This window comes from Papaver somniferum, chromosome 7, assembly GCF_003573695.1.
Source record: "Papaver somniferum cultivar HN1 chromosome 7, ASM357369v1, whole genome shotgun sequence".
Taxonomy (NCBI): Eukaryota; Viridiplantae; Streptophyta; class Magnoliopsida; order Ranunculales; family Papaveraceae; genus Papaver; species Papaver somniferum.
The window spans coordinates 134,975,265-135,047,353 of record NC_039364.1 but is presented as its reverse complement, the minus strand read 5'-3'; the positions used below and the strand labels follow the sequence as shown (position 1 = coordinate 135,047,353).

The 72,089-nt window shown below is 36.1% G+C and overlaps 1 long non-coding RNA gene across 1 annotated transcript; it reads right to left on the bottom strand.

Moving 5' to 3' along the window:
* Positions 1 to 29,624: 29,624 nt before the first annotated feature.
* Positions 29,625 to 32,624, bottom strand: LOC113298499. Its single transcript, XR_003334203.1, has 3 exons — positions 32,458 to 32,624; positions 30,515 to 30,599; positions 29,625 to 29,779 (listed from the first exon to the last, which is right to left on the bottom strand). It is a non-coding gene; the product is annotated as an uncharacterized LOC113298499 (long non-coding RNA).
* Between the last annotated feature and the right edge of the window lie 39,465 nt (positions 32,625 to 72,089).

Below are 72,089 nucleotides of genomic sequence, written 5' to 3'. Positions count from 1 at the left end.
ATTGTGTCTTGTATACTTCTATGAGAATATAAACAATTGAACAGCTCTCTAACTAGTTTCATTTGAGTCATTTGAACTAGTTATGATAAAGATGAATAAGGTTGATATGAAAGTGCTCATATGGCTAACCATTGGTTAACTAGTGTTGAACCAACTAACTGGGGTTTACTCAATAATTATTTTTATTGATTTCCAAAGAGTTTAATAGATTTGCAAAGTATTGTGTTACTGGTTGTATACTTTTAAAATCTCTTTCAAAGTATATGTTACTAGTTGTAGATTGTCAAAAGGTCTTCTAAAGTTTGTGTTACTCGTTGTAAACTTGAAAATTCAAAGACTTTACATACTTACCTATTTTCAAGACTTTGAGTGACTTTTGAGTATATATTTACCTTGATAAAAGTCTTGCAAAATATGTAAGATTTTGGAAGACTTCCAAAAAAATTTATAAAAATGTTTTTTATTCTCTTTTATTTTATTTCATAAATATATAATATATAAAACCCATATTATAGATGAGTATAAATCATACGATATGATTAAATATTTTTATTTTATTTTAATTATTATGTACAAATGTGCAATAATAATTATTTTAATTTAATATTACACTTTATTGTATTTTATGAACAAAAGAAAGAAGTTATATATATAAAATAATAATTATTTATTTTAATTTAGTTGAAGTTAGTATAATACATAAGCTACAATAAATTTTGTATTTACATCTATCACGTATATTTCCATATAAATTTTTTTCAGAACTTTTTGGGACTCTACAAATCTCTGCAAGACATTAGACAACTCTGCATAACTCCGCAAAATTCTGCTCAACTTTGTGCAACTCTTGAGAAGTAATTAATTTCATGACTCTTTTCAAATCTCTACAAATCTACAAATGTATTTTTTGAGTAAACCCCTGTAAGTGTACATGTTTAGGTACGATTACCTTTATCTAAATGATGGTACATTTCATTTGTGTATAACAAACTAAGTTCGATCAAACGGTTGAAAGATATTAGCTTGAATCTAATCAGGTTTTCATCTAACGGTGAATATTGAATGCTTTATTACTAAGGTAACATTGATTGTAAAACCCTGATTTGAATATTATATAAAGGAGAATTCTAGCAGTATAATCTTTTCAGTAGTCCATAATGGATTTGAAGAAAAAGTTGGATGAACAAATCCGGATCAATTCTGATCTTGTTGCAGAAATTGTAATGTATAAGGATTTGAAGTCTGTCAAAGTTACTTCAATGGATTTGAATAACTTCTCTAATTATTCCTTGAAGAATGGGTGCAAGTCAGGTGACAAACGAGGTTTAGGCTTTGTGAAACCTGATGGGACTAAGAACTACTCAAGCAAGATTAAAGATGTTGGTCCATGTATGTTCGGTGACTCTCACAATCACTTTCAACATACATGTACATCTTTCCGGAAAAGTTTAAAGACTGTGAGTAATCTTCATAAGAAAGCTGAACAAATGTTTACTTCTCTAAAAAGGTGTACAAAACTAACAAAAAATCCTAAACGGGATAGTAGTATTAGTATGGGAGATTTTGCTCTAAAATCAACATCCCCCTTCTAATTGTTTTTTGACAGTGGATGTAGTCGACATATGACTGGTGATCTCTCGTGGTTTATAAATTCAAGCGACCTTGAAGGAGGTACCGTAACTTTCGGAGATGGGAATTGTTGCTACATAAACAATAAGGGGACAATCAAACTTCCCGGTGTTCCTCAAATCCATGATGTAGTATACATTAAAGGTACGACTGCAAATCTTCTTTATGTTAGTCAAATTTGTGACAAAGGCCATAGACTGTCTTCAATGCGAATGGATGTGAAATTATGGACAAAACTGGAAAAGTAATTTTTCAGGGAACTTGTGGTAAAAATTATTGTTATCTTCTTGATACTCAGTTCAGTAACTATTGTAATTTGACTAAGGTGAAATCTACACATCTTTGGCATGAGCGTTTTGGTCACATCAATTATCTCCTTCTAACTAAAATCATTAACAAAGAACTTGTTAGAGGCATTACCAAAATCAATGCAAAGATTGATGGTGTATGTGGTGCGTGTCAAAAGGGTAAACAAATGAAAGTTTAGCATAAATCATCTCGAGACATTCTCACGAAAGCTCCACTTGATTTAATTCATATGGATCTCTTCGGACCTATTCAACAACCTACAGTTGCTGGTAAGAAGCATGCTTTAGTTATGGTAGATGATTACACCAGATTCACTTGGGTGGCATTTTTAGCTCATAAGAATGAAACCCTTGATGAATTCAAGATTATTATTAATAGAATCCAGAATGAACAAGGTCGAAAACTAAAAAAGATTAGAAATGACCGTGGAACTGAATTCAAAGACACTAAGGTGTTTGAATTTTGTGACAAACTGGGGATTATTCAATAATACTCACCACCTATTACTCCTCAATCTAATGGAGTTGCAGAAAGAAAGAATATGAGCATTCAGGAAATGGCCAGGGTAATGCTCCATACAAAAACTTACCTTTAAGATTATGGGGAGAAGTTGTTTTCACAGCGTGCTATTTGATCATCCTTGTCTACCTACGGTCGAAAACCCTAAACACTCCTTATGAGTTGTGGTACGGTCGGAAACCCAACTTATTTTATCTTAGAGTGTTCGGAAGTAAGTGCTACATTCTGAAAGATCGAGAACAGGGAGGGAAATTTGATACTAAAAGCGATTAAGGTATCTTTCTTGGTTATGCTTCTGATAGTCGTGGTTTTTGAGTTTTTAATCTCAGAACCTAGGTCATGATGGAATCTGCCAATGTCGTTATTGATGATCTAAGTAATTTTCATCATGACGATCTTCATGCTGAATTGCCTCCAACTGAGACAATTGAGAAAGTCAAAGAAATCCCAGAATCAGTTGAAGTTATCCCAACGGTTACTGATCCTGATTTTTCTAGTGACGAGGAGAAGAGCATTGATCAGGATACTCCTGTTGAACAAGAACGTGTCCCTCCACGACACCTCTGGGTTCAAAGGAATCATAATCCCAACAATATTATCGAGAGGTGGAGCTGATAAAACTTTGTTTACCAAATAGAGTGGGAAAGATGTTGTCATTACTCAAGTATATGTAGATGATATCATCTATGGATCAACTTCTGAAAAACTTGCAAAAGATTTCCATGTCTCTCTTGGCAAGGAATTTCAAATGAGCAATAATGGTGAATTAAAGTTATTTTTAGGATTACAAATTCAACAACATAAGGATGGAATTTACTTATCTCAAGAAAAATATGCCAAGGATCTTGTATCAAGGTTCGGTCTTGATAAGTCAACTCCAAAACTGACGCTTATGCCCACTACTAGTAAACTACATTGATATGAGAAAGGAGTAAATGTGGATCAAAAACTTTATCGATATATCATTGGAAGTATTTTATATCTTACAGCTACTAGACCTGATATTGATTTTAGTGTTGGTTATTGTGCTAGATTTCAGGCTAATCCAAAGGAATCTCATCTTGCAGCTGCAAAGAGGATCATACGATATATTCAACATACTAGCGGGTATGGTCTATCCTATACTTTGATACTAACACTGATCTTATTGCCTATTCATATGCAGATTGGGCGGGATGTGGGGAAGACAGAAAAAGTACTTCGGGAGGATTTTACTATGTTGGGTTAAATCCTGTGGCTTGGCATAGCAAGAAACAAAACTCACAATCCCTGTCTACACGCGAAGCAGAATACATTGTTGCAGGTTCGTGTTGCATTCAACTTCTATGGATGAAACAAATGTTTGCTGATTATGGAATTGACTCCGGTATAATGAATATATTTTGTGACAACTCAAGTGCGATTCGTATCACTGAGAATCCTGTTGATCACTCAAAAAATAAGCACATTGATATAAGGTATCATTTTATTAGAGATCTCTATGAAATGGTATCATCAATATGGAATATGTGCTTTCAGAACAACAATTGGCTGATATCCTCGCCAAACCTTTAGACATTGTTGTGTTTCAACACTAACGGCAGTCTATAGGTGTTGTTTTGGTTCATCAGTTCTCTAGCCTTGTGCCCTTGGACTCATTCATATCTTTTGGGAAATCAAGGTTTAGAACGTCGGTGTAGTGTTGTTCCAATTTCGTATTTGTTTCTACGTAGATAACAATTCTGTTCGGTATCAAAGTATTCTTTTGAATCCTTATTTTCTTGTGAAAGTAAGGTCACTCTTGTTTTTCTTTCGGGAATGACATTTTATGAGGGAGAGTTCTTATTTGAACTTGTGCTTCGTTGCCATATATTTGTGGGGAGTGCGGCTGTGGAATATTATAGGGGTTATCTTGTATCTTTATAAACTCCTTGATGAATGGATTAAGCTTAGGCTATATGATTGCATCTAAACAAAGTTGATATGTGGTTCTCTTTTGGTCATGAAGTATATCTATGGAAATCTCATTAGGATCCCACAAGTTTTCGTACCTTTTCCAATTTATATTGAAAAATATGGGGAGAATTAATGTGTAGTTCATACTACAAATACATACGGTTTACGTACCATTATGTAAGGGGGAGTGGTTTTCATGTGAGATGAAGTATTGACTAAGGGAGAGTGATACATATCACCATAGTGTTGTCTCCAAAGTTGTGATATAATCGAACTTCGATGTTGTGTAATAATATTATGACATTGTATAACAATGATTGAGAGATATTGTTTTCCTATTGTTATAGCTACGGATCTTCAACAACTATGATGCTGAATTGAACACATTTAGAATCATTGGAGTACTAGGAAGGACGAAGATTTCGAGTAATGTTGAAGAGCCAAGGAGATCAGCATTTGGATGAGAAGCTACAAAGTTTATTTATTTTGTAATCCAGATGTATTGATAGTTTTATCACTAAAATTGACAAAGGGGGAGATTGTTAGAGCACTGGTCGGTCGAACTCGCAAGGTTTCTATCTCAAGCTTGTTGTCAAGTTTAGCTTCCAAAACTATCAGTCTTGATTTATAGTCTACTTATAGATAAGTCTCGGATTAGGATAGTAAGTGTAGTTGAGCTTTAGAATTCATGGCATTCATCGAATGAAGACGAAGAACTACTCAAGGAAACTTGTGGAACTTCATCAACAAAAGGTATGTGGAGACGTGAACTCATCTATCACTCAAAATTCTATCTACTCTATCTCCTATTTGAGATAAAAAGTCGTATTGCTATATAGACTTCAATTATACACATTTGGTATTTCGAGACGAGTTTATTTCACTTATCTATTTCTCGAAGTATGTGTTGGTAAGCTTTCTCTTTAACCAAGTTCATCTTTTATCCTTGACGAAAGTCAAAAGATGATCATGTAAAAATTGTCTTTTAACATCTTACATGATTTGTGTGAGACAGTCATTTGATGTTGACTTGGAATGTTTCGTATTGATCATTCGATCACTTGAAAATTGCTTTGAAGCTAATAGTTTGTGTGAGACAGCCATTATCGTCTTCCAAGAATGTTTCAAGGGTTGAAATGAGGGTTTAGAACATGTAACCATGATTGGATATAAACATAGTGTGTATTCGCATTTGTATAAAGTACAAAACCGGGACCACGGTATGCGTACCCATAAGCGTACTGGTTGGTTGTTGGAAGTCCGGGAACTAAGTATGCGTACTCGTACGCGTACTGGCGGAAGTTCAAGTTCCGTAAATTTCTGTTGGAGTTTGGAAGTGTAAAATGGTATGCGTACCCGTACGTGTACTGGCATAACCAAACTCAGTACGGCTACTTAGATATGCGTACCCGTTTGCATACTTAGGTAGGTTATGTTCTAAAATCGGTTTGTTCATGAACTAATACATTTATATAATAAGGAATGCAATCTTTTGCAAAATTTTGGCTATAATGTTCATGAAATGATTTGAGTAAATCAAAATCGATTTTGCTTCAATTGTGTCTTGTATACTTCTGAGAATAGAAACAATTGAACAACTCTCTAACTAGTTTCATTTAAGTCATTTGAACTAGTTATGATAAAGATAAAATAAGGTTGATATGAAAGTGCTCATATGTCTAACCGTTAGTTTACTATTGTTGAACCAACTAAGTGTACACGTTTAGGTACGGTTACCTTTATCTAAATGATGGTACATTTCATTTGTGTATAACAAGCTAAGTTCGATCTAACGGTTGAAAGATATTAGGTTGAAGCTAATCAGGTTTTCATCTAACGGTAAATATTGAATGCTTTGTTACCAAGAAAACATTGATTGCAAACCCTGATTTGAAGACTATATAAAGGAGAATTCTAGTTGTTAGAGCATAGCTCGGTTGAACCCACCAAGCGTTGGTATGTCAAGTTTGGTTGTCATATTTTAGTGAATCAAAACTCATTTAAAGAGTCGCTTGATTATGTACTAGAGTCAACTTAACTTCGTATAGGTTAGCTTGAAAGTATTAGGATATGAGACATTACAAGTATTGCGAAGACTTGAAGAAGTGGAGAAGTAAGAAGTTACAACGACAACATCATCCTTTCACTTGAGGTTAGTGAAATTTGACTGATATGTTTCATTCCCTAATGTATCTTTCAAGTCATGCATACTGAAAACAAAAATATGAAGCATGAATAACACTCTAGTTAGACATAGTATTAAGGAATACAATACGAGATTTATTGCTTAACCATTAAACTTTGTAGATAAGACATTGACATAATCGTTTAAATGTTATTGTGATTATGTATGGGTATGAGGTGAGGATTTCATCCTACGAAACAATGTTTTACATGTGTTTTAAGGAAGTAAATTCATGAACTTGTTTTGTGAATCGAAAAGGAAATCGCCAGGCATTATTGGTATTGTTATTCATTGCATATCTTTTGAACTACCAATATGTGTGATTAGTATAACCGCTCATGAATTTTTTGTGTTCTTGGTAAAACTATTCACAAAGGCCTGACTTTTGTATTGGTATGACTTTTATTAGTGAAACCGATCTTAAGTAATCACCTGATATGGTATGATCGAATTTGTGATTTTGTGTATGACCGACTCTGGGTAAAGGGGAACCGATCCTAGTAAGAGGTGAAACACATCACAAAAGGGAATCGATCCTTGTATGAGATGCAGCAAGTTTTTAGCAGAAAGGGGAACCGATCCTATGGACATGTGCAACATGTTTTTAGGCAAAGGGGAACCGATCCTATGGACAGGTGCAGCAAGTACAAGTTAGATACCATATATATGCGGGGAACCGATCCTAGTACCTAATCAACCGAATTTTTGGAAAGCTAGTGTGACTATGCACAGTACTCACATGGAGGTAGAACTGAAACTTGTTTTGGTAGAACCGTGAAACCCATGATTTATGATTGAGTGTTCTTGGTCAATCACATAGTTCTTGAAAGTCAGATGAACCAATTCAAAACTTGTTCGAAAGTGTGGCAAATCGGTTTCAAGGTTGTAAGTATGAAAGAGGACTTACAAAGTAAGGATGTCGACATAGTTTGAACATATGCAGTAACGCTAATCTTTAATTGTTCAAAGTTATTCCTTAATAGCTAAAAGAAGAAAATCCCAGGATCGAAACATAAATAAGTTAAGAATCTTTTTTTTAAGGTTTTTAATTTTGTTTTAGGAAAATGAAAATTAGTAATGTGTATTTACTAGTTGGAGATTTTGCAAAAATATTTTCGGTCAATATTTTGGACAGAGTATTTCCAGGAATTGTGGAAACCGAATTTGGAATATATTGATATCTTAAGAATATTTTTGGTTTTGGAAATTCCTTGGTGTCCAAACTTCCTTGGTCTATAAATATGAAAGTTTGCATTTGAAGCAAACTAATCCTTTGTGACAACAAACTTCCTCGGTTGTGTTGTTACTGTTGAAGCCGCCTATTCGGAGAGGAGAGTAACTTAATTAGGTGAAATCTCTTACGGCCCTCAGTTTAAAATCTTCTTTGGGATTGAGAAGCTCTGTTAGTACCGTTAGTGGGAAACTAGATAATTGCGGTTTATCTTGTGTTTTCGATTGATTTGATTGACTAACGGTGGTTGAACTTTGATTGCACCTAGTTTGTTTATGCTTGAGAATCTTCTCTTCTGATATAAGATTCACTCAAACTAGATCGAAGTTTCGACAGGGATCTTTAGAATGTTTGTAGATCTAAAGACGTCATGTGATAATCCATTGTTAACAGACTCCGTTCTGTGCATGATTGATCACAAGAGATTCAATTTGATTAGGTTCAGGTGTTTATTGAAGATCTAAGAAGATTTGAAGACAAAGAAGATATTGAAGATTTCTGATTTGAGGTTCATAATATTTGGTATGCACAACACTTGTTTCGGTATAGAGGATCCAACTATAATCGGTTTATCCTTGTGGTAGATAATATTGATTAGTTGTGTAGATCGGCATCAATATAATTCTTTGTGATTAAAAGTATTGATTGCAAAATTTTAACAATTGCGTCGGTAGTTGATAATAAGATAGATCTAATAACCTGACGAAGGATTTTATTGAGATAAACAGAAGAGCCTTTGTCGAATTCACATCACTTGGTTGAAAAGAGTTGCTACCAAACAGATTTGTTGTTCTTTTTCTGTTTGGAATACGAACCAAAGGAATTGTTCCAAGTACGTGACTTATTCATAAGTTGGAGGCGTGGGAATACAGACGTAACTAGGTGAACTATAGGTTTACTTGCTTGGTCGCAACTATAGGAAGTTGGTTTGATTTTTTATAGCAGCTTAATCCTGAGAGTATTCAATTCTGGACAAGGTCCCTGGGTTTTTCCGCATTTGCGGTTTCCTCGTTAACAAAATCTTTCTATGTCATTTACCTTTATTTTCCGCAATTGTAATTGTTGTTATTATAATTTAAAGTAATTACACAAACGTTAATTCCTATTTATTTGATAAGTAATCCAATTATGTTTGGTTAAGTCCGAACCTTTTTATCAAGTAAACATACTTCGTTGTTGTATTGTCTCAATCTCGTTTCCATAGACGATCAAACGAAGTGTGAACCGATTTGTTGTATTGTCTCGACTCAGTCCATAGACAATCACTTTCGTAGAAAGGACTTATAGGTGGAAAAGTTTTAGAATGAGGTATATTTGGGTACCCTCGTCTTTTCAATTGGTATCAGAGCAGGCAAACACGAAAAGATCTAACAATCAGTGTTTGATGAGATCCAACCTATAAGACATGAGTCAAAGTAGAGTTAAGCAAGAGCGAAAACTTAAGAAGGACTCAGTTAACGTATCGCAAGACTTTGGAAGTTTCGATTTTAAAAAATGCTTAGAAGGGACATCCTCATCGAGTTCTACGAGCTCAGTTGAAAATACTTCTGAATATTCTCAAGATGAGATTAAGTTAAGTCCTGTATTGATGATCAAGGACCTCGAGTCTGAAAAATCTTCCATAGGAGATGAAAAGGTTGATCATGTGAGTGTAAAAACTTCCGAGCTACAAGAGTTAAAAGAATCTTTTGACTCTTGTACAACTGAACTCACTCTTGCGCTAAAAAGAGAAGGAAAACTTCTAGAAGAATTAGGTTGTTTGCAAGATGAAAATGAACAACTTTTTCATGATCTTTCCTCCTTGACATCGGAATTAGATTCTCTCAGGAATACATCTTCCTTGGAGATTCAATCCTTGGAAGAGAAACTTGCTGAATTTAAAGCAAGGATTAACTCTCAACAAAAGAGTTTTGAAGAGAACCAAGGTACATATCTCTCAAGAGAAAAATGCCTTGATGCTGAGCTACCAGTTGCTCTTGATAAAATCAAGACGTTGGAAGAAGAAAATTTGTACTTAAAAAAGTTCAATGATAGTACAAACAGTTTAACCTCAATGTTATAAGCAAGTAGAAATCATCATGATACACGTAAGGGAATAGATGCTTCAAATGTTAGCAAAGAGGTAAAATTCGTTAAAGCTACAAATTCTTCTAAACCAGAGGCTTCCACCGATGTAAAAGATGCTCGTATTTCTTGTGAAGAAGTAAAGCCAGTCAAGCAGCAATCAAAGAGACCACTTCTGCTAATGTCAAGAAAGAAACAACGTTGAACAAGGATAAGAAGAAGAAGAAGAAGAAGAAAACTCGTCGAGCTCCAATGCAAGAGGATCCACAAAAAGGCAACATTAAAACTTGCACTTCGTATGTTACTAAGCATTGTAGTTATTGTGGTAATAAATGGCATGTGAAATGGGGATGCAATATTCGTAAGTTAAAAAGACACACTTTCTTTTGTATCAAACGAATTGGCTAAGACTGCTCCCCAAAGGAACTCAGATCGGTATTGTCCTAAGTTTAGGAAAAAGAATTATTATTATGATAATTCAAATTTTGCATATCACTCGACAAGGTCGTTTCATAAAAGACCCTTTCCAAATTGGAGAAAGGGTGTTTCGCAAAATATTCAAAAGGACAATGATCCTAATGGTATGAAGGAGAAAGCTTCTCCTGCAAACCCAACTCTAAATTGGTCTCGAAGTCCTCCATAGCCAAGAAGGGACCAAAATTTAGTCACAAGAATGACTCTCAGCTGTTAATTGTTGGTGACAATAATTACAAGAGTTTTCTTGAAAGATTAAAGAAAAACATCATGTCTGAATTCTCTTGTACTAGTGGACATTGTGATAATGACACTCTTCATCACATATCAAATAAGAAAAACAAGAGATGGAACAAGAGAAAACAAACCAAGCAAGAGGTCAAGAATGATGAGTCTGTCTTAGTCACTCATGACGAACAAGACAAGGCTCAACTTAACACAACCTAGTTGTGTTAGAATGTGCATACTCACCTTAGTGCTCAATCTTTTGAAAGGTGAGAAATCACATCAAAAACTTAGCACATGATCTCTCGGTTATTATATGATTAATTAACATCTTTAGGGAGATTTATTTTCTTTTATACTCATACCTTCTCTATCTATATTTGATATTTTGATAGAAACGGTAATTTTGAGTTTATGATGTCGATATCTGCTGATCATATATGTATAACTCTTGTTTTTACGGTTAAAACGAGCCAAAAATGACTAAATTCGGACATCATACGCAAAAGTTGTGTCAAAAACAGTTTGGTATTGTGATTCTTCACTAGCAACACGTGGGTACCGATCCCAGTGAGAGGTGCAATACGAAGGAGTGTAAAACTGTTTTGCCTATAACTTCTTCGTCTAAACTCGGACTGACCTCATTCTTTTTGCGTTAGTTTCGCAATTCAATTCCCTACAAGATAGAGGTAGTCGTAATACTTGATTCCTTATTGAATATTTATGGTGTACTGCAAATTGATTTATGAGATGTATGTTTTTGGTTTTATTACCTTGATATTCGATCTCATAATATGTGAACCCTTATGGTTTGGGTGACTTTTTGATTTAGCAGGATTAAGTTCTAACCCATGTTGGTAGGATTTATCAAAGAATCATGAGGGATTCTGATAGAAACAATATGTGAAAAAGTCACAATATTTTGAATCGGTTTTGATTTAGCATAAAAGCATTTGTGTTTCGGGGTTTTAAACTTTTGCTTGCAATAGTTAAAAACTGGTTTTCAACCTTTCTATGGTAAAGGTTGGTTGTTGTTATTCTTTTGTTTTGCATAAGGATGACAACATAATGATACTTCGGTATCAATTCTCCCTGGAAGAAGATGCAAACATATTGGAGAAGAGGATGCAAAATTTGAGGTAACGAGTCTGTTAGTTAATCATTTTCCTGTTTAAGAAAAGCCTGACTTTATTTCATATATTTATTGCTTTTGCTTAACAAAATTTCGATACAATTGATGTTTTATTCCATTATGTGTGTATGGATGTGTGTGTGATTCAATTGAGTCCGGTTAAGAAAAACTATTGTTATCTTGCTTTATTGTGTGGTATCAATCGTTTAGGCTTACAAAATTTCGGTGCAATTGCGGTGCTTTAATGTCTATGTTGTTTCAATTGCTTACGTTTGAGGTGAATAATTATGCAAGTAGATTTATTTGGTTCGTATGAATTGTTTATGGATTAACGAAAGAAAAGGTTTACGGGATGAATTGTTTAGTCCAATTCGATTCCGGATAAGAGAAAGTAAGTTAATTCTGATCTTAGTTAGACTTATCAAAGTGGAGGTTTTGGTTATTCAAGTCTAATCGAATGCCTTAACAAGAAATGCTAGTTAACTAACCTAGTACTTGTCTTGTTTAAAAGTTAAAGGTCTAAGTTATACGGATAATTAGAACCTGATAAGAAGTATAGAGTTATCTTTATTTTGGTCTTATCGAACAAGCGATTGTATTTATATAATCGGTTTAGCAAAGGAACTAAGGTGCTTAGTTGATTTTTGGTTTGCTAAACTATTAGGGAAAATTGATTCGGGCAATTGTTTCCTTGATAACATATCAAAACATAATTAATTTGTAGTTTCGGTTTTGGTATTGATTATCAAAAATGGTGTGTGGAACCCTCGTGCTTAACTCTATAGGTTGCAAGTCTATTTTGAGATTTGTAAGATTCTTTTTGGTTTGTCCTTTATTTTTTTGTTTCTTTGTCATTTTGTGACAAAAAGGGGGAGAAATATATGGATTAAACAAGTGATACTGGTATTGATTTATATTGATTGGTATCACTAAGGGAAAGGACAATTGTGATTAAACGTTTACTTAACGAAAGAGTGAAAGCAGAGACTAAAGGGGAGTAACATATCATTACAAAGGGAATAACAAAGACGTGCAGATTCATAAAATCTACCTATCTTACCTTTAGGGGGAGTAATATTCTTTGTTATTATAGTGTCAACAACGGCATTTAAGGATTGAATGTATACATGTTATTGTGTTGTTGAATTCGGGAATCAAGCGTATGTGTAATGAATTCTTGTAATTTGTTTATCCATATGATGTAAGAGTTTTGTCACTAAAATTGACAAAGTGGGAGACTGTTAGAGCATAGCTCGGTTGAACCCACCAAGTTTTGGTATGTCAAGTTTGGTTGTCATATTTTAGTAAATCAAAACTCATTTAAAGAGTCGATTGTTTATGTACTAGGGTCAACTTCGTATAGGTTAGCTTGAAAGTATTAGGATATGAGACGTTACAAGTATTGCGAAGACTTGAAGAAGTGAAGAAGTAAGAAGCTACAACGACAACAACATCCTTCCGCTTGAGGTTAGTGATATTTGACTTGAACTGTTTCATTCCCTAACGTATCTTTCAAGTCGTGCATATTGAAAACAAAACTGCGAATCATGAATAACAGTCTAGTTAGACATGGTATTAAGGAATACAATACGAGGTTTATTACTTAACCATTAAACTTTGTAGATAAGACATTGACATAATCGTTTAAATGCTATTGTGATTATGTATGGGTATGAGGTGAGGATTTCATCCTAGGAAACAATGTTTTACATATGTTTTAAGGAAGTAAATTCATGAAATTGTTTTGTGAATCGAAAAGGAAATCGCCAGGCATTATTGGTATTGTTATTCATTGCATATCTTTTGAACTACCAATATGTGTGAATAGTATAACCGCTCATGACTTGTTTGTGTTCTTGGTAAAACTATTCACGAAGGCCTGACTTTTGTATTGGTATGACTTTTATTAGTGAACCCGATCTTAAGTAATCACCTGAGATGGTATGATCGAGTTTGTGATTTTGTGTATGACCGATTCTGGGTAAAAGGGAACCGATCCTAGTAAGAGGTGAAACACATCACAAAAGGGAATCGATCCTTGTATGAGATGGTATAATCGAGTTTGTGATTTTGTGTATGACCGACTCTGGGTAAATGGGAACCGATCCTAGTAAGAGGTGCAACACATCACAAAGGGGAATCGATCCTTGTATGAGATGCAGCAAGTTTTTAGCAGAAATGGGAACCGATCCTATGGACATGTGCAACACGTTTTTAGGCAAAGGGGAACTGATCCTATGGACATGTACAACAAGTACAAGTTAGATGCCATATATATGTGGATAACCGATCATAGTACCTAGTCAACCGAATTTATGGAAATCTAGTGTGACTATACACAGTACTCACATGGAGGTAGAACCGGAACTTGTTTTGTTAGAACCGTGAAACCCATGATTTGTGATTGAGTGTTCTTGATCAATCACATAGTTCTTGAAAGTCAGATGAACCAATTCTAAACTTGTTTGGAAATGTGGCAAATCGGTTTCAAGGTTGTAAGCATGAAAGAGGACATACAAAGTAAGGATGTCGACATACTTTGAACATGTGCAGTAACGCTAATCTTTAATTGTTCAAAGTTATTCCTTAATAAATAAAGGAAGAAAATCCCAGGATCGAAACATAAATAAGTTAAGAATCTTTTATTTAAGATTTTTAATTTTATTTTAGGAAAATGAGAATTAGTAATGTGCATTTACTAGTTGGAGATTTTCCAAAGAGATTTTCGGTCAATATTTTGGACAGAGCATTTCCAGGAATTATGGAAACCGAATTTGGAATATATTGCATATCTTGAGAATATTTTCGGTTTTGGAAATTCCTTGGTGTCCAAACTTCCTTAGTCTATAAATATGAAAGTTTGCATTTCAAGCAAACTAATCCTTCGTAACATCAAACTTCCTCGGTTGTGTTGTTACTGGTGAAGCCGCCAATTCGGAGAGGAGAGTAACCTAATTAGGAGAAATCTCTTACGGACCTCAGTTTAAAGTCTTCTTGGGATTGAGAAGATCTATTAGTATCGTCGGTGGGAAACTAGATAATTGCGGTTTATCTTGTGTTTTTGATTGATTTGATTGTTTAACGATGGTTGAACTTTGATTGCACCTAGTTTGTTTATGCTTGAGAATCTCTTCTGATATAAGATTCACTCAAACTAGATCGAAGTTTCACAAGGGATATTTAGACTGTTTGTAGATCTAAAGACGTCTTGTGATAATCCATTGTTAACAGACTCCGTTCTGTGCGTGATTGATCACAAGATATTCAAGTTGATTGTGTGCAGGTGTTTATTGAAGATCTAAGAAGATTTGAAGGCAAAGAAGATATTGAAGATTTCGGATTTGGGGTTCATAATCTTTGGTGTGCACAATACTTGTTTCGATATAGAGGATCCAACTATAATTGGTTTATCCTTGTGGTAGATTAGATTGATTAGTTGTGTAGATCGGCATCAATATAATTCTTTGTGATTAAAAGTATTGATTGCAAAATCTTAACAATTACTTCGGTAGTTGATAATAAGATAGATCTAAGAACCTGACGAAGGAGTTTATTGAGATAAACATAAGAGCCTTTGTCGAACTCACATCACTGGTTGAAAAGAGTTGCTACCAGACAGATTTGTTGTTTCTTTACTGTTTGGAATACGAACCAAAGGAATTGTTCCAAGTACGTTATTCATAAGTTGGAGGCCTGGGAATACATATGGAACTAGGTGAATTATAGTTTTAGTTGCTTGGTCTCAACTATACGAAGTTGGTTTGATTTTTTATAGCTGCTTAATCCTGAGAGTATTCAATTCTAGACAAGGTCCCTGGGTTTTTCTGCATTTGCAGTTTCCTCGTTAACAAAATCTTGCTGTGTTATTTACTTTTATTTTCCGCAATTATAATTGTTGTTATTATAATTTAAAGTAAATTACACAAACGTTAATTCCTATTTACTTGATAAGTAATCCTATTGTGTTTGGTTAAGTCCGAACCTTTTTATCAAATAAACATACTTCGTTGTTGTATTGTCTCGATCTCGTATCCATAGACGATCACACGAAGTGTGAACCGATTAGTTGTATTATCTCGACTCAGTCCATAAACAATCACTTTCGGAGAAAGGACTTATAGGTGGAAAATTTTTAGATTGAGGTATATTTTGGTACACTCATCTTTTCACTAGCAACTGGGAAACCTAATCCCCACACCTCATGTGTGATACTAGTTGTGACTAGAGTCGATTCTCCTTTAACATTACGTTTTTCACGAAACCATGTAGGTTAACGACTTGAAGACTTAATTGGGATGGTGAAGCCTGACCCAACTATTTTCTCTGTAGTTGCGTGTTTTGATCTTGCTATTTTTTATCGTGATTGAGTACTATCTTTTTTAAGATTTTCTCGAGATTTATTCTCCGATAGGCAAGATTAAAAAGTAGTCACAAACATCTTCGTCTAATCGTTTGTGATTCCACAATATCTTGTTTCGTTAATCGATTAAGATTATTATGAGGTGATTGATAATACTAGGATGTGACTATAAGTCTGGTTTATCAATTGGTTCCTGTTCACCTTGATTTATTAAAAGATGGAACAAAACTCATAGGTATATCTGTGGGAGACAGATTTATCTATATAATAGACTTTTCTGTGTGAGACAGATTTGTTTATCAAGTCTTCGACTTTGGGTCGTAGCAACTCTTAGTTGTGGGTGAGATCATCTAAGGGAATAAAATGCGCAGAATCCGGCGTGGTTCAAGAGGCGTAAGGAGCGCAATTGTACCTTGATCATTGTGAGATTGGTTAGGGCTCAACTACATTCCATTCTGAAGTTATCTTGGAGTAGGCTAGTGTCTGTAGCAACTTAATACAGTGTGGTGTTCAAATCTAGACTAGGTCCCGGGGTTTTTATGCATTTGGGGTTTCCTCGTTAACAAAATTTCTGGTGTCTGTGTTATTTCTTTTCCGCATTATATTTTGTTATATAACAGAAATATCATAGGTTGTGCGTAGTTCAATCAATTAGAGAATCCAACCTTTGGTTGTTGATTATATTGATTGACACTTGAACATTGGTCTTTGGTACCGTTCAAGTTGTCTCACATAATAATCAGGCTCACGGATTTCTATCTGTTTGATTTGCTGATTACGTTGTGAAACAGAGATACAACTCTTGGATATACTTTTCTTGAGATTGAGTCTGACTGTCTAGTTGATTCTCTCGAAAGTATATTGGAGGTTGTCCATACAGATTGCTAGGCGAAATATTGAGTATGTTTGTTAGACCCCCGCTTTTTCAATACTAATTAATAATTCTCCCCCTTTTTATCAACGAAATTGGCAAAGGTGAAAAATCAGGATAATAATGAAAAATCAAAAGAGTTTCAAGACTAGAGAACACATACCAACCTTTAGTTTGGACGATTTCAACCAAGAAATCTCGGTTTGCGTCAAAGAGACATAAGGCACAAGCATATCCTACAATTCCACATTCTCTCTCCCAACAAAGATATATTATTAAATACAAGTTCAAAAGAACTCTCCCTCATTTATGTCATTCCCGAAAGAATGACAAGAGCGACCTTACTCTAGTCACAAGAGAAGGATTTTTTTGGACTTTAAATTCAATAGGCCGATTACGAACAAATTAAATTTGCATCCAATATTTTTCTCTCTTCTCGCCAGTTACGAACAAATAAGTTAAAAATAATGATCTTAATGTTAGAGGCACTAAGATGTACAATATTTTCGTGAGAAAAATCATCAACACAAACTATTCTCTACGCCAGTTATGAACAAGAAAACAATCAGTGTGATATGAGTCGGCATGAGAATTATAACTTCTCTAGCCATGTATGAACGTAGAGATTAAAGTTCACCACTTATTACCTGGTGGCGACACAATCAAGGAAGCAAGTCGATCCCTAAAGAACATCTTACGAAATACTGTAGCAGTTTATTCACAAAAAATATAATCATAAAGATCAAAAAATGTCATTCTCAATATAGTTTACTCCTCTTTTTCAAGAGTGAGATAGCTTTACCTATGAGAAAATATGAGATATATGTTCTAATCACCAATAAGATAGCAAAGAACAAATCTCACAAAATAAGCAATACATATATATAAATAACCATGAAGATTAGGTATTGCAAGTTATTTTCCAAGATAAAATTTAACTAATAAACTTTAACTATGCAAGATGATAATATTCGGAATAGCTAATGCAACACATAAAAACTACTCCAAAAGCTAGTGTTCCTCCTTAAACAATAAGAACAAAATTCCTACAAGGAGTTAACTAGTAAACATGAAGGAGCTAGGCATCATCTTCATCATCATTCTTCCAATCACTCCAAGAAGCTTGGATTTTCTCCATATCATCCTTAATCTCTAGAAATTTGTAGCAAGTGAACACATTTGTTCACGCACACATTTTACCTTGTTCTCTACTTTTTCAACCCTTTCAATAATTTTGTGTAAAATTTCCAAGGGAGTAGGATCACAAGCACCGATTGAGGGTGGAGAATGACTTCTTATTCATTTGAAATCATTACCTCTCGTACGTTTGAATGAATTTTTGAGAACAGGAATGGGAGTCCCAATAGAAGCACCAATTGGATCAATGTCAAAATGTTGACAAATCCTAATTCTTCATGGATTATATATCTTTATTCCTTATTTTGTAAGATTTGTTCTTTGCTATCACTCTTTGGTGATTAGAACATATATCTCATATTTTCTAATAGGTTAAGCTCTTTCATTCTTGCAAAAGAGGAGAAAATTATTTTGAGAATTGAAGTTTTTTGATCTCTCCAAGATTACACTTTTTGTGAATAAACTGCTACAAGATTTGGTAAGATGTTCTTTAGGGATCGACTTACTTCCTTGATTATGTCGCCACCAGGGAATAAGTGGTGAACTTTAATCTCTACGTTCTTACATGATTATAGAAGTTATATTTCTTATGTTGAGTCATATTGCACTAATTGTTCTCTTGTTCGTAAATGGCGTAGAGAATAATTTGTGTTGATGATTTCTCTCAAGAAAATATTGTATCTTAGTTCCTCTAACATTAAGATTGCTATCTTTAAGTTCTTTGTTTGTAACTGGCGAGAAGAGAGAAAAATATTGGACACAAATTTATTTTGTTCGTAACTGGCAAATAAATTTAAAGTCCAAGAAAATCCTTTTCTTTTGATTAGAGTAAAGGTCGCATTGTCGTTCTTTCGGGAATGGCATAAATGGGGGAGAGTTCTTTTGAACTTTTGCTTAATGGTAATTCTTTGTAAGGAGTGCGGATGTGGAATAGTAAGAGATGCTTGTGCCTTATGTCTCCTTGACGCAAACCGAGATTTCTTGGTTGAAATCGTCTAAATTAAAGGTTGGTATGTGTTCTCTAGTCTTGAAACTATTTTAGTTAATTAATTATTATCCCGATTTATATCACATAAGTAGAAGAATCATTAAGTAATATCTTACTACATTACATATGGCTTTACGGATGAAAAAGTTGGGGTCTAATAACCACACCCAATATTTCTCTTAGCAATTTGTATGGAAAAACTCCAATATAATTCCAAAAGAATCAACTAGATATTCAGACTCAATCAATGGAAATATATCCAAGAGTTGTATCTCGATTTCTCAATTCAATCCGCAATCAAACAAATAGGAATTTGCAAGCACGAAGAGAAATAACTTGGACGATATAACAAACCAATATGCAAGTGTCAATCAATTCAATCAACAACCCAAAGGCCGAATTCAAGAACTGATTAAACTTAACACACAACCTGTGATATCTCTATCATATAACAAAATATAATGCGGAAAAGAAACAACAGAGACACCAGAAATTTTGTTAACGAGGAAACCGCAAATGCAGAAAAACCCTGGGACATATTCATATTTGAACACCACATTGTATTAAGCCGCTACAGGCACTAGCCTACTCCAAGTTAACTTCGGACTGGAATATAGTTGAGCCCTAACTAATCTCACACTGATCAAGGTACATTTACGCTCCTTACGTATCTAAATCCCAGCAGGACTCTACGCACTTGATTCCCTTAGCTGATCTCACCCTCAACTAATAGTTGCTACGACCCAAAGTCGAAGACTTGATAAACAAATCTGTATCACACAGAAAAGTCTATTGTATAGATAAATCTGTCTCCCACGGATAAACCTATGAGTTTTGTTCCGTCTTTTGATAAATCAAGGTGAATAGGAACCAATTAATATCCCAGACTTATATTCCCGAAGCACAGCCTAGAAATATCAATCACCTCACAATAATCTTAATCGTATGGTAGCGAAACAAGATATTATGGAATCACAAACGATGAGACGGAGATGTTTGTGATTACTTTTTATCTTGCCTATTGGAGAATATATCTCGAGCTAATCTTAAAGAAGATAATACTCAATAACGATAGAAGATGCAAGATCAGACCACGCAACTACAAAGACAATAGTTGGGTCTGGCTTCACAATCCCAATGAAGTCTTTAAGTCGTTAACCTACAGGGCTTCGTGAAAAATCTAAGGTTAAAGGAGAATCGACTCTAGTCGCAACTAATATCACACGGGAGGTGTGGGGATTAGGTTTCCCAGTTGCTAGAGTTCTCCTTTATATAGTCTTCAAATCAGGGTTTGCAATCAATGTTACCTTGGTAACAAAGCATTCAATATTCACCGTTAGATGAAAACCTGATTAGACTCAAGCTAACACCTTGCAATCGTTAGATCAAACTTAGCTTGTTACACATAAATGAAATGTACCTTCATTTATATATGAGTAACCGTACCTAAACGTGTACATCTTGTTGGCTCAACAATAGTTAACCGAATTTATCCATATGAACACTTTCATATCAACCTTATTCATCTTAACCATAACTACTTGAAATGACTAAAATGAAACTAGTTCTAGAGTTGTTCAATTGTTTATATTCTCATAGACGTGTACAAGACACAATTGAAGCAAAATCGATTTTGATTCACTCGAATCAAGTCATGAACATTATAGCCACGGTTTGCAAAAGATTGCATTCCTTATTATATAAATGTATTAGTTCATGAACAAACCGATTTTAGAAAATCATCCACTTAGGTATGCGTACGGGTATGCGTACATAAGTATGTGGACCAATTTTGGGTTTCACCAGTACGCGAACTGGTACGCATACCATCCAAACTCAGCAAAAATTCCCGAACCTGAACCTTCCGCCAGTACGCGTACCTGTTTGCATACCAGGTTCCCGAACTTTCTCAATACCAACAAGTACGCATACGGGTATGCATACCATGGTTCCCTGACATGGATTACATATATGCAAGTATGCATACTATGCTTAAATCCATTTGTTTTAAACTCTATTTCAATTATTGAAACATTCTTAGAGGATGAAAATAGTTTTTTTCACTAACTATTAGCATCAAAGCGATTTTCAAGTTATTGAAATAATCAATACGAAACATTCTGAGTCTACATCAAATGACTATATCACACAAATCATGTAAGATGTTACCAGGCGATTTTCATATGATCATCTTTTGACTTTCATCAAGAGTATAAGATGAACTTGGTTAAAGCGAAAGCTTACTATCATATATTTCGAGAAATATGTAAGCGAGTTAAACTCAGCTCGAAATATCAAATGTGTATAATTGAAGTCTATATATATATATACGAATTTTGTCTCAAATAAGAGATAGAGTAGTTAGACTTTTTAGTGATATATGAGTTCAAGTCTCCACATAACTTTTCTTGATGAAGTTCCACAAGCTCCCCTTAGTAGTTCTTCGTCTTCAATCGATGAACGTCGTGAAGTGTAATGCTCAACTACACTTTCTATCCTAGTCCGAAACTTAGCTATAAGTAGACTACAAATCAAGACTTATTTAGTTATAAATAATAGCATAGTTATAAGAACAAATTCGTTCCACAGGGAGATAAGGGTTGTCAAATTGTTTTGATTACTTATAGAAACTGGGGGTTTTGTTTGTGATTATAACTAAATAAGAATAAAGCAAATATAATAATACGAATATCAGAGATAAAAGGTACTGGTTAGAGTTTACATCTTCCATCTTCCAACATGTTATCAACTGAATCAATCTCAACATTCATTTTCTATCGATATCAATAACCCTAGAGCGTCCTATCGCAGTCTTACTCCGGCAAAACTCCTATTATCATCAAAGGCGCAAGAGCCACTCTTTGAATCCTTTTCACTAAATAACTTGGCGCAAGAGCCACTCAAGTTTAACCCAATGAAATCACTAGTATTTATGAGTTGAGGTTATTATAAGCAATCCGGCGCAAGAGCAACACGGATTTAACCTAGGTTACACTTCTACATATAATTGTATGGCAACATCCAGTCGTTAAAAACTATATTATGCTACTTATAACAAGGATTATTCGATAATTCCAGATCTCAAACCCTAGTTTAGCAATAGATATGAATGCATGCTCATTTAATTTGCAACTTAAACAAACTAGCAATCAATCATACATGGAGTTATAAACGATAGAACTTAAACGATACTAACAAATTATGAATGAATGAGAACGAATATATAAATTGAATAACATGTCTTCCAACTTAGGAATACATCTCTAACCAATAAGAAAGGTTTAGTTACTCATGGATTTCTTAAAACCCATGTAAAATAATAAAAAAGAAATTGAAAGCAAACCCTAGGTTGTAGAGAAATCTCTAATTCTAAAGCTCCTTCTTTCTCCTCTTTTGTGTAAAAACGAATGATAAAAGATAATCCCAATCTCTCCTAACAGTAGAATAGAAAAGTATATGTGCTCTCAATCCCGTGTAACACCAGTTGCCAAGCGAGGAAATTAGGCGCATGCCCAAAAAAAATAATATTCTCATTGTCAAGCCCACAATTAATTTTAGGTACCGTGACACCCATAATTATATGAAATTATTAAAAATGTCTGCATGACGGATTATGCATCCGCATGACGGGTTATGCATCAGGAGTATAATTAGCAACGCAACTTGGATATAACATATCTAAAAATCCGCGCCTTGGAATTTTACAAATTTTATATCGTTGGAAATATTTTTAAGAGAGCTACGCAACGAGTACAAACAAGAATATCCAATTTTTGTTTTTCACGAAAAAATCGGAGGTGATCATCATTTTAAGCAAAATTTTCGAAAACTTGATACATAACTATTATGCAGCCACCAAAAAAGATGCATAACACATTTGGCAGACGCATAACGAATTATGCAACCATTTTCTCCACTGCATAACAAATTATGCATTTGGATAACAAAGTTATGCATCTATAAAAAGTTATGTAACCATTGTTTTGGTTGATTTTAGTGCGTCCATAAAAAAATTGATGATATTGCAGTATGCATCCCATATTTACGGATGCATATCAGGTTATGCATCTATTTTCTCGATGCATAAAAGATTGTGCAACAATTTTCTCGATGCATAATGCATTATGCAGTCATATTTTCGGATGCATAACAGGTTATGCATCAATTTTTACGACTACATAACATGTTATATAGATATTATTGTAGGTGCATGACAATTTATGCAGCCTTATTTTTTGTTGGTTTCAATACTAAGAAAAAAGTAGCTGCATAACGTGTTATGCAATCGTTTTCTGGACTGCATAACAAGTTATGCAAAAAAAAAAAAAAAACTGCAGAACGTGTTATGCAACCAATTTCGAGAATGCATAACAAGTTATGCAACAAATTTTGTAGATGCATCACCTGTTATGCATCACTATTCACACCTCCATTTTCGCAATACTGCACACAATACATCCAACCAACACCAGTTGCACACTGCATCACCACCTCAGCTGCAATACCTACAAACTAACCATTCTTGCACAATTGACATTGCAACTTAGCTACGCTTCTTCCTGCTGCTTTCGTACTCTCACCGGCAGCATCAAAATTCGGCCATAACTTCACCTGCAAGTCCTAACATTCATCTAAACAGTGTCATAAGCTTCAACAATCTTCATCAGTGCCACCTGCAATTTCTATAGCCACAACATCAGTCTTCTGCAACTACAATCTAGCTAGCTACCCTTGTAACAATCTCCAGAGCCACTCCCACCACTTCTCTGTCACTTCCACAAATCAGCAACAAACCTCCATCTCTGCGGCTTCAATTGCCGCAGCACCATATCAATTACAGCTTCAGTTAAGCCGCAAATCCAGCTGCAATGACTTCATTTGCATGCATCTTATCAGCACCAGTGCAAATCCCATCTCATTGATACCCCATTGCAGCCAATATCAACATCAGTTCCAATTCATGCTTGCATCTCCATAGCTGCAACTTCATCACTAGCAACAACAACAACATCACTGTCTCCTCCCTTTTTCCTTTGAAATCTACCAGGACCCATGATAATCACCACAATCCAATGCCATTTGAATTCATTTCAGTCACAGTTCAATCAACACCAACAGTCACTGCATCTGTATCTTCTTGTATCACCAAACTCCATAATTTCTCAGGTCAACAACAACAGTTATCTCCTCGCTGCAATCACAACACCCATTAACTCACGATAACAACTTGTTGTTCTTCTATGCATCATATCCCCTTCTCATATTAACAGCAGCAGAAATTCTTCCATTTCAGATCCACCACAATCCCTATTTCGAGAACCCTTAAACTGTTTCTTGACCTCAAATCTTGTTGAAAGCAAAGGCGTTCCCTGTAATCTCATATTTGTATTCTTCTTGAAGAATTTTGAAGATGGGAAGCTAATTGAACTGATGGGTTTTGATTGAAATAGTGTTGTTTTTGTGTGTAGATTGAAGAATTGATGATGAAGTTGCAGCAGCAGTAGCCATGATTATGGAAGCAAATAAATGGCAAAGGTTTTAACAATAAATCTGAAAACTTCACGCCGCAGTATGTAACTTTTAGGAACCCACAACTCGATTCAATTTCATCATCAGCGGGTGCTCGAATTTTTCTTCATCGATTTACTGGAAATCGAAGATTAAGATGGTGATGAAGATGCCGAGATCAAGAGAAGATGAAATCTGAGATGAATCGGGTGATTTTAGGTTAGTTTGGAAAGAAGAAAAACGAAAACATAATTTCTCAAAATTATGGGCTTGTGCATAATTTTATCACCGAGAATGGGTGCGCACCTGAGAATTTCTGAGCGTGGATTTCACAGTGGGAAGAATCTGTAAAATGGGTGTGATCGTAGTTTTCACTTTCCAAAACCAGCCAAACTCGTGTAACATAACAAAACCCACGACCAACAGCCTTCATGGGTTACTCGGAACTGTAAAGCCCAGCCCAAAATCCTCTTGGTTTTTTAATTCAACCATCAGTTCCATGGAACTGACAGTGTATCTTCAATGTTATTTCACGGAGACAAAAAACTCTGTGGGTTTTATTTTCCCCTGAGTTTTCCTTTTTATCCCGTAAGATTCATGGACGCATATCACTTCGTGAAAATTATTTTCACCTGAGTTATCTTATTCTCAACAGGCACACTCACGTATGCCAGACCCTTCGTGAAAACTCTAAACATCTGAGTTTTCTAAACTCATTCTCTTCTCATACTCAACCCAACAGACCGCAACTCCATCGACTACCAGCAACATCGATCAATGTTAGCAGCTCCATTAATCACTAATACCTATTACTTGTTGGAGAAAATGAGTTTTTAATGTTTTGATTTTATGGTCTTGGTGGGAACGGAACTTAGGACCTTTGGATCTCTAAGAGCTCTTACTCATTTTCTATGAGTGAATGAAATAGGTCCTTTAGTCCCACATTGGGCATAACTAAAGAGGAGTTCCACTATATAGTTGTTCCTTTATGGATAGTTAGTAAAACAATGTGGGTGGGACGGGTGGGGCGAAATAGTTTTGTTTCCACTGAGGGCTTGGGCTTAGGGATCGAGCTCGTGCTTGCGCCATGGACTTTGGTCAACCAAGACCTTTCCATTTTGGAAAAATTTCTTTTGATTTATTCCTAATCATTTTGAAAATCAAAATAAATTTTGTCTTAAATATGGGGGGCGTGTGACCTGGTGAATTTATTCTCTTACCAAAAAAATTTTTCTTAACGGATTTATTTGCATGGATGTCGACATTTTCTTACCGGTTTTTGAATATTGATGACAGAATTATGTCGACATCATGACAGCATTATTTCGCATGCAGTATTGATTCGCACATTAATGTGCATTGATTTCACCCTTTCTGTTTGCCTATAAAAAGAATTCGTAACTTTCATTTTCATTTGTGTCTAGAAGAGCTACTATCCTCTTCTTTTCGTTTCTCTCCCTCTGTGTGGTCTTTTTCTTTTCTTTTGTGTTTTGCTGTTGAGTTCGTATGAGTGGGCGTAGTGCTAACAATACTTGCAACGGGTAGTTTTATCCTGGATACAACTTGACCACAGGGTATAGGCATCACTCATTATTGAGGCGTACCGGTCAACTATTGTGTTAAGGACAGCGTGTTGAACACGTGACTCTGTCCTCTGTTTGCTGTCCATTTGAGTGTTTATTTATCTTCCAGAAATTTTACTTCTAACATCTTTCTTTGAGTGTTTTATTGTTACAGTTGCAACATTACTCTCTCCGTCAACTGTCATCAGTCTTCATCGCCTCCACAAACTTATCTTTGCACCCATCGATAATCAACAACACGATTATCTGTCGAATATTGCAGCAACCCAACACCACGGGCATCAGTCCACGAGCTCAAAATCAGGTACATCTCATCATCAACCCTAACAGTCGAGCTCCAGCTACCTTCATGTCGATCCACAACTTCGCTGGAAGCAGTCGAACCAACTCCATTATTACTGCCAGCATCAGCATCATCTCTGCCAATCATCACCAACTCCTAAAACCAACAGTCATTCTCAAATCCATCTCGACCTCTGCTGTTTCTTCTCTTCCATGCTCAAGTTACAACATTCTCCATTCTCGTCACTAATCTCGAGTTCATATCTTATGTGTCCAACTCAGCAAACTCTGTCCAAACTTCTTCGATCTTAGTCTTCATCCGTAACGGCCTGTAACGGCAGAAACCCGATCATCAACCACTACTGCCATCGATACCTCACAACGTGATACTCTTCTATATATATTTCCCTAAGACTCGGTCCTTCTTCTCCTTGTCAGTTATCATCACTGCCAACTTCCCATGGTAACATCACCATCATCAATCATTTTCGAACTTTGCAATACACAGACTCCTCCTCCATAAACTTCCATCAACAGAGAACAACTATGTTTCATCTTCTTTATCATGGCAGTAACTTCCATTCTACACTTCAGCTGAACATCTACTTCCGTTCATTATTACAGCCAGCTCCGTCGACCAGCAAACATAACACTGGCAGCATCTCCTTTATCCGCTGTTAACAACTCCTTAACTAGCACAGCCAACATCACAACACCACAGCCAACACACTGTCGGTTCCGAGGAACTGGCAATGACAATCTAGTGATGTTAGTAGAGCAAGGCTGCCCCGAGTAATTTAAGTGTGTGCCTACATAAATTCTGTGCTTGCACACACTTCGCCAACTTCGGCTCGCTTCAAATGCTCGTAACTTCCTCATGCGACGTCGGAATCGCTCCATTATTTCGCCATTCTCTTGGTCTTGTCGTCCTCTTCAAGGTAATGCAAAGAAATCTCGTATTTGAGCTAGTTCCACTTCCTTTTGGCTAAGATAGCCTCAAATACCTAAGAAACTCAAAAACAAACCAAATCAAAGCATAATGATACAAAAATATCAAGAAGCAAAGCATTTGAGTACATAACTAGTGCAAATAATGCACCTATAGGCAACTAAACTTGACAACAAGCTTGAGATAGCAACGCTTGCGAGTTCGACCGAGCAGTGCTCTAACAATCTCCACCTTTGTCAATTTTAATGACAAAACTATCAATACATATGGAATACAAAATAAATAAAATTTATAGCTCTCAACCCAAATGCTTGATTTCCTTGGTTCTCCAACATTACTCGAAATCTTCGTCACTTCCATGTACTCCAATGATTTTGAACATGTTCAACTCAGCATCATAGTTGTTGAAGATCCGTAGCTAAAACAATGAGAAAACAGTTGCTCTCAATCATTGTTATATATTGTCATAATATTATTACACAACATCAAATTTCAATTGTATCACAACTTTGACAACAATACTATGGTGATATGTATCACTCCCCCTTAGTCAATACTTCATCTCACATGAAAACCACTCCCCCTTACATAATGATCGTAAACCATATGTATTTGTAGTGTGAACTACACATTAATTCTCCCCCTTTTTGTCAATAAAAATTGGCCAAGGTACGAAAACTAGTGGGATCCTAATGAAATTTCCATAGAGATACTTCATGACCAAAAGAGAACAACATATGAACTTGTTTAGATGCCATCATATAGCAGAAATTAAATGCATTCATCAAGGAGTTTATAAAGATACAAGATAACCCCTACAATATTCCACAGCCGCACTCCGCACAAAGATTTGGAAATTAAACATAAGTTCAATTAAGAACTCTCCCCCATAAAATATCATTCCCGAAAGAACAACAAGAGCGACCTTACTTTCACAAGAAAACAAAGATTTTTTTGGACATTAACAAATCACATGAAACATGAATTTGTATCAAAAGTACTCAATTAAATTAACCACAAGAGAACCCATGATTAATTTAATCGGAAATGCTCGACATAAGAAGACTTACGGAGTCACACAGTATTTACACAAAGATGTGGATCAGGGAAGACCAACACTGCGGAATAAACAAAGATTCGTTCTATCTTTAATCACTATTTGCATAGAGACTTGTAATAGACTTAATCTTTGTAAACAAAAGTTCATCTTATCTTTCATCAATATTGGCATAATGATACAATAGGCTTAACTTTTGTTTGTCAAAAGTTTATTCAATCTTTTATCAATATTTGCATAATGACATACGAAAGGCTTAAATTTTGACATATATGGGACAATCATAGTTTACGGACGCAAACACACATATCCCATAACAAGTTGCAATATATGAAACCATAAAGATTAATACTGCAAAATCATCTTCCAAATAAACTTTAGAACTTAAATAAATAAATCTAAAAACATTGCAAGATGAAAATCATTGGAAATAGCTATGTGTAGTCACAATAATGGCTATTCCAAACCCTAGTTATCCTTCTTAAAACATAAGAATAAATTCTCATAAGAAGTTTCCTAGAAAAAATAGAGAAAATCAAGTTTCTTTGATAACTTCGTACCTTTGAAAGGGTCCATCAAGATTGCCTCTATGCTCACTACGGTAAGTTTGGTTCTAACAGATAATTAAGTTTATGTTCTTCACATTAGCTTTCTATTTTAATAAATTAAGGGTTCTTAATATATGTAAGAATACTCAAATAAGTTCCAAAATGAATTTGGGATCTATTAGAATTACTAAACTCACGATTTCCTCAGTACTGGATTGATTAATTGCCCTCAATTATTAACTATTTATACTCTAATTTCTATTGAAGCTTCTAAACTATAATATTGCTTTAATCCAAAAAAAAAATCACACTATATATATACACACAACAAGAAAAACGAATCAATCATTCAATCAAATAAATCTTTCAGTTCTTGATAGCTTTTAGTGATTAAGTTTTATCTCACATCCCATCCCAGTCTAAACTAATCTATTTCACCAACATGCACTAGCTATTTCTATTGTCGCCCATATAAGATCTAATAGTGAGCTCTGATACCAACTTTGGACACCCCAAATACTAAACCTGCTTAGCTATTAGATTATAACCTGATTGAAGCATCAAATCCAAATTATCGATCTAACGAACCATATTTACATAAAGTGCTAACAAACAAACCCAAACTCTCTGATACAATATGTATGAAAGTCTCTCATGTTTATAATTATATAAAAGTGTTGTTTTACAGAGTAAAGAAAGAATACATATAATAAAGATACATAACAACACTAAATTCGGTATAGTCCTAAGCTACGAAAACGGATATCTTCGCGCGCTCCATTCTTTCTGATTACTGAAATTGAAGTGGGAACAAGTGAGCATATCGTCCCAAAGGGTGCCCAAATAAAACATGTAACTCTCAAGTAATCACTAACATGCTTCACAGTTCTACAAGAACATAAATTGAAAGAAAGAGTAATGAATCTAAGCATTCAGCAATTCATGCAACAAGAAGCAAGTGTTATCCTAACCTCGCCAAACTCATTGGAGAAGACAACGCGAGAACAACCCTAATCAATAATAATAACATCGTCCACACAGAGTGCTCATACAAACCATGATTCAGAATATTACCATCAAGATCAGAAAGTTAGTCAAACAAGTATAATATGCACACGAGTGATTTCCCCAAAATAAAATAATATATATAATAACGAAACGGGGAAGAAGCCGCCCTACTAGGTAATATTATAACGGGGAAGAAGCCGCCCTACTATATATTATTTATATACTATCGAAATGGGGAAGAAGCCGCGCTACTAATATATTGAAACGGGGAAGAAGCCGTCCTACTAAGTAATATTAAAACGGGGAAGAAGCCGTCATACTTAACTTAGTAAAGAGCCATGGGGAATCACAGACACTCCTTGCGGGGAATTCATACAACGCATATTACACGCACATCAAGACACATTCAAGCATTTACATAGATAGTAAAACACACAAACATGCCAAAAATGATAAAGACTCATCATGCTCGCAATAGAAAGAATGCTCAATGATTACAAGAAGGTTACAGAGTTCCCACCTGTTTTGATGACAAGCCACGCCTACCACGAGATATACAATCTACTGGTTCGTCTTTTGAATCGATCGTTGTTAATAAATAGTAACTGTCAATCATAGAAGCACTCTAAGAAATTAGCCAAAAGGCTCATACAAGGCCCATGATATAATCTTATACAATTCTCTAGTCATAGGGTTAATTAACAGTCAATGTAAGTCAAGTCCAAAGACAAAGGTCAAAGGAAGTCAATTGGTCCAAGGTCAGGTCAACGAGTTAGGTCACTGAGTCAAACTGGGTCAAGTATGGTTACATGGTCAACTCAGTCAGACGACTGATTCAGGCTGATAAACTGACTCAGGCGAGTCAGACTAGACTACCAACTAGCCAAACTAAAACACAAGGCCTGAGCCATTAGTTCATGCCACAAATTAATGCACAATCATGATGCAACGTTCTATATACACAGTTCTATAAGTTACAACTATCTTCCATCTCCATTTCTAACAATCTTTTAACTATAACAGTACATCTCTAGCACCCTGCAACTACCCATTACAGATCCATTCACTCTACAAGGTTTCCACCACCAATTACATATCTCATATCTTTACCCACCATTCCCCATAACCACAGCTTCTTAATGATCTTCGTCTACGGATCGAACTTCAACAGACTACAAGACCATATCTTCTTGCTTAATGTCTACCTCCTCATTCACCCACCAACTGCAGCCAACTCATGAGCTATTTCAAGACAGTTCAGCTCAATACAACCAGTGACAGTTCAAATCCTCTTTATACTCATTTTCTACAATGTCTCTAGTTCAACACAAATACAACTTCCTCCACCAACAATTACCATGAACTGCAACCACCTAAACCACCTAACAATCTTGTTTTAACTCCAGCTGAGATGACACAGCTTCAGTCAACCTGCAATATTCACTCCCTAAGCAAAATCCTAAACATTCATCTAAAACACCACCAGTTCAGTTCAACAGCACCAAGCTTCACTTCAAAAAATCATTCAAACCACCATACTAGCTTAACGCTTCATAGCATTTGCAATCTAAGCATCCATACTTCATATATACTTCTACCAGTTACCCCATAATTGGTCACCAACAGCTTCTTCAGTTCAGCTCCAGTGTTCTCGCCGGTCCAACTCCAACAGCATTGTCAACTCTAACTCTTCTCTGCCATTTCAATACCAGCTCCACTTATTTAGATCATCTTTATCACCCACAACATTACATCTTACAACCATTCTCAGTTGAGCTACTCAGCACCATATTCACACAACTGAACCAATCCCAATTTCATTATAGTCTCTAACTCCAGATATAAGCAACATCATTCAAACTTCACTAATATCTGAACAACAATTCATTATACTCGAATACATCCACTTATCTAACTACTTCCCATATAGATTTCCTGGCAGTAACCAATCCATGTTGTCTTCAATCCAACCTCACCAACACTTACATTTTCCAGCCTCCATAAGTCATTCATCTAAACTCATTTCAATCTTCTTATTTGCAATTTTACACAATCACCTTTACAATTCAGCCTCCAAGTTAACCATTACTCAAATTACTAACCTCTGCACGTCTGCAGCTTCAGAACCCCTGTTACTCAAAACACCAGACCCATCTTTTCCTTGTAACTCAATTATACATAAAAACCCTAATTCCATAAACCAGCTCACACAATTCCTTCATCTGTTTCAAGTTTAATCGTTTCCATGCTCATCTACTTCAGCTTTTGTAACTAATCAATCACTCCATGAACCCTAGTTCCAAATTGGGGAAGAACAGAACAAACCCTAATTCTCCATGAAACTAAAATTAAACTTCATATATTCATCTACACTTCAAATAACAACAACCCATTCTATAATCGATTAAAACGAAACGATTTCATAAAGAAATTCAATTAACAGAAAACCTTAAATTAGCTTACCCTTTTCTGCTTCTTCTAAAACCCAATACACAGCATCAGCGTCACCTTCTCCCTTAAGCTTATTAAGAATCGCTCATATAAAAAACAACTCACCTTCATCTCTCGAAATTAACAGAAAAAGAACGGAGGAGAAGAGGAGCAGAAGAGGAAAGAAGAAGAAAGATAAGAATGAAGAAGAAAAGAAAGGACAACGAGTTTATCTACTCGGCTCGGCTGGGATAAGACCAAGAGAAAAACTATGGAATATCTGATGAATTTGATAAGGGAAACCCCAATCAATTCAATGGCAAAAAGATCATTTTGCCCCTCTCAATAATATGATGAAATCTTCTTCGTCCGGTATCCGATTGACACGTTCGAGTACTCTAATCCGCGTAACTTTTAGAGATATATCTAACAGTACTAATTTCGTATCTAGGTCGTTGTTAGATTAATTTCTATTAATTAAAATCTACGTTAGCTAATCGAGTCAATAACGGCTTAGTCGTCTCATGACTGGTCTAATAGCGTTGACGAGCTTGAGGCTCGTTACAGTTCATACACACGACGAGATGTGAGCAAGTCGTGCAATCAGTTGGAGGAGTTAGCAAAGTAGTGGGTGGAAAATTAACCAAGTCTCCGCATGATGAGCAACTGGTTTTAACACGATCTCCACTTGTCCACTCTTTGACTCCAGCAACTGTCCCACTTCATGGGATCAAGGTGTTTACAATTCTTGCAATATAAATAAGTCTCTGAATCATGATTGAAACAACAGAACAATTCTTGCCAACAAGACAACATTCAAACAAGAGACAATTCGTCTACACGAACTCATCGTCTTTGCAATTACTCTCAACTGAGTAAACTCAATCATTCAGAAACTATTTTCACGCAAAATACACTACACACCAACAATCCTTGATCACCATTGATCTCACACATTTCTCAACTTCCCTCCTACAGATCAACCCATCCTCTCTTGTGACTGAATTGACTCTGGAACGGCCATTGTCTTGGTTTAGGCCGGAGTCCTACAGATTGATCTCTAGAACTTAAAGCACTCCCTTCTTGCAGTGCATCTGTGTGAGGTTAAACATTTCGCTCGGTTCGAGGAGTCTCCTCCGCACAGTCGTCTCCTCAATTCCGTAAAAACCAGTAAATCGTTTTTCCCCATCTACAACATTATATTTTGTTATATAATTGAAATATCATAGGTTGTGTGTTGAATCGATCAATTGGTAAATCTAACCTTTGGTTGATTTAAATTGATTGATCCTTGAACATTGGTCTTTGGTACCATTCAAGTTATCTCTCTTATATTCAATCAGGCTCGCAAATTATTATTTGTTTGATTGCGGATTGAATTGAGAGATTGAGATATAACTCTTTGATATACTTTTTATTAAGATTGAGTCTGATTGTCTAGTTGATTCTCTTGAAAGTATATTAGAGTTAGTCCATACAGATTTCTAAGCGAAATATTGGGTGAGGTTGTTAGACCCCCGCTTTTTAAACTATCATTCTGACAAATAGATAAAATACAATTAGAGGAGGAACCTTTTTCATCATTTGTGGACTTTTATTTTTCTTCCTTGAGGATTGGATTCCTTCACATAGATACACATTAACTGCTTTTACGGCATCCCTTTTTGTGATACCTCTAGTTACAGGAGCCATGAAACTGTATCTTTTAAAGAAAAAGAGTGAAGGGCATTTTGATCATAAATGAATATAAATAAAGCACCAGACAACCAAACCCTAAAGAACTTTGAAAAGTCTTCATGGATCACGATCCATTATCTATTTTTGATTATAAAATATTCATTTGCAAAACTTAACTAGCATATCCTCATGTAAATTCTAAGATAAGAAATTAACCTATTATACAAGACTTGAGTAACCTTGATGCAATCCTCACATTCTCAAGTTAATAATGAGGATCCACGCATCACTACAATTAGGTAGTCATTGAGTGAGCAGAGTGCTCATTTGTTGTGTCACATGATGACATTTCAAGGTTTATTGTAAAAACAGACTTCTTACCTCGTCTGACTCTGGTTCTCTTATACTTATTCTTGTCTTCACGGATTCCCTGTTGGTTTCCCAAAGCCAGATTCATTCTTTGCATGTCACCTTGAAGATTGGCGATTCTTTTGTTGTTCCTCTTGAATTTCCAACACTTACTTTGAACATGATTTGAATGTCCACAAAACAAACAATTAAGAGAAGAATTTCTGTTTTGCTGATTGACCTCCTGTTCATCACAACCTTCTACATTCACTTTTCCAGAACCGGCTGGAACAAAGGAATTGTTAGTGCTCAAAGACTTGCTTCTGAACCCTATACCATTTGTGTTCCCAAAGGACTTCTGACCAAATACCATCGCTGAGATCTTGTCAGAGCTTCCAGACAATCTTTGCAGGTCACACTTAAGAGTATCAATCTCTTTCTCTTTTAGAGATAGGGTTCTGGTGAATTCATCATGATTTTTGTTAAAGGGGGGAAAATGGATCCGAGGAGAGCGAAAATCATAGTCGACTCACTGATTCAAACCTTTTCAATGTATTTTTGCATTTAAGACTAAATTAACCTTACTAAAATACACCCATTATCCCCTAGTAAAACTCACCCTGGTTATCCAAAAACCTCCACCACCACCGGCAATTCCACCACCAACCTTCAAGATTATCTAGAGAATTTGGAAGAGATATACAAATGGAAAAAAAGGGGATTTTGGGTAATATAAAATTCTTAGCAAAAACTTAGCAAAAATGAGTGACGAAAGTGAAAAATAAAAAGCAAAACTTTTAATCGAGGAAGGAGTGGTTGATTACGGAACTGGCTTTGGTATGAATGGAGATGGATCTGGCAATGGTGAAAGATTTCCTGAAAAATTAAGCAAATCTCAAAATTAAACTCTTATAAAGAAACTGGACTGGCTAAGACTAGGTGCAGAGTGCAGATAAGCCATACGCTAGTTCTTTTTAAAGTATATGTGTTGAATCCTAAATCAGTATCTAGCTAAGATGAATTAAACATCTGAAAAGATTAATTAACGAAAACGTGACCTATCACTCTGCTGGCAACTTCAGTTGTGTTGGTGATGGAGATGATGGTGGTGGAGACTTATTAGGTTAATATTTTGAATGAGCGTACGAAAAGAATACGTGCAAATTGAGGTATTTTGGTCCGAGTTTGAGAAATACAACAAAAAGGTCCGAGTCAGCGAGTCGATTACGATTTTCGCTCTCCTAGGATCTGTTTTTACTCTCCCTCTAACAAAAATCTTCATCATTAAGACAATCTGAAAAAGCGGGGGTATAACAACCACACCCAATATTTCGCTTAGCAATCTGTATGGACAAACTCCAATATACTTTCTAGAGAATCAACTAGACAGTCAGACTCAATCTAGATAAAAGTATATCAAAGAGTTCATATCTCAATCTCTCGATTTGATACTCAAGCAAATAGAAATATGCGAGTCTTTATCAAAGAGAGATAACTTGGAGATAAATAGACTTTTGAGTGATAGATAAGTTCAAGTCTCCACATACCTTTTAGTCGATGAAGTTCCACCGGTTCCTTGAGTAGTTCTTCGTCTTGTATGATGATCGCCATGGAGTTCTTGAGCTCAACTACACTTTATATCCTAGTCCGAGACCTTAGCTATAGTAGACTAGAAATCAAGACTTATAGTTTTGAGCACTAACATTGACAAACATGCTTGAGATAGCAACGCATGCGAGTTCGACCGAGCAATGCTCTAACACAATCAATCTCAAGATTTTTCACCAGAAGTGATGATTCAAGTTTCTCCAACAAACTCTTCAATTGAAGATTTTCTTGATGAATTTCTTCATTTTCATCCAAGAATTTCAAAATCTCAGTGTCAGATTCGTATTCTGGATCATAATTTGAGTTAATAGAAGCTTTTTCTGAGAGAGCTGAATTTTCTGTGTAAACTTCAGAAATGTGCATATTCTTGACAAAATGACTTGATTTTGTTTCTTTTATTGAATCATCTGAAGCATCAGAGAGAAAGAGTCGTTTCTCAGATCTTTTGCTTATCTTCACAATATCCTTGATCTTTTGTGTAATCAATGACCTATCAAGATCAACATGATTAGGACAATATTCACCAGCCCAAGAAAAGTTAGAAGAAACGCTTGTATTGGTCACAGCATTGAACACAGATGTTCTGATTGAGTTCTGATCATGATCAAGTATTTTTAACTTTCCAACAAGAGAGTTTCTAAAAAGTGTTTCAAAGTTATTTCCCTCAACGATGGCATGTTTCTTAGAATCGTATCTAGCTGGCAACGATCTGAGAATTTTCATCACAATGTCCTTTTCAGGAATAGTCTTACCCAATGCAAAAGATGCATTAACAATTTCAGACACTTTGTGACTAAACTCATCAAATAAATCTTCATCAGCCATACGAAGGTTTTCCCAATCAGAATTTAGGTTTTGAACCCTAGGTTCCTTCTCAGAGATATTCCCTTCAAATACGATTTACAAGATATCCCAAGCATCTTTAGACTTAGTGCACGTAGACACATGGTGCTGAAGATCTGAGGTAATGGCATGGATGATAGCATTTAATCCGTCAGAATTTTGTTGTGCAGCAAGAATCTCATGATCTTCATACTCACCAATATCCTTTGCAACAGTTACACCGTCTACTGTAACCATTGAAGGATTATATCCACAAACAACATGAAACCATGATTGAAAATCATGCGCTTGAAGAAAGCCACGTATAACAATTTTCCACCATAAGTAATTCGAGCCATCGAAGACTGGAGGTACATTTATAGAGAGCATTTTTTCTCCATAGAGTCAGATTGCTACAAACACAGACTTATGAGTTCTTAGCGTGTTTGCCTGCTCTGATACTGATGGATCGGTAAACCGACTTTGTTTTACCGCAAACGCACAGTGTCAAAAAGAGCACACAAAAACAAGCACGGTTCGTTCCCGCAATGAGTGCGAAAACTACTACTAATTAATATCAAGACCTAACTAACCAAAATTCAATATTTGAGAGATTGTTGTGCTAAGAAAATAAGCTATCGAATAGAATAAAGCAAATTTATAAAGAATTGTAATCAAGGATGTGGAAATATTAGGGTTATGGAATCCGTTGTAGGCTTAAGTTTCACTTATGTCTTTCACAAAGGTCTCATTTGACTCATGTACAATAGCAAACCTAGCTATTGAAACACGAAAGATATATTGCAGTTAAGAACAATAGATAAGGATTATCAAGAGGATATGTTTGTTCTCAACCTAGAAGGTAGAAATCCTAAACACTAATCATACAAGGCATAGATAGTCATAGGATTATCATAAGTCATTTATCACCAAGGTTCTATATGGATGTTGTTAAAGAATTCAATTATGAAATATACATGGCATAAGACATGAAAAACTCATTAAACAAACAACCCAATCTTGAGAAACACAAACATTACGTTAAGTTTTTATTTTTGAAACCATTTTTTGAGAACGCAAGTAAATTAAACCTACAAATTCATCTTTCACCCTAATGAAGAGTTTAGCTAGACATGGTTAAAAGCCATCAAAAATGATATAAATAATAACAAGTAAAACATATGAATCGCAGAAAGCAAAATAGCAAAACCTAGTTTCTTCCCTGATTACGGCGTCCCCTTTCTTCTCCTCATTGCTCGCTTATAAAGCACTCCAGTTCCCTTCTTGTCTTGGATGACATCAACCAGCGAAGCCCAATTCAGGCCAGTCCAATAGCTCCGGTAACTCCTCCCTGTAATCAGACTCACTCCATAAGGACCGAGAATTGCCAAGGCCCAATGTGTTACCACTTCCTACTTTTTCTTTCAGGAAACTTACAGACTTCATTTGGGCCGTTTTCTGTGATTCTCAGTGTCTCTTTGAGGCTAATTTCGGCTCATATCTATACCCGGTTCGCATTAGCCAACATCTCCAACTTAACTGCTCCATATCTTCTCCCAGTAACATCAACAGCTACATACAAATTTTATTTCTACCAACTCCGGCCACAAACAATGAACTCCATACAAATCTCGATCACACCCAAGGCAACTGCAGCAGCATCAGTTACAACAAACCCCATTCAATCTCCACCAGCAAAACAAACCCATTGAATCAGTTCTCTTTTGAGACTGATCTTCACTGTATATTCAAGCAGAAAATATGACCCATAACTTCAATGATTCGAACCCAACTTTCAGCAATTGATTAGCTTCACCAAGTCCTCGTGATTTCATTTTTGTTTACATCTCAGAACTACCCAACAATCACCATTAGCCAACACCAGACTTAGGTTAAAACCTATCTCCATTTGAACCCCATTATAGATATTAGTAAATAATCACCACGGCAACCATCTTTTGTGACTATTGCTGAAATGATTCTTCATCTCCATGACTGCCTATACGACCATTATTAACCAACCTCTGTTTCTCTTTGTATTCAAACTCAAAACCCTTGGAAGATAAACACCAAACTCACCGGAAATCATGACCCAAATTCCATATGAAATGGACGACAACAGCAACAGTTGCACCACCTGCAATCGATCCATGCCTTTGCTGCTCTAACCATGACTTCACGATGCAAAACCCCAATTCGAATCCATGTTCAGAAATCCCCAAATTCAGTTATCGACACACTGTTAATCAACACCCAATTTATTCTTCAGATGAGAACCCCGAATCCATCCCTCAATTACACAGAATCGGAACCAAACAAACCCCCAAAATCCAGCAATCAAGCTCATGGAATGAACCCCCAGATCCGCTGTTGTGACACTATTGTTGTAGCGAATTAGAGAGACCACGATTTCCTCAATCAACCAAGCTACCACAGAGCACGGCGGCCGATTAACCTCACCTCTTCTCCCTCAAACTCCAACCCATATACTCATATTCTTTTCTCGCAAAATCGCTGCTCAAAATGTTGTCTGCAGATGAGAACACCACCTGCTGGATAAGGAATGAAACGTGTGGAGTAAATGGTGCCACATCATCCACTTCGTTAGTTAACCTCAGGTGACCTTCACCTGACAGCCCACGACTGCATCCATGAGCAACTTGAGTGGTGCTGGCATATGGAAATAGCAGGCCAGCCACATTGTAGACGCAAACGCCAATTAGCTCATACTTTAGCCATTTATCCTGTCAGTGAACGGATTTTACTTGTAATTCCTGCAAATGACCCAAAACAATATCATTAGCAAAATAACAAGACCTAGCTCGTATAAATGTGGGTATAAAAGGGTCGTACTTTCGTGCTTATCAGATACCTATTGAAAAAGCGGGGTATAACAACCACACCCAATAGGTCGTTCGACAATATGTATGGACTAACTCCAATATAATTCCGAGAGCACCAGCTAATAAAGCGAGCTCATCAAGAAATATATCAAAGAGTTGTATCTCAATTTCTCAATACAATCTACAATCGAACAGATAGAAATCCGTGAGCCCGATTGATATGAGAAATACCTTGGATGGTACCAAAGACCAATGCCCAAGTGCCAGTAAATTCATATCCAACAACCAAAGTCGGATTTACCAATTGATTGATCTACGCATAACCTGTGATATTTCAATTATATAAAAATATAGTGCGGAAAAAAAATAACACAAACACCAGAAGTTTTGTTAACGAGAAAACCGCAAATGCAGAAAAACTTCGGGACCTAGTCCAAATTTGAACACCATGTTGTATTAAGCCGCTACAGACACTAGCCTATTACAAGTTAACTTCGGACTGAAATGTAGTTGAGACCTAACCAAGTCTCACACTAATTAAGGTACAGTCGCGTTCCTTACACCTCTAGAACCACGCAGGATTATGTGCGCTTGGTTCCCTTAGTTGATCTCACCCACAACTAAGAGTTGCTACGACCCAAAGTCGAATACTTATAAACAAATTTGTCTCCCACAGATAAGTCTATTCTGGTAGATAAAGTATCCTACAGAAGTACCTACGAAGTTTTTGTTCCATCTTTTGGTAAATCAAGGTGAACATGAACCAATTGATAATCCGGTCTTATACTCCCGAAGAGCAGCCTAGAAATATCAATCACCTCACAATAACTTAACTATATGGTAGTAAAAGAAGTTATTGTGGAATCACAAAGAATGAGACGAAGAGCTTTGTGATTACTTTTTATATCTTACCTATCGAAGATAAATCTCGAGCAAACCTTAGACAAGATAATACTCAATACGATAGAACAAGTAAGATCAGAACACGCAACTACAAGGAAAATAGTTGGGTCTGGCTTCACGAATCCCAAATGAAGTCTTCAAGTCGTTAACCTATAATGGTTTTGGAAAAATCTAGGTTAAAGGAGAATCGACCCTAGTCGCAATTAGGACAAAGAAAAGTGTCGGGATTATGTTTTCCAGTTGTTAGAGTTCTCCCTTATATAGTCTTTCAAATCAGGGTTTGGTTTCAATCAAAGCTAAGATAGCTTAGTAACAAAACATTCAATATTCACCGTTAGATGAAAATCTGATTTAAGATTCAAGCTAAGTCTGCTTAAAACCAAATCAATATATCTCCACCGTTAGATGGTCTTATCTTGTTACACATAAATGAAATATACCTTCATTTAGATATAGGTAACCATACCTAAACATGTATATTCAGTTGGCGCAATAACATTTAATCGAAGTTATCCATATGAACATTTTTGTCTTGTCCACATTCATCTAACACTTCTAGATCAATTATGATGATCAATCAATCATGAAAGACAATCAAATGAATCTTTTTGTGTTTCACATAGAGTTGTTCAATTGTTCACTATTTCATAGAAATATATATGAACCAATTGAATCAAAATCAGATAGATTCGTAAGAATCAATTCATGAACATTAAGCCACATTTTGCAAAGATTGCATTCCTTACTTCATAAATGTATTTGTTAATGAGTATGAAAAACATACTTAACCGATTTTAGAACTTAAACCACTAAGTTTGCAAACAGGTACGCAAACTATAATTTCCGGACTTTGGTCTTATCCAGCTTTTTGCAAAAGGATATGCAAACAGCAGTCCCAGACCTAACTCGGGTAGAACCGTTCACATATTGGTATGCAAACAAGGTTCTCGGACTTTAACAGTTAAAATCGTTTGCATACTAGGTATGCAAACAAGGTTCCCGGACCTGAATCATAGCAAAACAGTTTGCATACTAGGTACGGCATACTGCATTGTATCCAGACAAAAGTTTTTGTCCTAAACTCCAATTTCAATAATTTAAACATCCTTAGAAGACGACAATAGTTGTCTAACACAAAGTATTATCTTATAAGTAATTTTTCAAGTGATCGAATGATCAATACGAAACTTTTCGAGTCGACATCCAATGATTGTCTCACACAAATCATGAAAGGCGTTTAAAGGCAATTTCACATGATCATCTTTTGACTTATTATTTAGTTTCCAACAAATAAATCGTTTCTACCTAAACTCGTCAAGAATATTTTGAACGTAGCTAAAGCAAAAAGCTTCCAATACATATTTCGAGAAATAGATAAACGAGATAAACTAAGCTCGTGTTAGAGCATAGATCAGTTGAACCCACCAAGCGTTGGTATGTCAAGTTTGGTTGTCATATTTTAGTGAATCAAAACTTATTTTAAGAGTCGCTTGATTATGTACTAGAGTCAACTTCGTATAGGTTAGCTTGAAAGTATTAGGATATGAGACATTACAAGTATTGCGAAGACTTGAAGAAGTGAGAAGCTACAACGACAACATCATCCTTCACTTGAGGTTAGTGATATTTGACTTGAACCGTTTCATTCCCTAACGTATCTTTCAAGTCGTGCATATTGAAAACAAAAGTGCGAAGCATGAACACTCTAGATAGACATAGTATTAAGGAATACAATACGAGGTTTGTTGCTTAACCAATAAACTTTATAGATAAGACATCGACATAATCGCTTAAATGTTATTGTGATTATGTATGGGTATGAGGTGAGGATTTCATCATAGGAAACAATGTTTTACATGTGTTTTAAGGAAGTAAGTTCATAAACTTGTTTATGAATCGAAAAGGAAATCGCCAGGCGTTATTGGTATTGTTATTCATTACATATCTTGTGAACAACCAATATGTGTGATTTAGTATAACCGCTCATGACTTGTTTGTGTTCTTGGTAAAACTATTCACAAAGACCTGACTTATGTATTGGTATGACTTTTATTAGTGAAACCGATCTTAAGTAATCACCTGAGATGGTATGATTGAGTTTGTGATTTGTGTATGACCGAATATGGGTAAAGGGGAACCGATCCTAGTAAGAGGTGCAACACATCACAAAGGGGAATCGATCCTTGTATAAGGTGCAACAAGTTTTTAGCACAAAGGGGAACCGATCCTATGGACATGTGCAACACGTTTTTAGGCAAAGGGGAACCGATCCTATGGACATGTGCAACGCATATATGTTAGATACCATATATATGTGGGGGACCGATCCTAGTAACTAGTCAACCGAATTTTGGAAAGCTGGTGTGACTATGCATAGTACTCACATGGAGGTAGAACCAAAACTTGTTTTGGTAGAACCGTTAAACCCATGATTTGTGATTGAGTGTTCTTGATCAATCACATAGTTCTTGAACGTCAGTTAAACCAATTCTAAACTTGTTTGGAAGTGTGGAAAATTAGTTTCAAGGTTATAAGTATGAAAGAGGACTTACAAAGTAAGGATGTCGACATACTTTGAACATGTGTTGTAATGTTTATCTTTTATTGTTCAAATTTATTCCTTAATAGCTAAAGGAAGAAAATCCCATGATCGAAATATAAATAAGTTAAGAATCTTTTATTTAAGGTTTTTAATTTTATTTTAGGAAAATGAGAATTAGTAATGTGCATTTAATAGTTAAAGATTTTCCAAAGAGATTTTACGTCATTATTTTGGACAGAGCATTTCCAGGAATTATGGAAACCGAATTTGGAATATATTGCATATCTTGAGAAAATTTTCGGTTTTGGAAATTCCTTGGTGTCCAAACTTCCTTGTCTATGAATACTTGAAGTTTGCATTTCTAGCAAACTAATCCTTCGTGAAAGTAAACTTCCTCGGTTGTGTTGTTACTGGTGTAGCCGCATATTCGGAGAGGAGATTAACCTAATTAGGATAAATCTCTTACGGCCGCTCAGTTTAAAGTCTTCTTCGGGATTGAGAAGCTCTATTAGTACCGTTGGTGGGAAACTAGATAATTGCGGTTTATCTTGTGTTTTCAATTGATTTGATTGACTAACGGTGGTTGAACTTTGATTGCACCTAGTTTGTTTATGCTTGAGAATCTTCTTTTCTGATATAAGATTCACTCAAACTAGATCGAAGTTTCGACAGGGATCTTTAGACTGTTTTTAGTTCTAAAGACGATCTTGTGATAATCCATTGTTAACATAATCCGTTCTGTGCGTAATTGATCACAAGAGATTCAAGTTGTTATGTGCAGGTGTTTATTGAAAATCTAAGAAGATTTGAAGACAAAGAAGATATTGAAGATTTCTGATTTGGGGTTCATAATCTTTGGTGTGCACAATACTTGTTTTGGTATAGAGGATCCAACTATAATCGGTTTATCCTTGTGGTAGATTGGATTGATTAGTTGTGTAGATCGGCATCAATACAATTCTTTGTGATGAAAAGTATTGATTGCAAAATCTTAACAATTACCTTTGGTAGTTAAACATTCTAAGAACCTGACGAAGGAGTTTATTGAGATAAACAGAAGAGCCTTTTTCGAACTCACATCACTTGGTTGAAGAGAGTTACTACCAAACAGATTTGTTGTTCCTTTATAGTTTGGAATACGAACCAAAGGAATTTTTCCAAGTACGTGAGTTATTCATAAGTTGGAGGCGTGGGAATACAGACGGAACTAGGTGAACTATAGGTTTATTTGTTTGGTCTCAATTATACGAAGTTGGTTTAATTTTATGTAGCGGCTTAATCCTGAGAGTATTCAATTCTGGACAAGGTCCCGGGGTTTTTCTGCATTTGCGGTTTCCTCGTTAACAAAATCTTGATGTGTCATTTACTTTATATTTCCGCATTATAATTTTTTTATTATAATTAAAGTAAATTACACAAACGTTAATTCCTATTTACTTGATAAGCAATCCTACTGTGTTTGGTTAAGTCCGAACCTTTTTATCAATTAAACATACTTCGTTGTTGTATTGTCTCGATCTCGTATTCATAGATGATCACACGAAGTGTGAACCGATTAGTTACATTGTCTCGACTCAGTCCATAGACAATCACATTCGGAGAAAGGACTTATAGGTAGGAAAAGTTTTAGCTTGAGGCATATTTGGGTACCCTCGCCTTTTCAATTGGTATCAGAGCAGGCAAAAACGAAAAGATCTAACATTCTGTGTTTGGTGCGATCCAACCTATAAGAATTAAATCTATGTATGATTCAGTTAACATAGAGCAAGAAGAAGATATACTTCAGAAAGGATGTTTGTTTTCAAAACCTGATAAACAGCTCAGCAGTGTTAGTTCTCTGATGGAACACATCTCAGGAAAAATTAAACATGATGAGTTAATACGAAAACAAATACTTATAATAAACAAGTCTGATTCATAAGACAGTAATGAGATTAAATTTTTCATAAAGCTTGCTGAAACATATAATATAAAAGATAATATATATTATCCATCTGCCAAGAAGCTCGTCGGAGAATCATTGATTCATGAAGATGCTGAATCCAAAAGACTTGATATTGTTCAAGCCAAAAGAAGTATGTTAGTTAAAACAAGGATATGTGATTCTAATCTCCAAAATCTCTTAACTAATGTACCACATCGTGATTCTAATAGTCTAACCACCTACAAGAATCAAGATAGATGTGTTTTAACGGATAATCCTTTGACTAGTATCTAGTCAACATAATCCAATGATGATTATCTCTTAAACAGAGAAAAAGATCAACTCATGAATACAAAAACAAATGATTTCAGATCATGCTGCTTTGTTGTTGATCAAGTGTCTAAAATAGAATCCAGGAAACAATCTCATCAAATGATGATGCCATATTCCAAGGAATTCCTTGTTAGACCATAGCTCAGTTGAACCCACCAAGCGTTGGTATGTCAAGTTTGGTTGCCATATTTTAGTGAATCAAAACTCATTTTAAGAGTCGATTTATTATGTACTAGAGTCAACTTCGTATAGGTTAGCTTGAAAGTATTAGGATATGATACATTCCAAGTATTGCGAAGACTTGAAGAAGTAAGAAGCTATAATGACAACATCATCCTTCCACTTGAGGTTAGTGATATTTCACTTGAACTGTTTCATTCCCTAACGTATCTTTCAAGTCGTGCATATTGAAAACAAAACTACGAAGCATTAACACTCTAGATAGACATGTATTAAGGAATACAATACGAGGTTTATTGATTAACCATTAAACTTTGTAGATAAGACATCGACATAATCGTTTAAATGCTATTGTGATTATGTATGGGTATGAGGTGAGGATTTCATCCTAGGAAACAATGTTTCACATGTGTTTTAAGGAAGTAAGTTCATAAACTTGTTTATGAATCGAAAAGGAAATCGCCAGGCGTTATTGGTATTGTTATTCATTGCATATCTTGTGAACAACCAATATGTGTGATTTAGTATAACCGCTCATGACTTGTTTGTGTTCTTGGTAAAACTATTCACAAAGGTCTGACTTATGTATTGGTATGACTTTTATTAGTGAAACCGATCTTAAGTAATCACCTGAGATGGTACGATCGAGTTTGTGATTTGTGTATGACCGAATCCGGGTAAAGGGGAACCGATCCTAGTAAGAGGTGCAACACATCACAAAGGGGAATTGATCCTTGTATGAGGTGCAGCAAGTTATCAGAAAGGGGAACCGATCCTATGGACATGTGCAACACATATAAGTTAGATACCATATATATGTGGGGAACCGATCCTAGTACCTAGTCAACCGAAATATAAATAAGTTAAGAATATTGTATTTAAGGTTTTTAATTTTATTTTAGGAAAATGATAATTAGTAATGTGCATTTACTAGTTAAAGATTTTCCAAAGAGATATTCGGTCATTATTTTGGACAGAGCATTTCCAGGAATTATGGAAACCGAATTTGGAATATATTGCATATCTTAAGAATATTTTCGGTTTTGGAAATTCCTTAGTGTCCAAACTTCCTTGTCTATAAATACTTAAAGTTTGCATTTCTAGAAAACTAATCATTCGTGACAGCAAACTTCCTCGGTTGTGTTGTTACTGGTGTAGCCGCCTATTCGGAGAGGAGAGTAACCTAATTAGGCGAAATCTCTTACGGCCGCTAAGTTTAAAGTCTTCTTTAGGATTGAGAAGCTCTATTAGTACCGTTGGTGGGAAACTAGATAATTGGGTTTATCTTGTGTTTTCGATTGATTTGATTGACTAACGGTGGTTGAACTTTGATTGCACCTAGTTTGTTTATGCTTGAGAATCTTCTCTTCTGATATAAGATTCACTCAAACTAGATCGAAGTTTCGACAGGGATATTTAGACTGTTTTTAGTTATAAAGACGATCTTGTGATAATCCATTGTTAACAGACTCCGTTATGTGCGTGATTGATCACAAGAGATTCAATTTGTTGTGTGCATGTGTTTATTGATGATCTAAGAAGATTTGAAGACAAAGAAGATATTGAAGATTTCTGATTTGGGGTTCATAATCTTTGGTGTGCACAATACTTGTTTCGGTATAGAGGGTCCAACTATAATCAGTTTATCCTTGTGGTAGATTGGATTGATTAGTTGTGTATATCGGCATTAATACAATTTTTTGTGATTAAAAGTATTGATTGCAAAATCTTAACAATTACCTTTGGTAGTTGAACATAAGATAGATGTAAGAACCTGACGAAGGAGTTTATTGAGATAAACAGAAGAGCCTTTGTCGAACTCACATCACTTGGTTGAAGAGAGTTGCTACCAAACAGATTTGTTGTTCCTTTACCGTTTGGAATGTGAACCAAAGGAATTGTTCCAAGTACGTGACTTATTCATAAGTTGGAGGCGTGGGAATACAGACAGAACTAGGTGAACTATAGGTTTACTTGCTTGGTCTCAATTATACGAAGTTGGTTTAATTTTGTGTAGCGGCTTAATCCTGAGAGTATTCAATTCTGGACAAGGTCCCGGGGTTTTTATGCATTTGCGGTTTCCTCGTTAACAAAATCTAGCTGTGTCATTTACTTTATATTTCCGCATTATAATTTTTTTATTATAATTAAAGTATATTACACAAACTTTAATTCCTATTTACTTGATAAGCAATCCAATTGCGTCTGGTTAAATCCGAACCTTTGTATCAAGTAAACACACTTCGTTGTTGTATTGTCTCTATCTCGTATCCATATACGATCACACAAAGTGTGAACCGATTAGTTGCATTTTCTTGACTCAGTCCATAGACAATCACTTTCGGAGAAAGGACTTATAGGTAGGAAAAGTTTTAGCTTGAGGTATATTTGGGTACCCTCGCCTTTTCAGCTCTAAATATAAAATGTGTATAATATAAAAGTCTATATAGCTATACGACTTAGTCTCATTAGGAGATAAAATAGAATAGACTTCTGAGTGATAGATAAGTTTTTGTCTCCACATACCTTTTGTTGATGAAGTTCCTCCAAGATCTCCTCAGTAAATCTTCGTGTTCAATCGACGAACGCCGTGAAGTCTAAAGCTCAACTACACTTTCTATCCTAATCCGAGACATAGCTATAGTAGAGCACTGCTTGGTCAAACTCGCAAGCGTTGCTATCTCAAGCTTGTTTGTCAAGTTTAGTTGCCAAAACTATAAGTCTTGATTTCTAGTCTACTTATAGCTAAGTCTCGGACTAGGATAGTAAGTGTAGTTGAGCTCTAGACTCCACGGCGTTCATCATGCAAAGACGAAGAACTACTCAAGGAACTGGTGGAACTTCATAGACAAAAATGTATGTGGAGACTTGAACTTATCTATCACTCAAAAGTCTATCTATTTTATCTCCTATCTTGAGACAAAAGTCGTCTTGCTACATAGACTTCGATTATACACAGTTGTTATTTCGAGCCGAGTTTATCTCGCTTATCTATTTCTCGAAATATGTGTTGGTAAGCTTTCGCTTTGGCCAAGTTCATCTTTACTCGTGACGAAAGTCATGTTGATTATTTCAATATCTTGAAAATCGCTTTGATGAAAAATAGTTTGTGAATAACAACTATATAACATCCTATAAGAATGTTTAAATGATTGAAATGAGAGTTTAAAACATGTAACCATTTTTGGATATAAGCATAGTGTGTTTTCACATTTGTGTAAAAGTCCAAAACCAGGAACCCAAAGTATGCGTACATGTACGCGTACTGGCGGTTGCTGGAAATCCGGGACAGTATGTGTACCCGTATGTGTACTGGCGGAAAGTTCACGTCCATGAATTTCTGCTGGAGTTTGGAATTGAAAACAAACTCAATCCGGTTACTTAAGTACGCGTACCTGTTCGCATACTTAGGTATGTTACTGTCTAAAATCGGTTTGTTCATGAACTAATACATTTATATAAATTAAGGAATGCAATCTTTGCAAACCGTGGCTATAATGTTCATGAATCAATTTGAGTGAATCAAAACCGATTTGCTTTGATTGTGTCTTATATACTTCTATGATATCTAAGCAATTGAAAAACTCTCTAACTAGTTCATTTGAGTCATTTGAACTAGTTATGGTGAAGATGAATAAGGTTGATATGAAAGTGCTCATATGGCTAACCATTGGTTAACTATTGTTGAACCAACTAGGTGTACACGTTTAGGTACGGTTACTCAAACCTATATGAAGTTACATTTCATTTGTGTCAAGCTAAGTTCGATTTAACGGTTGAAATATATTAGCTTGAATCTAATCAGGTTTTCATCTAACGGTGAATATTGAATGCTTTGTTACCAAGGTAACTTAGATTGCAAACCTTGATTTGGAGACTATATAAAGGAGAACTCTAGCAACTGGGAAACCTAATCCCCACACCTCCTGTGTGATACTAGTTGTATAATCTAGAGTCGATTCTCCTTTAACTTTAGGTTTCTATCGAGACCCTGTAGGTTAACGACTTAAAGACTTCATTGGGATTGTGAAGCCAGACCCAACTATTTTCTCTGTAGTAACATGATCTGCTCTTGTTGTTTCTATCGTGATTGAGTGCAATCGTAAGATTGGATTGAGATTTATATCTCTGATAGGCAAGATAGAAAAGTAGTCACAAACACCTTCGTCTCATCGTTTGTGATTCCACAATATCTTGTTTCGCTAGTCTATTAAGATTATTGTGAGGTGATTGACATTTATAGGCTGTTCTTCGGGAATATAAGTCCGGTATATCAATTGGTTCATGTTCACCTTGATTTATCAAAAGACAGAACAGAGCCCTTAGGTATTTCTGGGGGAGACAGATTTATCTATTCTTGTATACTTTTCTGTGTGAGACAGATTTGTTTATTAAAGTCTTCGACTTTGGGTCGTAGCAACTCTTAGTTGTGGGTGAGATCAACTAAGGGAAGCAAGTGCGTAGTATCCTGCTGGGATTAGAGACGTAGGGAGCACAACTGTACCTTGGATCAGTGTGAGATTGATTGGGGTTCAACTACAGTCCAGACCGAGGTTAGTTTGTAGTAGGCTAGTGTTTGTATCGGCTTAATACAGTGTGTGTTCAATCTGGACTAGGTCCCGGGGTTTTTCTGCATTTGCGGTTTCCTCGTTAACAAAACTTCTGGTGTCTGTGTTATTTATTTCCGCATCACAGATTGTACGTTGAATCAGTCAATTGGTAAATCCAACCTTTGGTTGTTGATTGAAATTGAATGATCCTTGAACATTGGTCTTTTATACGGTTCAAGTTGTTTCTCTTGTATTCAATCAGGCTCGCAGATTTTTATTTGTTTGAGTGAGGACTGAATCGAGAAATTGAGATATAACTCTTTGATATACTTTTTATTAAGATTGAGTCTGACTGTCTAGTTTATTCTCTTAAAAGTATATTGGATTTAGTCCATATAGATTGTTAAGAGAAATATTGGGTGAGGTTGTTAGACCCCCGCTCTTTCATAGCTATAAGTAGACTAGAAATGAAGACTCATAGTTTTGATCAACTACACTTGACAAACAAGCTTGAGATAGCAACGCTTGTGAGTTCGACCGAGAAATGCTCTAACACCGATCATAGTGATGGGCAGAACCAATTGAACCCATGTATGTGATTTGATATTTGATCAATCACATAGTTGTCTTGGAATACATGAAAACCAATTCTAAACTTGTTTGGAAGTGTGGTATAATCGATTCTAAGAATGTAATTCCATGTAAATATGAATAAGGATTTATAGTGAAAAGATGTCAACATACTTTGAACATGTACGACAACTCTTATCGTTTATCATTCAAAGATGTTCCTTAGTACTCAAGGAGATCCTATGCTGAAATAAATTGAGAATCTTTTAATTAAGGTTTTTGGTTTTATATGCTTTAATTACCAGCAATTAAATGCATATCTCTAGAGAATAAAAATTAGTAATGTGCATTTACTAATTGGAGATTTTATATTGAGATATTTCGGAAATTTTAGACAAGAATTTATTGGAATTAGGAAAACCGAATTTTGCCATTCATTGCATATCTTGAGAATATTTTCGGTTTTGGGAATTCCTTGATGTCCAAACATCCTTGGTCTATAAATACCTAAGTTTGCATTTCTAGCAAACCATCCTAAGATCCAAGCAAACTTAATTTCTTGTTGTTTCTGGTAGAACCGTCTATTCGGTAAGGAAAGTATCCTAATTAGGTGAAATCTCTTATGACCGCTCGTTTAAAGACTTCTATGGGATTAAGAAGCTCTACGAGTACTGTTGGTGGGAAACTAGATAATTGCAGTTGTATTAGTTTGGCATTAATTTGATTGACTAACGGTTGTTGAAATTTTGATTTCACCTAGTTTGTTTATTCTTGAGAATCTTATCTTCTGATAGAAGACTCACTCAAACTAGATCGACGTATCGACGAGATCTTTAGAATTGTTGTTAGATCTAATGACATCTTCTGATAATCCATTGTTAACAGACTCTATGTGTGATTGATCACAAGAGATTCAAGTGGTGTTGTGCAGGTTTTTGTTGAAATATAAAGAAGATTTGAAGACGAAGAAGATTTCTTATTAGTTCTCATATCTTTGTGTGTGCACAAACCTTGATCGGCTGGGATCCAACTAGAATCAGATTTGTTCGATATATTAGTTGCGTGAGATCGTTATCGGTTTATAGTTTCTCGTTGAGATCTATACTGATTGATTGTGAATCTAAACTTAACTGCTTTGGTAGTTATTGGATAGACTGATCTAACCGACAAAGGAGTTTATTAGATTAAACGAAAGAGCCTTTGCGTATGACTTGAGATATCTTTATCTTGAAAAGAATCAATAGAGTTGTTACCAAACAGATTTGTTCGTATTCCAAATGAATTGTACCAGTACGTGACCTTCGAAGTCGGAAGCGCAGGGATACTGAGGAAACTAAGCGAAGTAGGGGTACTTACTTGGTCTAAACTATACGAAGTTGGTGTAGATTTTGTATAGCGACTTAATTCAGAGAGTACTCAATTCTGGACTAGGTCCCGGGGTTTTTCTGCATTTGCAGTTTTCCTCGTTAACAAAATATTGTTGTGTCATTTACTTTACTTTTCCGCATTATAATTGTTTTATTATAATTAAAGTAAATTGCATTTTACGTTAACTCCGCATTACTTGATAGTGATCCTATAGAGTTTGGTTAAATCCGAACCTATTATCAAGTAACATACTTTGTTGTCGTATTGTCTCGATATGGCTGATTCGGTTAACGTACCACCAATATTTAATGGGACAAATTACCCATTATGGAAATCTGCTATGAGTTCTTTCCTTCAACCCCGAGATTTTAATACTTGGCTATTAATCGAAGAAGGATTTCAACGACCGAAAGTGGAATATTCGGAAACTAAGTTCAAACGCTTATCGTTCTATAAATATGAAGAAAGAGCTCCCGCAAAGCATAATTCAGATGGTTTAAATGCCATAATACATGAAGCGAGTCATGATCTTTTACATCATGTCTCTTCATGTGAAACTTCTAAGGAAGCATGGGATACTCTTGAGACTGTATTTGAAGGGAATGATTCAGAAAGAGAAGCTCGTCTTCAATCCCTCTCTTCTGAATGAGAATTCCTTAGAATGGATGATAACGATACCTTCGAGGATTTTAACACTACACTTTATAAGATTGTCAATGCTTCTTTCTCACTTGAAAGACTATACCCGAAAAGGAAATAATATCCAAGATTCTCAGATCGTTAGCATCCAGATACGAGTCTAAGAAACATGCTATAATATAATGATCTTTCTATACTTTCTGGAAGCTCTCTTGTAGAAAAGTTAAATATCTTTAATAAATAAATTCTGCTGAAGAAAATGTCTTAGATAATACTAATCAATCTTCGAAAGAAGTAAGTATAAATCAGACTGAGGAACGTTGTCAAAAGGATAAATTGTTGAAAAAAGAGATCGACTCAATAATAGTACTCTTAACAAAACAAATTAAGGATGTTTTGTCTCTACCCTAGATGATATTCCAGAGGAGAAACCCTAGGAAGGAATATCAAGTTGAAATGCACTTTTTTCCAAAGCTAACAGTGATCTACCTAGTGAGTCTAATAAACTCCTAAAGAACTGTTTTGAAAAACTTGAGTTGGAGATTAAGGAAAATCTAAAGTTAAACAGGGAACTTGATAACCTTAGAAAATCCTTGTCAGATAAAACTCAAGAGGAAAATTCTAAGCAAGAGAAACTGGTCCACATTCCTAATCAACCAAAATTGTCAGAAGTAAATTCGCTTTCAAGATCTTCTGCCGATATGCTGAGTTCTTTATGTGAAAGAGATAGTCACTCTGCAAACTTCTATTGGAATCTCCAATAAAATAAATTCATCAAGGCACTTCGTAAGATCATAAAATATTTGAAGGCTGATGAGTTTATTAGATCCGGAAAAGAAGTTGCAGACTCTTGCAATAAGAAGAGAAAGAAAGAACACAAAGAAACACAACCTATTGCGTTCATAAATCATCCTAAGGATATCATTGTAACGTAGAACGATAGTGAGAAGAATGCAATACGGAGATTGCTAGGGATGTGGAGGAAGAAAGAGATATGAAATAGACGAAATTGATAAAGAGATTAAGAAAAGATAAAAGAGAATTCGTGTTAAACGAATAATAAAATTGATAATAATAATATGATTGATAATATATTAATTACCCTAAGACAAACATATGCCTGTTTATATAGGCTACTCGTTACCTAAAATAACTAGAGTTCTAAATAAAGAGAAATACTAAAAAGGAAATAAGATAACTTATATACTAAAGCCGAGATGTCCTACATCAGTCTACCCTTCTTGAGAAAAACTCGACCTCGAGTTGTCATCATAGAACATGAGATTTTTTCCTCCATCTAACAGCTTACCAAACACAAAAGTCATTGCTCTAGGGATGAAAAACTGAAGTAGCCAAGAAATATTGTTCAAAGCATCATGCAATGCACATTTAGACTTCCCGCGATCGAACACAAAGGTCACATCATTATTGGTTGTATTTGAATCATCCCTGCAAGGAGCAGCCACGAGTACAGATAATGCTTCTCCTAAATTCTGAGCTACGCCTTTGAGTGCGTATTCAAATGATTCGTTCCTCTGCTGGTCCAAGAAATAGAATAGTCCCTTGACTTCATTATCTACATATATGTTTTGAAATAAAATCCACCATCCAAGTCTTCTAATTCTACGTAGTGTCTTGCATCAACTGTGCTATACAGTAATGTCCCAACAAATAATGTAGGAGTTGTTAGTGAAAAGAACATGGTACTTATGTCAACCGCGTTAGTAGTGATTACTACCTTCCTTTATCTTATTTCTACTCAGTTGACCCAAAATATGTATTTCTCGAGAAGACTATCAAGCTTTCTATCATATACTATTCGTGCCGATTTGCCACGATCAAAGACAGAGTCCATTATTTGAACTCCTTGTTGTTCCGTACATCTGTGAACGATGTAAGACGTACACATGCACCGTCCATTAAACTTGAAAACCAACGTTGATGCAGCAGCAGGAAGCGAGAAAAATGTGTTATCATTGAAGTCATTTAACCATCCCCTGTCAGTAAACTGATCTTTAATATTTATTCCCATGTAAGTAATATATTTTTTGTGAGTTTGACACTTCATCATTTGATAGGAGCTTAAAATACATCATTTAAATATCAATTTCGTATGTCTTTCTTAGCTATTTTCTCTTGTATTTTCGGATATTACGCTTCTTTTATATTTGATAGGTACTTTGGAGTTATGCGATGCGAAAAAAGGTAAATACGAGCTTACTTCATTCTCGGAGACATTAGGCGTCGGTGGAGTCGAAGCATTAAAGTACTATGACTTCGTAGTCTCAAAAATAGCAAAATACTGAACACTAGTGTCATACTTCTCAGGGCAGCCAGTTACTCGAATTACTAAAGACAGCCAACTATTTGTTAAGGGGCGCCTCATCCTTGTTTACAACTAACCTACCTAGGTCGAGCACAAATAAGACGGTTAGGGATTTCTATTTCCTCGTCACAACAGCAGCAGTTGCACCAAGGTTCCACACCGGCGAGCTCAAGTCTGATGAGTACTTCTGGGATCGGTCAGAGCATATTTTGAAGCCGAGTTGAACTAGTAATTCGTGGTACAGATTGGGAAAGTTTGGACAGAGTTTCAAAGTATTAAACAGGGAAGAACAAGAGTGTTTGCTGACATGGGTTGTTGTTAATGAAAGGAGCAGATTAATGGATGATTTTAAGATCTAAAATGATTTGAATGAATGGATTTTGTATGAATTTGCAGGGAAGGAGATTGAAAGAGCTTAAGAATCAACAACGAGCTCAATTCTGTATCAACAACATAACACACACCAGATGTTTGAGAAAAGACGTGAGTGGTTTGCGTTGCAACCAGGTTACAACAACAGCTCACTCTTGGGTCTGCCATGTTTCTGTGGTCTCTTTGTGAAAATTTAAGAGATGGGTTTCGAGTTTAAGAGTCGGGGAAGGAGAGATGGTTGCCTTACAGGGAAGACGCCTGAATTTGTTGTCGTGGACCATGGTGGTCCATTTTAGAAGGCAAGGAAAGTAGTGAGAACAGGCTATAGGTGCTGGTATGAGTTAGTCTTAGGCAGAGTTTTATGAATCTGAAACAGTTGAAAGAAGACGAGTTGCTGCCATGGTTCTTGTCAGGGCTACGTACAAGAGTTGTTGGCAATGGCTACGACTAAATTTAGAAGTTGAGATACATGGAAACAGTGGCCGACAAGACAGGGAAAACTTGGAAGTTGTGGATATATGAATGAAGGGAGAGGATGGAAGAGTACCCATAATTTGTAAACGATCTGGAAAGATGGGTTGCGTGGGATTCAAGTTGAATCAAGAGAATTGAGCTTATATAAAGAGATTAAAAGTACACAGAAATCATTCCCATACCCTCTCACGACTGCTTCCACCTCCACAGTGAGGATCTTTGCTCCTCTCAAAACCCTTACATAGGCAGTACCACTACAGTTTGCATCCATCACCATCTGCATACAACATAGCATAACCATCTTTATCACCTGCATCCATCCACCTTCATCACCAGTTCCATACTATCTCCATCAACACATGCATACACTTCACCTGCATACCACCAGCTGCATTCCAATATCACCAGCATCATCTTTTGTTACCCTGTGTCACCAGTAGCTGCAGTTCACGACCACCCCAGTACCAGGCCTTCCACAACAGCACCAAGCAAGCAGCAGTTCTTACTTCGCAGTCACCATTCGATCCACCAACAGCAGCGAGCACTCATACCTGCAGTCCATACAACACTGCCTCCATCTGTTCGACGCAACAATGCCATTCCACCAGTCCACCTGCTGTTTATTTGGGTTTGCTTAATTGGTTTTGAATTTGTGTTTTGATTATTATTGCCATGAACTCCAGTAGCTAAATAATTGTTTGGTTAGGGATATTTTGAAGCTATGTGACTTGTTTTGATATTTTATCAAGTTAATCTTTCTTCTCAATATTATTTTATTGATTGTCTATTACCGCGTTTATGACCATGGATTGTTTTCAAGTTGTTTGAGTGGCCAATTAGATAACTTGTTTGCAATACTAAAGCTATATTTTAGAACCGTAATCCGTAATTGTTATGGTAATATAATCACAAGTACAGAAACGTCAACGTTGCAATGGGATGTTGTGGATTTTGATGTGTGTTTGACAACCCTAAGTTGACATGTCGAACTTATGAGCATGTGGTTAGGATCAATCCGACTCATAGAACATATCGATTAGTTAAGTTACACTAGAGAGCTTATTCAAAGTGGCTTGATTGACTAGACACGAGTATAGAACTTATTCTACGAAGTGACTTTGGAGTTTAATAGACTCGTTGAACTTATAACTTGTCTAGGATTGTTAATAAACGTATTTTGAAAAAGATTCATGTTCACTAGTGGAGAAAAGCCCACTAATCATTCTCATCCTCATTGTTCACATTCATATTTGTTTTGTAGTTTTTGCATTATTCATATTTTTAGAAATTAAATCGACTACTTTAGCTCAACTCTCCCTTAGGAACGAACCTGCTTATCCTTGTGCTACTTGTTAGTGTAAGAAGAGTAAGGAATATATTTTTGTGAGTTTGACACTTCACTAAAATTGGCGCGCTACCGGGGAGAAGTCGGTAGTTTGAGTTGTTATTTAATTTTCTGTTTATGCATTTAGTTTTCATTATAAGCTTTTACCAATTTGTTTGCTGAGAATTTTATTTTTCAGGTACAAAAAAAATCACTCGTTTTGCGTGTGCACAATTGGTAACAAGAGGTAAGTCTTTAAACTAGTTGCGTGTATAAGTTTTCAAGATGAATCCTTTTGAGAGTAACGCATATGGTTCACAAGACCATACATACTATGGTGATCAATTTAACTCTCAACCTTATTCTTATGACTTCCAACCATACTTGGGATATAATCAAAACCAATCTTTTGGATATGATGAAGAATCACAAGGATGGAAGGATAGTTATACTTTTAATTAGTTTAATTCTAGACATGTGCAGATGCTCGATAACATTTTTGCGAGCTAAAGGAAATGGAACAACTTGGTAGAAAACCAACCGGACCTGGATACAATGAGTCTATCCCATCTCCTGATCATATTTATGATCATTCACCCATACAAGGGATGAGACTTGGGCTGGAAACTAAGTATTTAGTGAAAGTGGAGTTTATCCAAGTTTGGCGGAGCAATCTTCAAATCAGAAATTTGATAGTTTTGTTGAATCTGTTATTCCCGTTATGCAACAGATGCTTCAAACAACAAAACAATTTTGTGAATTCCAGCTGAGTTACAATGAATCACTCCAAGAACTTCCACGGAATATAGACAACATCAGAAATGACACGAATCAAATTCAAGAAGAGCGGAACAAGGAATAGGTTCAAACTCATTCTAATATTCCCATGGATGCCAATATAGAGTATGATGATTCCGAAGAAGACGAAGATTTAAATGTTGATAATAATGGTGTAACTAGATCAACTCTTGATCGTGATAATGATCATTCACCTATTCAAAAGGAAGAAGTTCAGTCTAGAAACACTAAAGTTATTAATGGTAAGATTTATGTTGTGCATGAGAGCGATGATGATTATGACTTCTTTGTGAATAACACCCCTAGTTCCGAGATTGTGAATACTTTGAATAAGAAGTCAACTTGTGATGAAGACCGTAAGGACAACGATGACTTACTTGGAGAAGATTTCGATTCTGATGATGAAGAATTGCAAGTTATAAGATACAGAAGAAACTGATGAAGAACGGTTAATTGAGAATAATGATACTTATGATGTGGGAACAGAATTATCCAGCAGTACCGAGGATCCGATAATACATGAGGTTTTGCAAGGTTTGTCTAACCCTTTACATGAATCTCTATCTAATAATGATCCTTCCAAAATTGAAGTAGTTTCTCAAAGAGTTGTTAATCTATCTTTTAGGAAGATACCTCATTTGGGGCTGGAATTGTGTGCTTCAAAAATATTATCCGAATTTCTTGCTTCTAAGTATCCACCATATGTGTTTCAGTCTAACACCATGCAGGTTATCCAAGAGGAGTCAATGGAAGCTCCATCCACTTATGTTTTGTATACACTTCCCAGTGTAAAAAGAACTAAGTGTGGGGGTGACTCTCGTGGGATGAAACTTTTACTTTTCCCACCATTTTCTAATATTTTTGTGAAGCTATTGATATATATGCAGATTGTTTTGTGGGTGGATCCTCAAATTTTTAGATTGTTGATATATGGGAAGTCTATTTTGAATGTTTCTCGTATGCGTCAATCAGGTGAACAATTCCAATCCTTACTCTCTTGTCTTTTTCAAGTATTCCTCATATTCTTTTTGCAATGGTTTGAAACATTGAGGACAATTTTTGATTTAAGTGTGGGGGTACGGTTCTATAAGAAAAAAATTGACGTATACAAAACTCTAACTTTTAGATATTTTTGAACAATTTAGAATAAACACTAGTCTTTTTAAGTAGATGAAATTTTTTTTTTCGACAATGAGGTATATTTCAACTGATTCGGGGTTAAATTCCAACTAAATAACTTGTTTAGTGTTTATTTTCTATCGCTCAAAAATAACTATGAGTTAGAGCAAGGTTTTGTGGGTATATCTATAGTAAACCCTCACGAGACTATAACTCGTCCACTAGGGACACCTAGGGGTTTAAAGGCTTGTTATACGTACTAAGTGTAACCGTAGCCTCAACGACATGGAGTTGTTGTATTTTAGTTTGGTTTAGTTTGCTCGAGGACTAGCAAAGATTAAGCGTGGGGGAATTTGATAGGAGCTTAAAGTATATCATTTGAATATCAATTTCGTATGCCTTTCTTAGCTATTTTCTCTTGTATTTTCGGATATTACGCTTCTTTTATATTTTATAGGTACTTTGGAGTTATGTGATGCGAAAGAAGGTAAATACGAGCTTATTTCATTGCTCGTAAACATTAGGCGTTGGCGGAGTCGAAGCATTAAAGTACTGCGACTTCGTAGTCTCAAAAACAGCAAAATAGTGAAGCACTAGTGTCACACTGCTCAGGGCAGCCAGTTACTCGAATTGCTAAAGACAGACAACTGTTCGTTAAGGGGCGCCTCATCCTTGTTTACAACTAGCCTACCTAGGTCGAGCACAAATAAGACGGTTGGGGATTTCTATTTCCTCTTGTCACAACAGCAGCAGTTGCACCAAGGTTCCACACCGGCGAGCTCAAATCTGATGAGTAATTCTGGGATGGGTCAGAGCATATTTTGAAGCCGAGTTGAACAAGTAATTCGTGGTACAGATTGGGAAAGTTTGGACAGAGTTTCAAAGTATTAAACAGGGAAGAACAAGAATGTTTGCTGACATGGGTTGTTGTTAATGAAAGGAGCAGATTAATGGATGATTTTAAGCTCTGAAATGATTTGAATGAATGGGTTTCGTATGAATTTGCAGGGAAGGAGATTGAAAGAGCTTAAGAATCAACAACGAGCTCAATTATGTATCAACAACATAACACACACCAGATGTTTGAGAAAAGACCTGAGTGGTTTGCTTTGAAACCAGGTTACAACAACAGCTCACTCTTGGGTCTGCCATGTTTCTGTGGTCTCTTTGTGAAAATTTAAGAGATGGGTTTCGAGTTTAAGAGTCGGGGAAGGAGAGATGGTTGCCTTACAGGGAAGACGCCTGAATTTGTTGTCGTGGACCTTGGTGGTCCGTTTTAGAAGGCAAGGAAAGTAGTGAGCACAGGCTATAAGTGCTGGTATGAGTTAGTCTTAGGCAGAGTTTATGAATCTGAAACAGTTGAAAGAAGACGAGTTGCTGCCATGGTTCTTGTCAGGGCTACGTACAAGAGTTGTTGGCAATGGCTAGGACTAAATTTAGAAGTTGAGATACATGGAAACAGTGGCCGACAAGACAGGTGTGAACACGAAAATAACGAAGGTATCTTCGTATCCACAAAAAAAGTTCGCAATCATAGTAAATCTGACAGAATGATTGTAATATGACTAAAATGGCATAAAACGGTAAATGGGGAAACTCAGAGCCGTCGGGCTCGTCCTTGTTTCCCATCATAGGGATTCCTATGATGATCTAAAAGATACATAATGTTAAAATACGAAGATCATAAGTGCAAAAAGTAAATGAGACGCAGATTTACGTGGTTCAGCACTAAGGCCTACGTCCACAGGGGTTGGTGTTTCACTATGTATTCAAAGTTTACAAAGGTAGTCGAATGACTTTGAGTGAGGGAAGAAGCTAGGGAGGAAATAGAACTCATACTTACTCTTACAATTTCTCTCTCCTGAGTTATCTCTCACTCTTCCTAAAATTGACCGATCCCTTTTCCCTTAGTGGGTTGGGGTATTTATAGGCTTCTTACGTGGGTCCCATTCTTTGATTACAGTTGTCCTTATCGTCTTGGTTACTGGGTCTTCCGACGCCATCTTCGTTCTGACCCAACGTCGTCCAACGGTATTGTGTAGAGACGACGGTTGACCTTCTTCTTCTCCATAGAGCTTTTGACACGTACCCTATGCCAAGGGTGTTTAATGCGGGTGGTTGGGGAGGTCTGCATGTGTCAGACGGTTGTATGATGCTCGCCACATCTCTGTCTGCGAAACTCATCCCTACCCTTGATCTTGGATCTTCCTCGGGATGGAGTGAAGTAAATCCCTCAGTCTTCTATGGTGTTTTGCGATAGCTTATTCTTATGGTGCCCCTCGATCCTATGTCGTTGGATGGGTCCGATGATGAATATATGTAGATGAAAGATGCCCCTTGAGTGTTAGGACGTGGCATCGTATTTTGATATTTAAGAGTTGTGTGTCTTCCACGTGTAATTCTTTCTCCACATGGCGGATGATGAATTATATGTAAACAATTTTCCTCGTCTGCTGGTGCTTCGTCTAAAGGTTTGTCCCTTCGCTTTTTCTTTGTCTTTGCTTTTTTACTGTTCGTTCTGAGTTGGCTGGCCCTGCCTTTAGCGGGCGATGCCAAAGAATTGATATGGCTTCGCGGTGAGAGAACTCGTCAAGCTTCCCGGATTAAAGAGTTGGTATAAAAAAATTAAGGATGAAGCTGAAAAATGGAATGGCCAGGCCGATGAGCATAATGAACTGGCGGCACGGTATCGAGAAAGACGAGAGCAAATGGTTGATATATGCAGAAAAGTATGAATGCCGATCGTCGTCAGTTCAATGGTGCTTTATTGTGGACTCGTGAGAACCTACGGGAGGCGCGTGAGGATATTTCTCGTCTAGAAACCAAAGTAGCAAACTTGGAAGAAGAGCTTCGCCGGGCTCGTTCATCCCACGATCCTGAAATTAGGGGTTACATCCAACGACTCGTTCGGGAGAGGGGCGATGCTAGGGCAGGCATGTGCCCTTAGTAACGCTTTAAGTGTTTCTCGGGATGATATTGCTCGTCTAGTGGAATCTGATAAGGACCTAGAGGTTAATATGCACTGACTCACAAAGGGAATCGAAGGGATGACTAACGAAGTTAACCGCCTTCACGGATGAGTGTCAATATGCTCTCAAGAATCTTCAGCTTGATTATAAGAAACTTTCTGGTGAATACGATTTCCTTGACGAAGCCCGGGACGTCGTAGTAAATGAATATGAAATAACTTCGTCTAATGTCGAAGGTATGTATTTGTTTGGTCGTGGATGGCTTTATAATTCTTTTATTTTAACCATTTTGTTTCTTATTCCAGATCTTGAGGGACAACTTGGCCTTGCAAATGAAAAGCTTAAAGAGACTCGATTTCCTTAGTGCATCAGCAGGGTCAGGCCAAGTATTATGAAGGGCTGGCGGGATCTCGGGACGAAGCAGCGAAGGAGGAAGCCAAGGAAGTAACCCGATTGAAATCTTCTTTGTCGCAGTCTAAACTCAAGGCCACTGTTATTGCGCATAAGGCTCGTTGCCAGCTTGCCGAGGAGGTTAACAAGACCTTAACCAAGATCGAGTAGAGCCTTCTGAAAGATCATGGCATTGTTAAGAAGTACCCCCACCGCCATATGCCTGAACCTATGACCTACACCTCTGATCCTTCTTCGGGAGGAAGTGTACCTTCGTCCCAGAAGAATAACCCAGCTGATCGTGTCGAGTCTTCCTAGGGGAAGTAGGTCTCTATGTTCGTTTTTAGAAAGTTGATCTCTGTTGATTACTTGGCTTCAGGCCATTTTTTGTGTATCTTCTGTCTTTCTTGTTTAATTCCCCAAGCTTGTAATCAATTTTCATGGAATGGATCATCGTTTGTCTAGATATGTACGACTCTGATTTATCTGCATTGTTAGTTCATTTTTCTTTATTTCCTTAATAATATAATAAGAATTTGACTTATGGTTACAAAAAAAAAAAGTAAATCTAACCATTGAGAAATGAATAAGGAAAGCAATAAAAAGTGTTTGGCGGAAATAACAAAGATAAGTACGTTCGTTATTGACTTTGGACCTGTCACCCCGCTGGCTAACCCTGGGCCAGAGGATTACCAAATGGTGGGGGTTGATGCAGCGTTCCCGGATATGTGATGGATTATTGAAATATTTACATGCATCCATTCCACTGAACCGCTGCTTTATTAATCGGTTGGGTATCTCTTTCTACTGTAATTCTTCCCCATGGTCCTACACTTGTAGACGCTGACAGGGGAGTCCTGAGAGATCGTATATAATTACTTTCCCCAATAGAGTTCTTGCCAAAGATTTTTTTGATTGATATAACGAGGTCTGCTACTCCTCGACCAGAGATTGAAACATGTCGATCGGATGTGCCCTCTTCTTCTTCTCCTGGTACTCTTCATGCAGGCGCAGAACTGCATTGCTTCATGGATAGTATGGCTTGAGGTATTTTGTGTTCCAGGGGTGTCTGAGGACTTCTCCTTTCAGATTACGCAGGTAGTAGGATCTGTTCCCTATGAGTCGTGTATTACGAATGGTCCTCCCCAATTTGGTGCCAATTTTCCCCATGTTTTCTCTCGTTAATATTGCGGTATACTTCTTAGCACATACTGTCCTTCTACAAAGTTTCTAAGTCTAACCTTCTTGTTGTATTCTCTCGCTAATCTTCGTTGGTAGTTCTCCATTCTTTGTAGCGCTGTCTCCCTCATTTCCTCTAGGTCATCGAGCCTTTCTAACATCATATCCGCTGTTAGGTTCTTCTCCCATGCTTCGGTCTTCATGGTTGGCATGATAATTTCTGTTGGAATGACAGCTTTGGCCCCACAAGTGAGGAGGAATGGAGATTCACCGGTAGCGGACCTGCGAGCCTTTATAACATCATATCCCTGTTTCTAGCACCAGATTGTGAACACGAAAATAATGAAGGTATCTACGTATCCACAAACAAAGTTTGCAATCATAGTAAAACTGAGAGAATGATTGTAATATGATTAAAATGGCATAAAAAGATAAATGGGTAAACTCATAGCCTTCGGGCTCGTCCTTGTTTCCCATCATAGGGATTCCTATGATGGTTTAAAAGATACATAATGTTAAAATACAAAGATCATAAGTGCAGAACGTAAATGAGACGCGGATTTACGTGGTTCAGCACTAAGGCCTACGTCCACGGGAGTTGGTGTTTCATTATGTATTCAAAGGTTACAAAGGTAGTCGAATGACTTTGAGTGAGGGACGAAGCTACGGAGGAAATAGAACTCATACCTACTCTTACAATTTCTATCTCCTGGGTAATCTCCCACTCTTCCTAAAATTGACCGTCCCCTTCTCCCTTAGTGGGTTGGAGTATTTATAGGCTTCTTACGCGGGTCCCATTTTTCGATTACAGCTGTCCTTATCGTCTTGGTTACTGCGTCCTCCAACGCCATCTTCGTTCTGACCCAGCGTCTTCCAACGGTATTGTGTAGAAACGACGGTGGACCTTCTTCTTCTCCATAGAACTTTTGACACGTACCCTATGCCTAGGGTGTTTAATGCGGGTGGTTGGGGCGATCTGCATGTGTCAGACGGCTGTCTGATTCCCGTCACATCTCTGTCTGCGAAACTCATCCCCACTCTTGATCTTGGATCTTCCTCGGGATGGAGTAAAGTAAATCCCTCAGTCTTCTATGGTGTTTTGCGGTAAATTATTCTTCTGGTTCCCCTCGATCCTCTGTCATTGGATGGGTCTGATGATGAATATATGTAGATGACATATGCCCCTTGAGTGTTAGGATGTGGCATCGTATTTCGATGTTCAAGAGTTGTGTGTCTTCCACGTGTAATTCTTTCTCCACGTGGCGGATGATGAATTATGTGTATACTACAGGGAAAACTTGGAAGTTGCTGAAGTTGAATATATGAAGGAGCGGAGAGGATGGAAGAGTACCCAGAATTTTTGAACGATCTGAAAAAATGGGTTGCGTGGGATTCAAGTTGAATCAAGATAATTAAGCTTATATAAAGAGATTAAAAGTACACAGAAATCATTATCATACCCTCTCACGACTGTGCTCATCTCAAAACCCTTACACATGCAGTACCACTACAGTTTGCATCCATCACCATCTGCATACAGCATAGCATAACCATCTTTACCACCTGCATCCATCCACCTTCATCACCAGTTTCATACTATCTCCATTACCACCTGCATACACTCCACCTGCATACCACCAGCTGCATTCCAATATCACCAGCATCATCTTTTGTTACCCTGTATCACCAGTAGCTGCAGTTCACGACCACCCCAGTACCAGGCCATCCACAACAACACCAAGCAAGCAGTATTTCTTACTTCACAGTCACCATTCCATCCACCAACATCAGCGAGCACTCGCACCTGCAGTCCATACAACACTACCTCCATCTGTTCGACGCGACAATGCCATTCCACCAGTCCACCTACTGTTTATTTGGGTTTGCTTAATTGGTTTTGAATTTTTGTTTTGATTATTATTTCCATAAACTCAAGTAGCTAAATACTTGTTTGGTCAGGGATATTTTGAAGCTATGTGACTTGTTTTGATATTTTATCAAGTTAATCTTTCTTCTCAATATTGTTTTATTGATTGTCTATTACCGTGTTTATGACCATGGATTGTTTTCAAGTTGTTTGAGTGGCCAATTAGATAACTTGTTTGCAATACTAAAGCTATATTTTAGAACCGTAATCCGTAATTTTTATGGTAATATAATCACAAGTAGCGAAACATCAACGTTGCAATGGGATGTTGTGGATTTTGATGTGTGTTTGACAACCCTAATTAACATGTCGAACTTACGAGCATGTGGTTAGGATCAATCTGATTCATAGAACATACCGATTAGTTAAGTTACACTAGACAAAGTGGATTGATTGACTAGACACAAGTAGAGAACTTATTCTACGAAGTGACTTTGGAGTTTAATAGATTTGTTGAACTTATAACTTGTCTAGGATTGTTAATAAACGTATTTTGAAAAAGATTCATGTTCACTAGTGGAGAAAAGCCCCCTAATCATTCTCATCCTCATTGTTCACATTCATATTTTTTTTGTAGTTTTTGCATTATTCATATTTTTTGCAATTAAATCGACAACTTTAGCTCAACTCTCCCTTAGGAACGAACATGCTTATCCTTGTGCTGCTTGTGTTACCTGTGGTGAGATTAATCCTCACCTCAACACACACTGATTGTGTTGAAAAATGCATCCTCACTTGTTGCCCAAAATCTTTTGTGAGGGTACATAAAATCTGGGCAGAATGCATAAGTCTGTTCTTTTAGTAGGTAACAATAATCTCATGATCGATATCTTTTACCTTTGGGATAAATATAGTCGGTTTCCATAAACCAAACTATATCACCCCTGGATTTTATCCTAACTTATTATATATATATATATTCTTCTTGTCCGAAAGAAGACTATCTTGCTTCAATGGAGAAATCGATAAAAGAAGGATCATCCCTAGATGATTTGGCACTATGTGCATCGGTTATGACTGAAACTCAAGATGTCCTACAACCTGATAATCTTCAAGATTCTATGAGAAAGCAGATTCTTACTGTTAGAAGTTGTATTAGGCATCATGAGCTAATGATAAAGGATTCAAAAGAAGTATTTGTTTATCTTCAATCTCAATTGTTCGAGATGAACAAAGTTTCCCTAGAAAGGAAAGTGCTCAGAAGAATTTGAATTCAGAATTCGAAAGCGATCTTCAGAAGATACGCGATTAGAAAAGAAATAGATATCAATGTTTTTATTTATTTTAATTATTGTATAAGGTCTATCTTGAATAAAACTATCATTATTATGAACAAAATTATTATTTTATAATTTTTCTTGTGATAATTATCGATTACATAGCCTTTGAATGAATGTTTATATTTTTGCTATGTGTATTCAGTTTATGGGATGTCTGATTTCGGTTTTCATCGACCTTAATATTTGATCTCATATGATGTGACCTTTTATGGTTTGTGTGGATTTTTGATTTAGCGGGATTAAGTTCTATCCAATGTTGGAAGCCTTTATCAAAGGATCATAAGGTGTTCCGATTGAAACTCATATGTGAAAAGTCACAATATACTGAATCAATTTATGTTTACATGAGTTGTGTTTAGCATAACATATGTGTTTCGGCTTTTCAACTTTTGCTATTGGCACGCATTAGTTAAAACTGATTCAACTTTTCTCTGGTAAAGGTTGCTTTTGTTGTTGTTCTTTTGTTCTTGCGAGAGGATGACAACACACTGGTTATTTGAACTTGCGCTTAATGATATATCTTTTTGGGGAGAAGATGTTGCGATATTTAAGGTAACGAATTTGTTAGTTAATCGCTTTCCTGTTTAAGAAAAGCCTGTTTATATTGCATATATTTTGCTTTTGCTTAAAAAAAAAAATCGGTACAATTGATATGTTCCATTATATTATGTATGGATGTGTGTATGTGTGTGTGTGTGTGTATGATTTAATTGTTTCCAGTTAAGAAAAATTGTGTCAGTTTATTTGGCTTATTGTTTGGTATCTTCTTTATTGTTAGGTATCATAATGAAATTCGGTGCAATTGCGGTGCTATAATGTCTATGTTTGTTTCAATTGCTTTCGGGTAAGAAAATAATTGTGCAAGTCAATTTATTTTGGTATGTATGTATTTTTTATGGCTTAACGAAATACGGGATCATTTGTTTAGTCTAAATCGATTCCGGATAAGAGAAACTAAGTTAATTCTGATCTTAGTTAGACTTATCAAGTATGATTTAATTGTTTCCGGTTAAGGAAAACTGTGTCAGTTTGTTTGGCTTATTGTTTGGTATCTTCTTTACTGTTGGGTATCACGTGTTTTTCCTTAACGAAATTCGGTGCAATTGCGGTGCTATAATGTCTATGTTTGTTTCAATTGCTTCCGGTTAAGAAAATAATTGTGCAAGTCAATTTATTTTGGTGCGTATGTATTTTTTATGGATTAACGAAATATGGGATCATTTGTTTAGTCCAAATCGATTTCGGATAAGAGAAACTAAGTTCATTCTGATCTTAGTTAAACTTATCAAACTGGAGGACTCAGTTATTCAAGTCTAATCGAATGCCTTTAAAAAACTAATCTAGTGTTTGTCTTGTCTAAAGAGAAAGGTCTAAGTTATTGTCTGAATAACTAGAGCCTGATGAGAGAAATAAAGTTAATTCTGATCTTTATTTTGGTCTTATTAAAATGAACCGATTGTGTATGCGTAAAACATATTTTTTGACAATCGCGGTTTAACAAGGGAATTAAGTTTCTTAATCGATTTTTTAAACTATTAGGGAAAATTGCTTCGGGAAATTATTTCCTTGATAACATCTTAAAAATAAATTACTTGTAGTTTCGGTTTTAATATTGGTTATCCAAAGTGGTATGTGAAACCTTCGTGCTTAACTCTTATAGGTTGTTTACAAGTCTTTTAGACTTCTAAGATCCTTTCGGTTTTTCCTTTATTTGCTCGAACCTGTCATTTTGTGACAAAAGGGAGGAGAAATATATGGAGTAAACAAGTGATTTGCAATCACTAAGGAAAGGACAATTGTGCTTGAACGTTATATCTAACGAAATAGTAAAGCATGTGACTAAGAGGGGAAAACATATCATATTGTTGTTGTAGTATTCGGACTACAAAAAGGGGAATAACAAAGATGTTCGAATTGAAAATTTACCTAGCTTACATTTAGTGGGAGTAAAAGATTTTGTTATTCAAATGTCAACAACGACATTTATTGATTAAACATATGCAGGTAATTGTGTTGTTGAAACTTGGAATCAAGCGTATGTAAAATGAATTCTTTTGTAATTTTTTTATCCATATGTAATAAGAGTTTTGTCACTAAAATTGACAAAGGGGGAGATTGTTAGAGCATAGCTCGGTTTAACTCACCAAGCGTTGGTATGTCAAGTTTGGTTGACATATTTTAGTATATCAAAAATCATCTAAAGTCGCTTAATTATATACCAGAGTCAACTTCGTTTAGGTTAGACTAGAAAGTATAGGAATGTTGAGACATACAAGTATTACTCTGAAGACCTGAAGAATGTGAAGAAGTAGCGAACTACAACGACGACATTATCCTTCCACTTGAGGTTAGTAATATTGACTTAAATTGTTTCATTCCTAACGTATCTTTCAAGTCGTGCTATATTGCAAACATATATATATATATATATATATATATTGTACATATTGTATAGTACTCTAGTGATGTGACATGGTCATAATTGTATGATCATAGTATTAGGGAATTCGACTACGAAGTATAACGTTTATCTTTTGAACTTCGTAGAAATGACATCGGCATAATCTTGCATATACTGTTATGATTATGTGAATGGGTTGTGGTGAAGATTTCATCCTAGGAAACAATGTTTTACATTCGTTTAAAGGAAGTACATTCATGAACTTGTTTCGTGAATCGAAAGGGAAATCATTAGGCTTATTGGTCCGGCTATTCATTGCACATCTTTGGATGACCAATATGTGTGAGATGGTAGAACCGATCTTAACCTTGGTTATGTATCTTAGTATAACTAATCACAATGCCCGACTTATGATTTGGTATGACTGGTTTTCATTAATTGGTGTAACCGATCCTAAGTAATTACCATGAGATGGTATGATCGATATTTGTAATTGGTGTGACCGATCCTAGTAATTGGTGTGACCGATCACAGAGTGTTGTGTAATCGATCCATGACTCCCTGTAATTGGTAACCGGTCCTGGTAGTTGGTGTAACCGATCCTGGTAAGTGGTGTGACCGATCACAAGCAATACCATGAGAATATGGTAACTGGTCCTAGTAATTGATGTAACCGGCCCTAGTAATTGGTGTGAGTGATCACAGAGTGTTGTGTAATCGATCCTTGTAATTGGTAACCGGATCTGGTAACTGATGTAACCGGTCCTGGTAACTGGTGTGACCGATCACCAACAATATCATGGGAATATGGAACTGATCCTGGTAACTGATGTAACCGGTCCTAGTAACTTGTGTGACCGATCACAAGTATTTCCATATTGAGGTATAACCGATCCTAGTGATTAGTAGAACCGATTGAACCCATGTATGTGATTTAATATTTGATCGATCACATAGTTGCCTTGGTATACAGGGAAACCAATTATAAACTTGTTTGGAAGTGTGGTATAACCGATTCCAAGAATGTAAATCCATGTTAATATGAATAAGGATTTACAGTGAAAATATGTCAACATACTTTGAACACATACAATAACTCTTATCATTTATTGTTCAAAGATATTCCTTAGTACTCGAGGAGATCCTATGTTGAAATAAATTGAGATTCTTTTAATTAAGGTTTTTGGTTTTATATGCTTTAGTTACCTGCAATTAAATGCATATCTCTAGAGAATAAAAATTAGTAATGTGCATTTACTGATTGGAGATTTTCTATTGAGAGATTTCGGAAATTTTGGACAAGCATTTATTGAAAATAGGAAAACCAAATTTTGTCATTCATTGCATATCTTGATAATATTTTCGGTTTTGGAAATTCTTTGATGTCCAAACATCCTTGGTGTATAAATACCTAAGTTTGCATTTCTAGCAAACCATCCTAAGAGCCAGGCAAACTTCATTTCTTGTTGTTTCTGGTGGAGCTGTCTATTCGGAGAGGAAAGTATCCTAATTAGCAGGTGAAATCTCTTACGACCTCTCGTTTAAATACTTCTGTGAGATCAAGAAACTCTACGAGTACCGTTGGTGGAAAACTAGATAACTGCAGTGTTATTAGTTTCGATTGATTTGATTGACCAGCAGTTGCTGAAACTTTGATTGCACCTAGTTTGTTTATTCTTGAAAATATTCTCTTCTGATATAAGATTCACTCAAACTTGATCGAAGTATCGACGGGATATTTATAACTGTTGTTAGATCTAAAAACATCTTGTAATAATCCATTATTAACAAACTCTCATCTGTGTGTGATTGATCACAAGAGATTTAAGTGGTGTTGTGCAGGTTTTTATCGAAGATTAAAGAAGATTTGGGGACGAAGAAGATTTCTTATTAGTTCTCATATCTTTGTGTGTGCAGAAACCTTGATCGGCTGGGATCCAACTAGAATCATATTTATTCCGATTGATTAGTTGCGTGAGATAGGCATCGCTTTATAGTTTCTTATTGAGATCTATAATTGATTATGAATCTACACTTAATTGCTTTGGTAGTTATTGGATAGATTGATCTAACCAGGCAAAGGATTTTATTAGATTAAATGGAAGAGCCTTTGCTTGTTGACTTGAGATATCTTTATCTTGAAAAAAAAATCAATATATTTGTTACCAAACAGATTCGTTGTTCCTTTGCTATCTGGAATACGATCCAAAGGAATTGTACCAGTGCGTGACCTTCAAAGTCGTAAGCGCAGGGATACTGAGGAAACTAAGTGCACTAGGGGTAGTTGCTTGGTCTCAACTATATGAAGTTAGTGTAGATTTTTTATAGCGGCTTAATTCAATTCTGGACTAGGTCCCAGGGTTTTTCTGCATTTGCAGTTTTCCTCGTTAACAAAATCTTGCAATGCCATTTACTTTACTTTTCCCTTGCAGTGCCATTTACTTTACTTTTCCGCATTATAATTGTTTTATTATAATTAAAGTAAATTGCACTTTACGTTAACTCCGCATTACTTGATAGTTGGTTGGCCCGGGAAAGCGTATAAAATTGAAGCGAAATGAAACGGGCCTACAGTAATACCGCAAATGCACGGTCGTCAGTTGTAGCTCGTGCAAGTACGGGTCGATCCACAGAGACTGGGTGTGTTTTGGAGTTTTCTAGCTATTTTGGGCTCCTAAATTGTTGTTGGTTAACTATGAAGCCTTTTGGGCTTTGGGTACCTTTGGATTATAGGCTTGTTTGACAATGAAGTGAACTGAGCTTGGGCTCAGTTGGTCTTGAAGTGCTCTTGGGCTCAGT